Consider the following 59,515-nt stretch of genomic DNA (forward strand, 5'->3'; position numbering starts at 1 on the left):
TAGGATACGTATATGTGAAGTATCTTATAAGTATCCTTGTGTATCTGTAGAGTATCTTATATGTATCCAATAAAATATTTTTTTATAATTAATTCCTATACTTCGTGAGTACGTATCCATGAGTATCCCTGGAATATCAGTATCCAATACATACCTGATACGTGTGTACGTCTCCTTTTTAAGTATCCAGGCTTCATAGATTGAGAGATTTATTAGAAGTTTCGGCCATGAAAACCCTAATACACCCTCCGGTCACTAATATAAGCAAAAATTCATTTTTTACATACATTCAATTAATGATGTATGTAGTCTTTATTGTATGTCACACACATCATTAATTGAATGTATCTAAAAAGTGGATTTTTGCTTATATTAGTGACCGGATGGTGTATGTCATAATGATGAGCAATTACTTTTCTTTGGGTTCTAGAGATTAAAAAAGCCTTTAATGAAGGCAAAGACCTATCGATATACTAACTAAAAAAACAACCCAATTCATCGAAGTTAGTCCACTATAAACGATTTCCTCTCAAAAGGAGTAATACTTGATTCTATATGCATCTTTTTTTTGGTAGTATATACATCTATATCTTAATTAAAGTTATCCAATCAAAATATTAAAACTAAAACGACTATGGGAAAAAATCATATTTAGCGGGACATAAAATCAGACAATTTACATTGAATTGCACATAGCCATATGATCCCAATCTTTTTAGCTGTCTACAAATTGATAAAAAAAAAAACTCCTTACGTATATAAAAGATGCCGTGGGATAAAATAACGATGATATGCAGTATAAAATACATAAAGCAAACATATATTTAAGCCTCTAAATGATCACTTTAGCTTCTGATTATGCACATTGCAAAAGTCCTGACTCAAGATTATATACAAGTTAGCCTCTGCACTTGAGTTGTGTAACTGAATGAGAACTTGCGTTATCAGTTTAGTCATTAAAAACTCTTGTTCACCGATGAAATTGCCAATTGTTTTATGCTGACATACTCTGTTTTATCCTAAAAAAATACCCAATTTAAGGATTTGATACTTAGGTATTCAAAATTTTAGGATTAAATTCGGAATTTAAGTATTTGAGATTCAACTTGAGATATTGAATTTGAGTGACCAAAGTGAATATTTTTTCTTTACACAACACATACACTTGTATGCACAAAACATTTGCCAATTGATCGAAAGTGCTCTAAATTGATAACGAAAGTGCACATTTAAGAACTACTTATATCTAATCTTGAGTCAGAGAGTTTGCTTAATAAAATAATTATCCACAACGTTAAATTAGAACAAAACAGTAATAATAAAATTCACAACTACACTACAATGAAAATCATTTAAACGATTCAAACCTATATGAATCACACTACAATGGAAATCATTGAAACGTCTCAAACCAATATGAACTTTTATATCATATGGAGGTGTGCGTAACCCCAATCTCCACAAATTTTGGACAGGGCTTTAAACACCACTCAATCTATATGAGGAGTTAGCTGGAGACAAAGCACTCATGATGACAAGCATGCTCCTCAAAACAGCTTATGCTCCCATTAAAATTATTTACTACAATCAATTCAAGCATATATTATTACTTCAAAAGAATTGTTATAACTATGAAAATAGTTACAAAAAAACTGGGTAACCAGGACCTTCAAGCTTCTACTTAATTGAACAAACATTGAAACATAGTCACATAATTCGTCACCCCATTAGAGAACCGCGAATTGGTTCACGCGAACCGGTTCGCGGTACTTTTGCGAACCGGGTTCGTCTAAATTCGTGTAGCATTCGTAGAAGACAACGAACCGGTGAAATAGAAGATGAACCGTGAAAAAATGTTGCGATTTGCCCTTTTCCAGTTACGAATTTCAAAATTGTGACATAAAGAAGGTATAAACGAAGCAATTTGTTGTATGAATAATTTAGGGGAGAAGAAGAAAGGAGATAATGAAAACAGGGGAGAAGAAGAAGATGGAGACATTGAAGGTTAGAGAGAGAGAGACAGACCCGTTGAATTTTTTTTAGAGCTTTTTCTTTCTATTATTCTTTCTTGGTAATCGGAAAAATAAGTTTGGTTTGTATAAAAATTCGACCATTAATAATTACACTTTTTGATAAACCATGCATAGGTAACTGAAACAAACAGTAATTAAATTACTTTGGAAATAGCTGTTAACAATAATAGTAGGAGTACATTCCTTCAAGTAGGAATACATTTTATTCTAAAAGAAAAATACATTTTTTTATTAAAAGATAAATTTGTCAGAGAAAAAAAAACTAGGGTAATTATGCAAGGCTCGGATTTTGAATGAATGTGATGATATTAATATTTTTTCTTTCACAAAAAAAAGTGATGATATCAATATTTCTACTCATATATTTTAACTAAATAATTTATTCTATTCACAACGTACCGAATAATATATTAGAACGTACCGCGAACCCAAATAACGTACCGACTCTGTATACCCCCTTCGAACCCAATTCTTTAAAACTTGCGTACCGCGTACCCGAACCCGTACCACGTACCGAAGCGAACTACGAACTTGGTGACTATGCATTGAAATATCTCCCTCTTCTTTAAAAGCTCAATTAGAACTTTTAAGAGAAAAGTAGAAATAATTCAATGTCCGTGCAACTAAGTTTAGGTACGGTAGCCATATGATATGAGCCACAAACTTACAGATGAGCAAACTTCCATCTTTAAAATATAAAATGCCCAACAATTTGTCATTCAAAATTTTGAACTTTACACCACAATGCTCGAGAGTTAAAGAGCTGGTCTTATAAGAGAAATTGTATGATATAACCGGACATAATACATTGACGCCCAAACACAAAGCAAAGATACACAATTAAATCTATTTGTATGTGTTTCAGCTGCATTTTTTTTCGTGTTACCGTACAATATTAATATAGATCCTCAGTTTAATCTCTTCATGTCATTGGAAATGTAGCAACACCAAGTAGGTTCACCCTGCGAACAGGATCTTGGGTTAACTACAACCTCAGACAAGTTGGATTGTTAAAAAACATCATTGGTACAAACTCAGCTCAAAAAATAGCATAAACAAATGCAAAAAATAAAACAGTGAATGTGATATTTGTTCAGCCCGCGTGGCCATCACTGCCCCAACGCAATCAATACGAAAGAGGCTCTGACCGCGGGCAGTCTTCATCGCATAGTTCCGACGGCAAAACAGCCTCCATCTCACAATCGACTGGGTACGGGGTAGAGTCCACCGGGAACGGAGGCTCCGCCGTCAGCGTAACCGGCTAGAGTGAGATGGAGGATGAAAAGTGTGCCGCGGCTTCTCTGCTCAGATAAGATCAAGTAGTGTTTAGGTATGAATTAGGTTTTGTGTTCTTTTTATATGCCAATTCTTGTACCCTCTTCATATATTAAATTGGGCTGGACCTAATGTATGGGCTGATTTCATTGGATTTACTCAAACTAATTTAATTTTAAAGTTTTTTTCACACCCCTGATTTCTAAAATATCATACATGTGTCAAAAATTATATTTTACACTTGGTAAAAATCAATGAATAGCTGATAATACCAAATTGTAACACTCATACGAGAAACTACGTAGGATATCTAACACTTGCGATAAACTTGATATACTAACATATATATGACACACCAATTTACTATCCAAATTTTTCCATAGAAGTCAATTTTAGTAGTGGTTTCATTGCTTAAAATAATCGGTCTTCTAATGTACAATTAATCATGTCAAAGTTTGTTCACTTTTGTCTCTTCATATATATTTTTTGGCTATGTCCAGTTCACGACTTAAATTTCTTATATATGATATGATAGGATTGATTCCTCACGGATAATTCCATGATCACGGAACAATTCTTTCGACCATATACTATATTTTCAGTGCATGCCTCCAATGTATTTGTCCACCTTTTGGAATTCATTTGGCTTCGCATATTTCCTTCCAATCATTTACTAATTCAATAAAAAAAAAAAAAAAATCAATGTCACTGAATTAAAAATATTTAGTGGCACCCAGTTTACGTCAAGATTACGATTTTTTCTTTTGGATGGACGTCAGGATTACGATTGACTCACGTAAACATAAATCAGTTTCAAATTACCAATTTGGTGTTACAGAGACATAGTTACATGATTGTTGGTTATGACTCTCTATTTGCATATTTCATATATGTTTTAAATTGGATTGTTCTAATTCTCTTCCGAAAAAAGAAAAAAAAAAGTTAGTTTTTTATTAAAAAAAATTAGTTAGTTAGTCTAGGTAGTTGTTGTACTTACCATATAATCATAATATTCTCATTGTTCAATATACTTTTCTATAAAAAAAATTGTAATATATTTTTCATTTCTAAAATCGTTAAAATGGTGATTGAAATATATGATCATCTATCACACTATTCCTACATATTTTTAAAATCTCAAATATCTATCAAGACATAGATTTAGCCTTCCAATTCCAAAACTTAACTCGGTGACACGCCTTAAGTGTTGTTACTAATGAGTAATGACCCCGTTTGGTTTGGCGGTGGAAAAGCCAAACCGACGTTTCAAATGGCAACTTTCGTGGAAATGGAGAAGCTTGCTTTCCTAACTTTCACGACAACGTAATTTCCTGCCGCAGTTTTGAAAAATATAACACCATTCCAAACACACTATAAGACTACTTCATCATGTATGTTATGTCATTTTTTTTATTTTAAAATTTAAATATTTGAATTAAAGACATGAAACTAGACTCATGAACAAACAATGCATGTTACGTACTAATACCAAGCATGCATGATATCGATAGCATGAACTTAATTTGAATTAGGTAGAATAAAATTGTATCAATATTACTGGAGCTATCTCCTTCATAATAATGGTTGATTACAAATTCATCATTGCTCATAATTTGTTGCATCAACTTATTCCATTTTGCTAAAATTGACTCTCTCATATCAGTTCCAACTGAACCTATTCAAATCAAGTTGTTTACAAGTTGTTGCACCTTCATTGTTATCTCCACGACTGTTTAGATCCAATCTTGCAGTGTTCCTTTGTTGAAACTCACCAATATCTGAATGATTCTCAACTCCAATGTTCATAGACAAATTTCCATGATTTCTTTCTAATTCATTATTATTTCCTAACGGAGTGAGAAAATTACTGTTCTTTTTCACTTCCTCAACACACCATTTTAGTACTTCATTGTTTTTAAGGTTTTGAACAGAACCTGCTAATTCAGTTGCTTGTTGTTCTTTCCTTTCCATGAACACATGGTTGTTATTGTTGTTGAAGTGTCTTAATCCAAACCCTCCATTTTGAATGATTTCTTGTTCCTTTTGTGATCGGTCAGACGATGTTAAGCAACTACTGTCCATCGAGCCGTCGTTTGGTTGAGGACAAAATCCTTGTAACTCCTTCATCTCTGAAAATGTTGAATTCAGACACTGTGAGGATACTTTTGACACAAGCTCTGATAGTTGAACTTTTGCTGCTTCAAGCCCTACTATTCCTAAATTCTGTCTACCAAGTGTTTCTTGAGCTTTCTCAAGCACTGATTGAAGGTATTTTCCTTGAGCTTCTATCCTTAGCTGCAAGTGTCTTTGTACCTGCCACAGGTTTTGAATATTGGTTTCTTACAATTCAAGAAACAAAATTAACGCGTTTGGATTCTCTGCAACGGCTGCAGAACGGTTAGATCTTTCATTCAAAACCAATGATACTAAGATCTAACATATCTACATGTCGCTGTAGAGAATCTGACATGATAAAAAATTAACATGCACATATAGTTAAGTTGCCAAAACTCACCTCAAGTTGTTCATTGAGTCTTCTCTGAACCTCAATCTGCATTTGCAGCGCCTCGCTTATGTGTAAATCTCTACCAAAAGGGATATCAAAGTCAGCATAAAATCTTAAAGTGGTAGAGTTTTCCTATAAAACAAGATTACATGAAGAGTGTAATTAAAAGGGTTTTGTTTTTCTTACTTGTTGTTGTTATTAGTCTGTGGTCCAAGCGTTAATTTATTCATGTGAGTTCCATTGGTTTCAGAAAGTCTCTCATCACTTACTGAAGCTGCATGTGTGTCTGCTAAAGTAAATATAAATATGTTGTTATAAAATAGCTCTTTGATTAATTAAACTTTAGATTAGAAGAAATGTAAGAAATTTGTTCTCTTACTTATTTTGTGTGTTACATTACTGCTGCTTTGTCCATGCAGATTCTTACTTAATCTGTACTTCTGGTGACAGAAAAGATAAGATGATCAGTAATTGCACCATACAAAGTAAGGTAAAAACATATCATTAAAGTACTATGAATTGTGAAAAAGATCAGTAATATTTTTACCTGAAGATGACTCTTTAAATGATATAAGGTAAGCCCTGGAATTCCCATGAGTTTCATTACTGTTTTTGGAGTTGCCTCTGCAATAGAAAGATGGTAATTAAATTTTCATTAGTAAATTAAAATTCCATGTTACTCGAGATTCGATGATCCAAACCAAAAGAGAATGAACGTGTAATATGTATATATACTTACTGTCCGCTCCGCCTAACTGATTAACTGCTTCTATAAACCTTGCATGAAGATCAGGTGTCCATTTTAATCTAGGTTTTGCATCAGTTGAGAGCACAAGTCCTGAATCACTAGAACCATTTCCTGTTTGAAGGAACATGTGCCTCTCAGATGGTATTGACATTCTTGAAGAAGAGTGAATATTTTTTCCTTGATGATGATGATGATACATTCTTTATGGAAGGTGAAACTAGATAAAGTCTTGTTTTGAAGTATTTTTGTGGTTGATAGTATCAAATATAAGAGAATTTTTGAATGCTTGTTGAGCTTGTCTTGGTTCTTCTTTTCAGCTGAAAGCATGCTGAGACTGGTATTTATATACAAGAAATTGAGGTATGGAATCTTGAATAGAACCAATTGAAAATTAAACTTAATCCTTCTAGGTAGTGACCTGATGAATAGATACTATTCCTTCCTACTTTTGTTCACTTGTGGGGCCATTTTTCAACTTACACTTTCCATTCTTAGATAGTGCTGTCCATTTGAGCTCCAACAATTTCTCTCTCTCAAGTGCGAGTTCATCCATTCATTGGGTACGTACGCTTCCCTAATTGGAAGTTCTTTCATCAACATACACTTGCACTACCGTTGACTCACATACATTTAATAAAACGTCTGACCACCACACTTTTGGGACGACTTCCGATACAAGGATTTGACCATCTTTAGTCAAACCATTGATTCTAATACCAAATTGGGTCATGGGGGAGCCTTAAACCATATGAGATGATCACATTAGGCTAAGAGCAACCACACAATTGGTTTGGACACCACATCTTCACCAAAAGTGTGAGTCTTCTTACTTACACCTGATACTCCGAACAACATAGACAATAGATCCACCATGAGCACGTATCCGCTCAACCGCTATCATTATAAATTTTTCTAGTATATTCATTTTATAAGGCTTGAACAATCCTTGCTTACTTTGGAGCTAACTTTAGGGGTTGAGTTAGGCCTAATTGTCAAATTCTAATAGAAATCATTTATTTTTAAAAAATTTCTTACACAAGCTTTATCCACACATTATGGGTTTCAGGTGCAGGAATTGTACATGAACTAAAATATTTTTAATATAAAGAAATTAAAGTTGTATGCAAATATATCAATTTCCAAACTGCATTAGGTTCCAGAATTGATCCTTGAAATTTTAACCCAATATGCATTCTTATTCTTTTGCCAGATAAAAGTGGGAATCATATGCTCAAATTTGTAAGAGTATATTTTTTTTCTTTTTCATATTTTATGACTTGGTTCTCAAGAATCTGATATCCCTCTCTACTTGGAACAGCCAAAGCCCATCCTTTATTTTTGTTCTAGAGAAGAAGATTCTAAGAACTTATAAGCCTATAAAATTTTTGTTCCATACCTTATTGATCTTGTTGTCATTTTTACAAGTTCTGCATGTACATTGTTCTTTAATTAATATCATGATAAATGAATGTTATGATCAATAGTAAAGTCTTCAGACAAAGACATTGTGAAGGAACATCTTAATTGGTTGTATATGAAGAACTTAGATAAATTGGATTCCATTGACTAAACCACCATAACATGCAAGATTGGATGTTAATAAAAGAAAGAAAAAAATTTGTGCAAAGATGCTTCCTATATTGGAGTGTTTGGAGGTAAAAGAATAGAATATGAATACATTCTGTTTTGTCTCCTTCAATAAGTTTGGTACTTATTCAGCTTGCACCATTTAAAATATAAGTAAGATGGACCCTAAACTTTTCATTCTTTCTTTGGCACAAAAATACAGTCCCTATCCTTTGGAATCCTAAGCAGCCAGGACTTAATGAAAAGAGGAAAGATAGAATTGTACTTGCTTTTATACTTTCATTTGGTTAAATACAGTACTAGTGCATTTGACTTGTACTGCATGGTTAATGTAATTGATTCTCAATGTAAGAATCATGAGTCCATTTGTCATCCAATATTATGTTATGTAACTATACTTATGATTTAATTTTATCTTGTATATATTTGTTCTTATCCTTGAACAACTTCCACTAAATGGCATATACCATGCTAAACCACACTATGAAAACAATTTTTAAAATATTGTGTTAGAATCTGATTCAGTTTTATTTAAAACCATGCATTCCATAGGCAATGCATGTGTCAACTCCATGCAAATATGCATTATTATTCAATTTGGAAAATGTTATGTTACACTGTACTAGTATTGTTGTGTGATTAAAATTCTTCCAATAATATTCTAATGATCAAAAGCTAACTCATATCATACAATAAGAAGAATTTTAATAAATTAGTCACACACATAAAAGTAGAGGGCTATTAATAAAACCATATCTGATTTTCTGAAACCTGTTGATAGATAAGATAAACATATTGTATAATGCAAATAGCTAGAAAACATTAAAAAAAAAAATTAGAGTAAAGATTCCTTGAACAGTATCTTGATATCACTTCTTCTTGTTATTCTTGTTCTTGATTCTGATATTTGAGAATATTTAATGCTGCCAAGAGAATCATAAGAGACTTTAGGCAAAGTTAAAGGTGAGTTCCTAAGTGGTTTTCTTGCATGTGGATTGGAATAATATGGGCAAGAGGATTGATTTGGTACCTTTTTCCCTCTTGATATCGAATTTTCTCCTTAATTGGACTCGCTACAACCACTTGTCAAGGGCATTCATAAAATTTAAAAATTCATCATACCAAAAAAAAAAAAAAAAAAATAACACAATTATAACTCTTAGAATGTATTCCATCACAAAATTCAGGTGGTCTTTAATATTTTGCTCTTATGTCAACATAAGAATTAATTATTCATATTCATAACAAGATAGTTTATTGCAAGAGAATAAAGAAAACTAATTAACCTTTGTGGTAAAGTCCTAGTTTCAGCATTGTCTGTTTAGTTTTAAATATCCTTGTTGACCATGCAATTAGATGTTTCTTTTTGGTGATGTTAATGATAACAATTGAGTGTTTTTTTATCTAATCAAAATTAACCATACATGGAAAAATTTGTTGCCACAACTTTCATTTCATGTGATTTTTTATTCTGTTTGTGTTTGTATGCAGTATAAAAAAGTAGTGAAGTTTTCAAAATCAAAACCATATATGGAATAAATTTGTTTATGCAGCTTTGATACATATTTTTGTTGATTCTTCTAACGAACAATTTTTCCTATATTGGTAGTCATCTTTACTTTATGCTGCCAAACTGTCCTTGCCACTTTCAATTCTTTAGCATCTTTAAAAGAGTATGTGTTTGTACAGAATAGAGGGTTACTTATCTCTTTCTATATATGAGAGTATCCAATTGGCTTTACCTTCCGATATAGTGGATGTCCCACCTTGTGACAGGGCCCATGGGAAATAAATTTGTATTCTTATTATAGTTGATGTTGTGTATTCTTGCAAAATCACATCAATGAAACAAAGATGTGTAGAGCAAAGGGAGTGGTAATCAATGAGTAAAGTAGTCTCAAGCAACAACAACAAAACATTTCTAAAACAATGTGTAAAGCAACACCACAAACATAATCAAAACAACACACCAAGATTGGTAACCCAATTCAGTCCAATATGACCTTACTCTGGGGGAGAGAACAGATCTTCAATCCATTAAGCTGAAAGTGATACAAATGAGTTACAAAAAATTAACTTAAACGCTCACAAAGAAAAGACCTAATTTCTACCCATTTTGCAAGTCGCTCACACTCATAATGAATCCTACGAGAAAACACTAAAGGAAGTTTTTGATCCTTCCAATGATGAAATCTCACTACCCAAGGTGTTTACAATGTTTCCCAACCCAAGATAAATCAACAAAGACACTCAACCCTAAAGTTACCTCCTTTGTTATCACAAGTTTCTCTCTCTTCAAGCTCTTCCTCAAAAACTGAATTAATATGCTTAAATAGTACCCTGTGACAGTCAAAATCGTGTCACGATTTGTAACGTACAACCCAAGGTACGACAACCTTATCCTGAAATCGTGTCACGCTTGCCACAAATCGTGTCACGATTTGCCTTCAGTAGAAATGATGCTCTCTGCCTCGAAAATCGTGTCACGCCTCCATAATCGTGTCACGATTATGAACATTCTCAGATTCACAATTTGAAGACAATTACAAAGTTATTATTACTCGCGGAAAGACGGACACTGACGTGTATTAGTGTCGTTCCTATATTTTTTTGTTACATGACAAAGAGAAAAAGAAAAAGAAAACAAAAAGAAGGAAAACTAAGTCCTTGAAAAGAACGCACCTAAGACATCATTTCCATGAAAACAAATCATAAACACGGTGGGGGTTCATTAAACGTGATAAGAATATATGAACTATTAGTTTACAACTTAGCGAGAATGTTAGCGCACGGATTTTCATTCTGGAGGATATGGTGAATACCTATAGTCCAATCCTTAACAAGATAGCTTTGAACGAGTTTCAAGAGATTTGCATAGTGATGAAATCGTAGAGTCTTCTTTGTCACCAACTGCACCACATGAAGAGAGTCAGAGTAACACAATTTTTCTATAGCCCACCTCCAAACGAGCTTGAATCTCAACATGAAGGATATTAGAGATCCCCACCGTTCCAAAGAAATCAATTTGAAAATTGTCATCATACTTATGAATTAGACCACCATAACCCGCAAATCTTGGATTTGTCAAAGGGCTTCGATCAACATTGAAGACGTGTCACATCTATCTACTTTTTCTATTATTCTTGGTTCTATGTATTTATTATTATATTAAATGATATATGTTTTAATATAACTAGCGTCCACACGGACACTCTCGTGTCCGTCTGTCCGCTTTTTCTAATGCGTTATATAATTTTAGTTTCAATAGTACATTTTTAAATTTAAATTTGAATTTAGAAAAGAATTGTGTTATATATTAACAACAAATTTGTACCGAAAAATGTCCAACTAAAATTAGTAATAGTTTTTGCTATCTCTTTAATTATAGTATGAATTTAAAATTAAAAAAAGTTATTAAGAGTAAATTTGTGCATAAAAGGGTCCGAGTAAGATTAGTTGTTAGGTAAGTTTTTTTTTTTTTTTCAAGGAATCTATAAGTGAGACGCACATTAAAGATAGAGAAGTGGGATATTGTATTTATCGATTTGAACCAGTGTTTCAACACATCAAATATCTCCACCATCTTTTACTATTGAACAACATTTATGCGAGAATTCAAAGTTCTCTTTATATAGTTGTATAATGGTATAGATTATTATTTACATGTTACATTTACTTAAGATAGATTCACTTTTAAGTACAAGAAGAAACTTTGAAATGAGAAGAACAAGACACAATGAGAATCAACTAGTAGACTAAGTGGTCAATCATGAACTAAAACCATTTGGTTGTGAATTTTTGATATTTGGTTGAGTACACATGATGGCATTGGTTGAAAAGAAAAGCAAGAAATGACCACGGAATGCTATTCCTCACGGGGAAAAGGTGAAAAACAATTAAAATAAAGGGAAAGTTTCAAAGATTCTTTGGAATGAGAATATGAGAATTTTAACTTAGATTAAAGCCCTATATATCATATTCTCAAGTAAAGAATTTAGTTATTCTTCTTCTTTTAAAGCCACAAAAAATGGATTCTCACTTCCCCACCTATCTTTTTTACTAATAGCAATCAGATGCTTTTTAAGTATTCATTATGATTATCACAAGTCCTTAGTAGTATTAATATCAATTCTTAGAGAATTGCTATGTTTAGATGTTGTTTATGATGATCTAATTATAAGATTTGAGTTTCCTTTTAACTTTTATTCCATCTGAGAAAGTGACTTGGTTGGTTGATATTTGGATTGTTCTAGCTCATTGGTGTTTAGTTGTTGTTCCTACTTTGGATAATTCCATTACCTTTTCTACTTTATTTTTATGATGGAGTTGTCTAAGTCTTCAAATTTAATTATCAGCTTTCTAAACAAATTATATTTAGTTTGATCATGTAATTCTATTTTTATCTTCTGAAAATTGCTATCTATCATTATTATAATATATGACTATGTTAGACTTGATTTGACATCTAATCTAATCTAATTTAATAGACAGCATGTAATTCTATTTTTAATTTTAACAAATATGCAGATATATCTTAATTTTATTAGTAGAATATGATTCTTGTATGAAAGGATTAGTTATGGTGACAACCAGCAGCATTCTTAGACTAATTCTCACGGGTAACTAGCAAGGATATATAGTAGAGATATATTTTACAAAACATTTAACGAATATATATAGAAGAAAAGGGAATATGCGATGGTTATGGAGGGGGGATATATAATATATGTGGAGGAAGGCAATGTAGTATGCTCAAGATATTGCTAAGTGAAATGGTAGGAATGTAGGATATAGGAAGATTTCGTTAAAAAAATAATGTTAATTAGGCATCCAACATACCTCGCATTTGCGGGTATCCGGCTGAACCCGTACCAACTTTGAAAGAGAGAATTTGTTTTGACTCCGTGCGAAAACATATTTGAATTTTTGTCATATTTTAAAAATATGGTGTTGAACCCGAGCCAGCACCATATTAGTAAAATAATATTTATTTTTTATATACATATATTTATCCATTTCCATTTTATTTAATACTTTTTATATATTATCAATTTTGATCTCTTCTCAATAGAAAATTAAGGTCCGTTTGTTATATATTTAAAAAAAATTATTTCTTTGTATTTTTTAAAATGTTTTTTTTTAAATTTACTAAAAAATAGTAGAAGTTATTTCAAACTCATTTGTTATAAGTTAAAAAAGATTTGTACAAAAAAAAAGTTAAAAAATATAATTTGACATTCACTAACTTAAATATTCATTGTTAGCGATTTTACATAGTAAAAATCACATTTTTTTTTTAAAAAAACATCTTTCAAATATAATTTTTATGAAAAATTATTTGTAAGAGCTTCATATTTTAGAGATTTTTTGAAATTTTATCATCCAAAAAAATATACTCCCTCCGTTTCAAAATGAGTGTCGCTTTAGCCAAAAAAATTTGTTTCAAAATGAATGTCACTTTCAGTTTCCAATCCAATAATAACTTTTTCTTTTCAATTATACCCTCCAATTAATACTCTGCACACTACTTCCAAAGTATTACTTTTAAAACTAACCAATAGTTAACAAGGAGTATAACAAGATGATAAAATATTTAGAATGTTTTATATTTAGAGATTTTTTGAAATTTTATCATCCAAAAAAATATATAACAAGATGATAAAATATTTAGAATGTTTTATAACATGTTATTCAAACAAATTTTTCGTTTGATATTTTTCTTAAAAAATTCTTTGTTAAAATGATCATAGCAAAAAAACATTACACTATAAAAATCTATTTTAAAAATACTATAGCACACGGGCCATAATTTTAATTTTTAAAGCATAAACAATGATACATTTGAAGCTCGTTCCAATGCCACTTACATATTGCACGATCTAATTTTATTGTTTTGTCCATACAATTAGTAACATGAAGCCCTCCCATCGTGATTGGTCCAAGAGGATGAAACAAAAGTTATGTAGCAGTTAATGGGACAATAGTTAGCACATATATCATCATTGCAGAAGGAACTCTAGGTCACTTCTACCTCAGAGATAATCAAGAAACCTTGAAAGGAGGCGTAGAAAAAATGAAAGAGGATGAAGAAGTTCCACACCTTAAGGCTTAAGCTAGACAGATCAACCACGTATCAAGAGGATTTGCTAGAGGAGTATCTTCTAGCGGCGCTAGAAAGAGGCACCTATGGACTTGCCCAATGTTACACAAGTGGAACCCATGGACTTCAAAGTAAAAATATCTCCTTACCAAGGTTGGGACGTCTTACCAACCACTACATTTTCACAAAAATACTACAAGAGAATAGACAGACGACAAGATGATTTGACAGTCATCTCAGTGGGAATGGTGAACGGCAGCATAAAGATAGAGTAGTGATATTTTGACAACCATTTTGTTACAACTTTTGAGACAACTTTGTTGTTCTCTCTTTTCATTGGTCAAAAACAATAGAGAGAAAAAAAAAGGAAGAGAGAATAAAAACATAATGTGAGTATGAGAGAGAAAGTTGTACAAAAGTTGTACAAAAATGGTTGTACAAATATCATTTCTCTAAAGATAATATTAATTGATCGCTGCAACTCGACCGATATCATATTCGATAAAGCTTATTGATGGACAATTTCGACAAAAGTATCAAATCGTTCACAATTAATAAAGTGATAAGTAAGATTATCTCTATAGAGATTGTCGTTTCAACTCGGCAACTAGAGTTACTTATTTAAAATAGAAAATAAAACAATAAAATAAATAAAATGAGTAAATAAAGGGGGGAGTTTGCAAGTTTATTTGATTGCACAAAAAAGTGAGTTAGTAATCTAGTTTGATTGCAAAATGTTATGGACGGATAAGATTCTTCGAATTTCCTCTATTTCTTTATTGGATTAAAGACAAATCATCGTTCAGTAATGAGACAATGGCTATATTTTGATGACGAGTTTGTGGGCAATATGTCCCTCGAACTGTTGAGTTTCTCCTGCTGATCACTGGTGCAGGGTCGCTAATCCTACAAGGTCCAGTATGCCTACGCATGAAGTATTAAAGTGGGGGTCTTACTCTCTCAGTGGTAATTGAAATATAAAAGAATTGATATTCCTAAATTGTCATCTAAAAGCATCAACTTCGTCTATGAATCTTAGAAGTTCATGACATACTCTTACCTTAGTAGTTCTACAAACGGTAAGCTTTATCTCATCTACCTTACCAAGGGAGAAAGAATAAAATTCAATATGCAACATTCGAAAAAGAGTGTTTGCTCTATTTCTATGTTCAAGCATCAGCCCTAGGTATGTCATACTCCTTAGGTCCAATGAAAGCATTAAGACTTTTGCATAAGAAAATTAAATAGAAATTATAACATTACTGAATAAAAGACTTGAATTGAAAAGATCAACATACATATACTCATCTTAGAATCCTACTCAATTAGAGTTTAGTTACTCATGGTAACTAAAGACAAAATTAAAAAGAATAAAACATACCCTAGAGACTAAGGATGAGAAGAGACTTCTTCCTTGAAGTTTAGAGTGTTTGCCTTCCTCTGAACTGCTTCGTTCTGAATGAGAGAAGTTGTATTTATAGATCGATTTTTAAATGGGTTTAGGCTGAAAAACTAGGTTTTTTCTTCAAATCCGCAAGAGAAAAACAACATAGTTGTTTTTTCCCAAAGGCTCACGCGCCTCACGCGTAGGTGCAAAAGTAGGGCTTTTCAACACTGTTTTGCACACCCGGGGGCGCAGTGTTGTCCTTTGGTGTGCTTTTGCCTTTTTCTTGATCTTTTTGAGTGTTTTCTTCCTTGAAACTTGTCTTGGAACTTGGAATAAAAAATTTCTATTTTGTAATGTCTTCTGAGACCTCTTGAATCTTCATCCAATGTCTTTCCAAATCCTCATGAGATGCTTTGCTTAGCCGATTTGTATAATTTTGTTGTGAATTACATCAAAAACACATAAGAACTGTTTGGTTCTGGAAAAACAAGAATTACATAACTTTAAATGAAAATATTACAAAATGTCATGTAAACTATAGACAATTGTTCTAAAACTCCTCTAATTTGAATCAAAACATAACTAAAATGAATAGAAAAATGTAGTTAAAATAACATAAAACGATTTATCATCACTTATCCAACAAAGTCTTCAAATCATACAGCGACGCCTTGTGGGTTCTTTGGGACGACGCCTAAATCATGGGATTCATAGAATTCTTCATTGTGACATTTTACAACGGACGTATTGGTCTAAATTGGTCTAGACAAAGCTTTTGGTCATCGAAGGGATGTCGGAATACTACCTCATCTTCAAGACACCAATACTCAATGCATTTAGATCCATCTTATAATTAGCAATAAAAATTCCTTTAGAGAACGGAAGATTTCCATAATGCATGCATACGAGCAAATGGCTATGCAAGTTGCAACGTTACATAAACAATCTAAAGAATAATGGGAAGACCTAGATGGTGACCTAAAGTATATTTGTCCAAAGGAGTATTAGGAAAAATGTAAATTCATAGACTTAGATCCAAGGGAAAATTATGATCATATGCCCCAACTTATTGAAAAAATTGGAAGAGATAAAGATAGTAGGCCAGGGGAAGGTGACAAAGGTTGACACACAATCAACACTCGATCTAGGATCCACCTTAGTTCAAAAACTGAGAAGCAACTCAGACATGTTTATATGGAGTGTAGCCGACGTGCCAATTATCGATCCAAGGTAGTTTCTCATCATAGCTATTCCTCTTCAATGTTTGACCCATAATTCAGAAAAAGATATAGTTGGGAGGAGAAAGACGATTGTTGTTAGGCAAAAGACCATGAAACTAGCAAAGGTAAACTTTATCAACATGACGAGGGACTGGAAACTTTTAATTAAGACAATGACTATTTTAAAATATTAATAGAGGCATAGACTAATTTGAGAATCACTTACTAAGACAGTGATCAAATTGATGGTTTACTCGGCGAAGAAGGGGAATTATTTTTTTGCTGACCCAGTTTCCCAAATTAATTCCACAACTGACCCCCTATGAGAATAAATTAATTCCACAACTGACCCCCTATGAGAATTAATGACATAAATGACCCACTTTCAATTTTTTTTCTGACCCAGTTTTCCAAATTAATTCCACAACTGACCCCCTATGAGAATATAAATTAATTCCACAACTGACCCCCTATGAGAATTAATGACATAAATGACCCACTTTCAATTTTTTTGCTGACCCAGTTTCCCAAATTAATTCCACAACTGACCCCCTATGAGAATTAATGACATAAATGACCCACTTTCAATTTTTTAATTTTTTTTGTCCTGTTTTTGCTGACCCAGTTTCCCAAATTAATTCCACAACTGACCCCCTATGAGAATTAATGACATAAATGACCCACTTTCAATTTTTTAATTTTTTTTGTCCTGTAGTGGTCATTCCCGCCAGATGAAATGGCGGTAACGGCAGATTTTGACACGTGTCCATTCACAGCCGTTTTTTTGTTTGTCCTGTAGTGCATTCAGAAAATTGAGAAAAAATTTAAATTCTGCTCCCAGCATAAATGACCCACTTTCAATTTTTTAATTTTTTTTGTCCTGTAGTGGTCATTCCCGCCAGATGAAATGGCGGTAACGGCAGATTTTGACACGTGTCCGTTCACAGCCGTTTTTTTGTTTGTCCTGTAGTGCATTCAGAAAATTGAGAAAGAATTTAAATTCTGCTCCCAGCAGGAGTCGAACTGCGAATTCTGCTCCCAGCAGGAGTCGAACCGCGCGCGTATAAGTACACAACAGACAGCAGACAGCTTTTCCACTAAGCCAGTGGACAATTGTTGATATGTGTTGCGTCCAATAGTATATGTATCAACCTTAAAAACAGTTTCATAAAACATATATAGAACATTTGATTTTTTATTTTTTTTATTTAATGTATGTCTTATAAAAAATATATAGAACATTTGATAATTTTAATTGGATTCTAGATGAAGCCGTATTAGTCGGATAATTTTAATTGGAGATTTTTCACCAATAAATTATATATTTTTTTTGCTCTTGGATAATTTTTTTCCGACGATAATATATTTGGTGAATAATATATATATATATATATATATATATGTATATATATTATTTCGTCGGATAATATATATAATTTATTGGTGAAAAAATTTTCCTACGAAATAATTTTTCAAAATAGAATCTAGATTTTACTCATATTCGTCGGACAAATTTTTCAAAATAAAATCTAGAATCCAATTAAAATTATAACATCTGACGAATATAAACCAGATCTAAATTTTATTTTCAAAAATTATTCAATAAATATGAACAAATTCTAAATTTTATTTTCATATTCATGGAAGGACCAAAACTGTCGAATTTTAAAATAGAGGGACCAAAACTGCAAAATAGTACAAATAGAAGGACCAAATCTGCAATTAAGCCTAATTTTTTTTTTTTTTATAAAAGGCTTATATTAAAAAAATAAAAAAAATTGGATGGTTTATGTTACACTCCTATTGAGAAAAAAAAAACCTAATTGAGTGTGAAACTGATTGTATTAGTGATTATTAGTAATATACAGTATAAGCCTTATCTAATACGGCTAATACGGCTTCATCTAGAATCTAATTAAAATTATCAAATGTTCTATATATTTTTTATAAGACATACATTAAAAAAAAATTATCTAATTAAAATTATCAAATGTTCTATATATTTTTTATAAGACATACATTAAAAAAAAAATCAAATGTTCTATATATGTTTTATGAAACTGTTTTTAAAGCTGATACATATACTATTGTACGCGACATATATCAACAATTGTCCACTGGCTGTTGTGTACCTATACGCGCGCGGTTCGACTCCTGCTTGGAGCAGAATTTAAATTTTTTCTCAATTTTCTGAATGCACTACAGGACAAACAAAAAAATGGCTGTGAACGGACACGTGTCAAAATCTGCCGTTACCTCTGTCGTTTCATCTGGCGGGAATGACCACTACAGGACAAAAAAAAATAAAAAATTGAAAGTGGGTCATTTATGTCATTAATATGTCATAGGGGGTCAGTTGTGGAATTAATTTGGGAAACTGGGTCAGCAAAAAAATAAAATCGAAGAAGGGCAATGGAAAGTGGTGAATATGTGCAGACTACACCAATCTGAACAAGGCATGTCATGTAGACTACACCAATCTGTTGGAGCAGAATTTAAATTTTTTCTCAATTTTCTGAATGCACTACAGGACAAACAAAAAAATGGCTGTGAACGGACACATGTCAAAATCTGCCGTTACCTCTGCCGTTTCATCTGGCAGGAATGACCACTATAGAACAAAAAAAAATTAAAAAATTGAAAGTGGGTCATTTATGTCATTAATATGTCATAGGGGGTCAGTTGTAGAATTAATTTGGGAAACTGGGTCAGCAAAAAAAAATCGAAGAAGGGCAATGGAAAGTGGTGAATATGTGCAGACTACACCAATCTGAACAAGGCATGTCCTGTAGACTACACCAATCTGAACAAGGCATGTCCTAAAGAACCTTGTTCATTACCAAACATAGTCATGTATTGTATGTGGATGGGACCTTAGACGCCTACTCAAGCTACGACCAAATCCTAATAAATCATTGCTAGGCTATAGTTAGGCTATGCCCTGTTGTGCAGGTTTCAAAATTCCATTGAGGAATCCTTTTCTACTTCATGGCATGCTCCAGCAAGTAAATGCAAATGAGAATTTACAATGATCTAAATTATATTCTTTTATTTTTGTAACGGAGGAAGTACCACGATGGATCTCTCACTCAAATTAAAAAATAAACATAGATAGTACCACGATGGATCTCTCACTCAAATTAAAAATAAACATAGATAATTTCTTCTAAATAATTGCTTTTATTTTCGATAAATGATGGTCTCTCAAATTTTATTTTATGTGTTCCGTCTATATATGACGTTTTTTTTGCTTTGTGGTATATGTAATTGTTGGTCTCTCTTTGTCATGTATAGAGATTTAGTTATTAATAAATTTGTTGTAAATAATATACTCTTGATTTATTTTGACTTTGACTACTGACCTTTTTTATTTTATATTGTATACAGATATTAATAGTTAACTTAATGAATTGTAGGTTTTGATTTGAATCATCGTTTTCTTTTATTAATTTAGATATATAACCGTTTATATTTTGTAATCTTTTATCAGTTAAAAGTATAGAAATATGTTATTTAAATATTATAACTAGTATTTATCCGGCGTTACCTATGTTAGATATATAATTAAGTATGATCAAAATTTTGTATGTATGGTATCAACAAATGAAATTTATCATGGACTGGTATGAGACGAATATTTTAATAGATACGCTCGAATATAATAAAATAAACTATATTTTAAATACTCATTGATTAATAGATGCACATGCGATGAAATTAATGGGATTTAGTAAAATTATCGGCACATATAAAATAAAATAAACATTTTTAAGTATTTGGACTCGCATATATCCGTACCCGTTAGTAAAATTATAAAATTGTCATATTACTTAAATAAAAATCTTCTTTTCATGAAATAAAATATAACTGGATTTCCTAATTAATGATTTTGGTTTGATTAGTAATTTGTTGTCAAAGTGAAAGTGTGTGGTATAATATTTTTGTCTTATCAAAATGGAAGGAATAAATCTAAGAGATGTCAGCTCAGTGGTAAGAACTTGACTTTGTAACTTCAAGAGACATTGTCCAAATTTCACATGGACCACTTGTAAAATGTTTATTTTGCCACAATTGTTAATAATAAAATTTAAGAAATAAATTCTACACAATTTCAATTATTTTGTAATAATGCATTTTTTTTTGTATAAAAAAATCATTTTACACATTGATATTTGCAATGTTTATAAATACTTTAAGATCCACTAATACTTGTCTACCTGATATTCATATGAATGTGAGAACGACATAAAAATAATAATAATCAAGTAACACTTCCATTAATAATATATTAACAACGACAATAACAACAATAAAATAATAATAATAAAGTAACACTTCCATTAAAAATAAATAATCTCAAAGTATAAAGAGGGAAAAAAAAAGTATCGTTCGAGTCCAAAGAGTAATACAAACTTTACAATAATTGATTCAAAATTGATGAATGCTTATCTGACAATCAAAATAGTTGCAACAAATTTTTGTTAATATATAAGAAAATAAATATCTAAGAAGAACAAATGAAAGAAACATCGATAAATTTAGCTTTTTGGTTGCTTGACAAATGAAATGTTCAAAATCATCTCTTTGTTTCTTACATGCTATAAAGCATAGCAAAATAAAATCAAAACGTACTAAAATATAAATGAGTACCTTTCACTATTTATTCTCGATAGAAAAAAAAAATACCCATACATAAATAAAGAATAATGAGATGGAAAAAAAAAGTAAAATATACTACAACATGAATGAAACATAAAAAAGCGAGAGAATAATATAATTGGTTAGTTTCCATGGAAAAAGATTATAAGTGATAAAATCTCGTAATAACAATCACTTCTTTGAAGAAAAAAAAACAATTTATTTTGTTTGGTACAACTATATAAAATAGATTTTTTGTTACAACATTACCTTCCTCTTTCGCCACTCTTAGTATGTTTTCATATGAAACTGTTTTTAGATTATTTTTTTTTAGATCTTGATTTTTTTTTAAAAACTATAACAAACAAATACAATGCTCTTTATAGTGATATTTTTTAAGTTATAAAAACGACCCCATAGAGTCTGTTTCTTACGGATTAGAATAATAAATTATCTTGACATTCAATAATCTAGAGATTTTTTTAAAACATTTTATAAAAAAAAAATCAGAACCTATTTTGTGGTTGTTTATCATAATAAAATTATTTTAAAAAAATTAGTTTGTTTAATATAATTATATAAAATGAATTTTGTGTTATAAAAATATTTCGATCTTGTGACAGTTATACAAAAACACTTCAATTTTTGTTCAATCTTTTGACAATTATACAAAAACACTTCAATTTTTTCTTACAAAAGACATAAAAATGTAAAAATACGTGTTAAATGATTAAGATAAGATTAAACTGTGTTTTTGGTGGTCATTAACTTTCATAAGTAGAAAATAAAAGATAGACTGTTGATTGATAATATTGATGATTAGAAAATTTTCAAATATATTAAGTAGTTTGTTGCGATATTTATGTTACAAAAATATTTTAAAAAAATTAAAAACTTAAATAAAATATCTAGTTGATAAGATCAAAGTAACATTCCTTCAAAAAAAAAAAGATCAAAGTAACATGAAATTGTCCTCATGAGCTTAGCTCAGTTGGTATGGACAATGCATAAAATATGCAAGGTCCGAGGTTCGAAGCCCGGCCACCACACAAAAAAAGTAACATATGAAATTAGTTGAGATATTTATGCCAAATAAAATATTAGTATATGCAAGGTCCGAGGTTCGAAGCTCGGCCACCACACAAAAAAAGTAACATATGAAATTAGTTGAGATATTTATGCCAAATAAAATATTAGTTTTAAAAATTAGAAAAAATAATAAAAATATTGAGAATAAAGGTGAAAGCGACATGTGACATAAAAAACCTTACTTTATATATGTGCCGTTGATACGAACAATAATCTTATATAGGTCTAACTCGATAAACATGGTGAAATAGATAAAAAAAAAAAAATTAGAAGGATGGTGAAATAGATTAGTTTAGTGATGGAAAAGTAGGGGTACATTTTATTTTAGGGAAGTAGGGGTACATTTTATATTTTTTTAACTAATCTTTTGTCCTAATTTAATTTGTTCAGTAGTGTGTTTTGTTGGACTGACCCGAGGACAAAAGATGAGAATATCTTGTTAGTTGGGGGTACCCTTACTATGTCCACGTCTCTTCTCATCAAATCAATGCCAATGAAAACCAAAGACAACTAGAACTAATCAAACGCCCACAACTTCATACATTTCCACAATGCACGTCCGCCTCACAAAACCCTAAGGTTACAAACCATTCTCCACCTACACATAAAATCTCACTTCTTCTTTTTTTCGCTTACGTACATAACAACTAAACCACACAATGACACAATCTATTTCTTGAAGACCATTCGATAAACGTAGAAACATTACATGCCATACAACATTATTTTCATGACGTGTACTCTAAAGCACCCACTCAATATTCACTCTCATAAATTAAAGTTCTAACTAACTTCTTCTTGCACAAACAAGCTTATTATTAATTAGCATCTCCATAACCACATTAAGCAACAACAACAAGCACCCTTTTTTCTCAATGGATCAGGAAAATAGATTGACTCATAACATCTCAACATGGAAGAGAAGAAACCCTACTTGCCATATTCCAACTTCATTATTATCCCTTCAACAAAATGATTACAAGCTCGAGTGCAACTCTCCAAATAAGAAAAGCTATGATGAGATTGATGATGATGATGAAAAGGCCAAAGAGGAAGAGAGTAAAGAGAATGGTACTGCTAGGGTAGAGGAAATTACAGGGCGTGAGAGGTTGAAGAGGCATAGGGAAGAGATGAAGGGAAAGGTTAAGGTACCTGAAAACTGGGAGAAGGAACAAAAGCTGAAAGAATGGGTTGACTATACTACGTTTGATGCATTGATATTTGCTCCTCATGCATTGATTGTTAATGCTCGTGATGCCCTTATTGCTGATGTACGTAAATCAAGGTCACAAAGATTAGGGATCCATACCTAGTTTCTTAATTTATTTTGATTATTTTTTCTTTTAAGTTTTGTCATGAACCCCTATATATACTAGCAATAATTAATGGGTCTATCATGAATTCAGAGTTACTATTTGTTTGAGAGAGTTTATGGATTAATCTTTGTCAGATCTGCTTTTCTTCAAACTTAAAACCCAAAAAATAGGTACACCATGGAACCTTTTAGTGTAAAGTACATATGCATGGTGTGTGTGTGTGAGGACGCCATTTTTGTATTATCATAAATTGTATGTAGCTTTGTATTTTAACTTACCTTGCTTGGATCTGATCTCCCTTCAATTGGTTTGGTCAATTACGGTTGAGGTCATTCAAGCTAATTATATAAGTTTTTTTTTTTTGGTATGGCGTCCTGGATATAAGTTATTTTTTTTTTGGTATGGCGTCCTGGATTTGAACCGTGAATCTTGCATATATAAGTTAATTTAAATATAGTATATGAATAATTAAATAATCCTAATATCCTCTCAAAAAGAAATCCTAATAAGTACAATATTTCCTATAGTCCAAGTAGCTAGCGTTGGAAGTAATTAGGAACACCCAGAGAGCTGTCGAACCTGAAACCTAACATTGCTTATAAAAAAAAAACTGCATTGTTTCCTAGTTTTAATATAATTTAATTAAATGTTTTTAGATACTTATATACAAAAATCAATCTTTATTTGGGAGCTGTCCGGTGGTCTTATTATCATATGTTTGGTTCAATCTTGTTATTCTCCTTAAACTAATAACATATGTTTTGCTCTTAAAATCAATTTTGATATGTTTTATAACTTTTTTTTTTCTATAGAAACTTACATATTTATTAAAATAGCATCTAAGATGTTAAATAAAAAATTTAATCAACTTTTACATAATGTATTTAGTTAAAATATGCACAATAAATAAATTAAAAAAAAAAGTGATTTCAGGAATTTCAAAATAAGTACTTATTATTGTTTTAGTCTATTCTATTTCTTTTTTCTTTTTTTGAAGAAAAAAAAATGAAGAATCATTTTAACTAAATACAAGGTGAACGGAGAAAGGATGGAAGGGGTGAATGAAATTAAAGGTGAGGTTTTCAACCACTTTTAAAATCATTTTGAGAAGAAAAAACATTTGTAGGCTGATTATGTGTCTAACGTCTATCAAGAGTGTTTAAGAGTCAGATGGAGTTTCTTTAACTCAACAATTTTTTTTGGAAGAAGTCAAACAAAGTTATTTGGAACCATGATAGCTTCAAAAGTTCGAGTCCGGATGAGATTAATTTTGTGATTTTAAAAGAATTTTGGGAAGACATTAAAGAAGATTTTTTTAAGTTCTTTTCTGATTTTTATAACTTTGAACAGTTGCTACTTGTCTTGAATAATACTTTTACTCCTCTAATTTCTAAGAAGACGGGTTTTCCTAAGAGGAGTAAAAGTAATATTTTTAATATTTCTCACATTAAAAAAAATTGTTTAGGATGTCAAACAAGCTGTGTAGGACCGTGATGATTTCAAAAGTCCGGATGAGATTAATTTTGCATTCTTAAGGTAATTTTGGAAAGACAATAAAGAAGTTTTTTTAAAATTATTTCCCGATTTTCATAACTATCGCAATTGGCGTGTGTCTTGAATAATACTTTTACTGCTCTAATTTCTAAGAAGACAAACTCTCCACATTTGGTGGATTATATTAAAATGTGTTATTGGGTGTGGGTATAAGGTTCCCTTGTTTAAGATGTGTTACTGTGAAGGTGGTGTATAATTCTTAATCGGCTTTTATGAACGATATACAAATTCTTGGTGTTTTAGTTGCAAAGAGAGGTTGCGGATGAAGCTAAGAAAAATAAGTGGGGCTTAAACATGTTCAAAATCGATTTTGAGAAAACTTATGACCAGTGGTGAAGTTAGCCGAATTTTTACGATGGACTAAATATATTGAAGGAATTAAATAGATATAATTTTACGAATCATATCTTGATAATTTTAGTCGTTGACAAAGCTCTTTGTGTAGCTACTATAAAGAATGAAAGTGGCAAACACAAGAAAATAAATTTATATTTCAAATGACAATTTTTTGTCTTTCATATTTCTACTAATAATTTTCAGAGATAAACTTATCATGGGTAGCTAAATCTACATTAGTAGATTAATTAAAGTTGTTTTTTGCGCAATATATTAATCAAACTTAAAACTACACTAACTTGTAAAAAATATCAATTGTGTAGTTACTATGGAGCTATTGGATGTTAGAATGTCTTGAGACAACAACAATCTCAATTCTTATTAATGATAGTCCCATAAACGACTTTATTATGAGTCGAGGGTTAAGACATGGTTATCCTTTATCATCTTTTCTGTTTTTTATTGTGGCTGAAGAGTTTAATCCGTTATTTTATGAGGCTATATGATTATGATGCATCTAGAGTTACTAATCTTTTGTTCTAAAACATAAATTAGATAGGTTCTCAATTAGTATCACTACTAAAGAAAAGTCAACATATTTTTGTATAAACAACCCATTTTGGTTTAGAGAGGGGCGATGAATTACAACGGAATACAAAGGATTGAAAACATAGAGGAAAAGTAAGCTTTGCATGAGAACATTTTATCATTTTGGTCCTTAAATATATAAAGAGTAGCCACAATAGTCTTCTAATGTATCAAATCTAAAATAGTTTTAGATTGTGCACTTTGTTAGTTAAAATAATGCCTAAATGATAACATTAACTCATTTTCATATAGAGATTGATATGACAGTAAGTAGGTACTTGCAGGAATTGATATGATAATAAGTAAGTATATTGAGGGACTAATATGACAATATTAACGAAACATTTTAATGTAAGAGACTATTTTGACTAACATAATGCACAATCAAAAACTGTTTTGAAAATTTTGATACATTGAACGACTGTTGTGGCAACTCATTACACATTAAGGACCAAAATGACTTACACTATTTACTATCAAAGGGTTGACGATAAGATAGAAGATCAGACCGATGACTACGGTTTTAAAACAACCACATTAAATGACTATTGCCTCATTTGTTAAATTGTTGGTGTCATCGAAAAATATAAGTATAATTTGTTACGATTTGAAAATGACAAATATTTTTACTTATATAATTTTAATCAAAATCAAATTTTCACGAAAAGTATTGATCATAATTTATACGCATAAGTGCAATAAAAATCATGGTTTTAGATGTCCTTTTTCTTTTGTTTTTACCCTTTATTTAAACTATTTCATCTTTTTTATAATATCATATATATTATTAATTAAAAGACAATTATATCACATTGAAATAGGAACAACTTCACTGTAACAATATGAACCACGTTGAACACTATAAAAAATATCTCATCATATTGATTATCTTGGAAATCATATAATTTTTTTTAACAAAAATAAACGATATTCATTCATTCAAATTGATAGAGTACATCGATACAATACAAATACAAATTTGCTAAAAACAAAAAGGATAAATATGTGAACAAACTCACAACATCCATGTTAATAGCATAAAACGACAAAGTGCCTATGCCTACAAATAAGACTAACATGACTATAATCAAGTCTCCGGAATAGTTATGTCTCCAGATCTACAACGTTGACGACACCAAAGTCATTGTCATTGATCGGATCTGCACTTGCTCAAAGCTAATCTTTCAACCTGAATCAAATAAACACCGCACTAAGACGTGAAAACAAAAACACACCGCACAAAGACGGGAAATCAAAACAAACAGAGCCGTTCAAAAACGATGAAATCACAAAAACAAACGAAAGAAAACAAAAATATGTGAAATCACTTATTCGATTAGGATAGAAGGAAAAACAACTCGGATGGGTGATTTTTGGGTCAAAATTGACCCTCTATCACCCCTCTGACAAGAAGAAGAAGAAGAAAGGAGTGACGGCTAGGGTTTGAGAATGAGAGATGAGAGAGAGGAAGAAAGAGTAAAAATAGCTTGGAAATCATATAAATTATTAATTAAAAGACAATTATATCACATTGAAATAGGAACAACTTCACTGTAACAATATGAACCACGTTGAACACTATAAAAATATCTCATCATATTGATTATCTAGGAAATGATTTAAAAACTAATATATACTCACTCTGTTCCAAAATACATGTCGTAGTCAATCACTACACACATGTAAATAAACAATTTTGACCATTAATATCTTTAATTATATATAATAAAAAATTATAAAAATTTGATATTTTGAAAATATTCGTTAAGACAAATGAAATAACATCTTACATGCTAACATTCGTATTTATATATGGGTCATGTTAACCAGTTTGGTTTTATGCTTGAGAGGTCGACTATGGAAGCGATCTACTTACTTCGACGCGTGATGGAGCGATATCGGACGGATAAAAAAGACTTACTCTTAGTTTTCATCGATTTGGAGAAGGCGTATGATAGAGTTCCTGGAGAGATTTTGTGGAAAGCCCTGGAGAAGAAAGGGGTGAGGATTGCCTATATTAGAGTTATCCAGAATATGTATGAGGGAGCTTCGACTAGTGTGAGGACGCAAGATGGGGATACCGTAGGTTTTCCCATAACAATCTGACTGCACCAAGGGTCAACCCTAAGTCCTTATCTTTTTACTTTAGCTTTGGATGTACTGACGAAACACATCCAAGAGTTAGCACCGAGATGTATGCGTTTTGCAGATGATGTGGTCTTGCTTGGTGAGTCGATGGAGGAGTTAAATGGGAGGCTGGAGACCTGGAGGCAAGCCTTAGAAGCGTATGGCTTCCGCCTGAGTAGAAGTAAGACAGAGTACATGGAATGTAACTTCAGCAAAAGGGGAAGTGGGTCTACCTTGGATGTGAAAGTTGAAGATCATATCATACCCCAAGTTACACGGTTTAAATATCTTGGGTCCATAGTACAAAATGACGGAGAAATAGAAGCTGGTGTACATCATCGTATTCAAGCTGGGTGGTTGAAATGGAGAAGAGCCTCAGGTGTTTTGTGCGATAAGAACGTACCACTGAAGCTGAAAGGAAAAATCTATCGAACAACAGTTAGACCAGCAATGTTGTATGGTACGGAGTGTTGGGTGGTTAAGAGCCAACACGAGAGTAAAGTAAGTGTAGCGGAGACGAGGATGTTGCGTTGGATGAGTGGTAAGACTAGACATGATAGGATTAGGAATGACACCATTAGAGAGAGAGTGGGGTTATAACCTATAGTAGAAAAGTTGGTAGAAAACAGACTTAGATGGTTTGGACATGTAGAGAAAAGACCCGTAGATGTCGTTGTAAGAAGAGTAGATCAAATGGAGGAGAGTCAGGTTAAAAGAGGTAGATGAAGACCTAAGAAAACCATTTGGGAAACCATTAGAAAAGATTTAGAGGTCAATGAGTTGGATCCAAATATGGTTTTTGATAGAACACTATGGCGTCATTTGATCCATGCAGCCGACCCCACATAGTGGGATAAGGCTTGGTTGTTGTTGTTGTTGTCATGTTAACTAGTGCTCCCGGGGCACTAGTTAAGCAGCTAAAAATGGAAAGAAAAACAAAATCAACATTAAAAGCAGCACTTTTTTAAATTTCAAAAAGTGAAATACACAATTTCAGATAAAATATTTCCTTTTATAATTTCTTAACTAGTGCCCCAGGGGCACTAGTTAACATTTTCCTTTATATATTAGTTAAAAAATATGGTCAAATTAAATTATATGAATAGTGCACATTGTAAAATTGTGACATGTATTTTGAAACAGAGGAAGTCATTGTCCTCGTGAGCATAACTCAGTTGGTTTGGACAATGCATAATATATGCAAGGTTTGGGGTTCGAGTCCCGACCACCACAAAAAAAAAAACAGAGGAAGTCATAAAGTAGCATAACAATGTGCCTTTTTAGATAAACAAAATGACAAGAAACTTACACACATAAGTGGAGTAGTTACTGTTTAAACTTGACCATAACATTCAACCTTTCAATTTTAACATTTTTACCGGCTGAGCTAAGACTTGCGAACATGTAGCAATATGATTTGATCATATGTATTATACTATATAAAATAATAATATCAACACTCACAATATATATATGAAGTAAACTCTTCATATTTTATTTTCCTATTATTATTTTTTTCACCAAAATTTTTCCTATTATTTTCACTATGCATAGAATAGAACAGAGAAAATCAATGACGAAATTTTTGGTGATTGGGCTTAATAAGGCTGGTGATTGAAACGTGATTAATGTTGTTCCCACATCAAAGGATGTTGGGAAACACTGTTAAAATATGAAAATAACCTCATCGACAATTAACTATCGATGAATTTTAACCGATAGCAATTAACTGCCGAAGAAAAATGAGGTTAAATTCGTCATTTTATGGTGTTTCTTAGCCTTCACAAGAGTGTAAACAGCAATTTTCTTGAAATGGGTCCATCAACCCATGTTCTAGTGTAAGAAGCCCAACCCACAAAATCTCAAAACCCTAAACTCTCAAAACGGGTTAACTTATGCGCACTGCTCTCATTTCTTTCGTGCGGCTTCATCTTCTTCCTCCACTCTAAGGTATTCTCCCTCTTCTCTCATTCTCTGCCAGAAACCCTAATTAGGCTTCTTCTTCGTTACTTTCTCTACTCACAAAACCCTAATTTTTCTTCTTCATTCTTTCACAGGTATAAGATCCAATTCCTGCAAGACTCTGATTCAAGATGAGGTATTTTTTTCTCTTCTATTTGTCCATGTTCACATTTTTGTAGCTTTTTTTTTTTATCCTAAAGTTATATACAGTTTGTTGTTTTTCATTGATGATTTAACTTTAGTTCTATTAGATTTTGATCGTGTTAGTGAAAATAATTCAATAATTGTTGTTTTTCTTACTTGATTGAGAAACTATTAGGAATGATTTGAAAATTAATTAGTTGGGCCGAAATATGGTTTAAAACAGAACATTATGACATAATTTGATTCATGTAACCGAATCCATTTAGTGGCAAAAGCTTGGTTGTTGTTTTTGTTGTCGTTGTTGATTGAGCTTTGTTTAATGTATTTATGATTTATAATGTGTTAATGAAAATGTTAATTGAAAGTAAACAATGGGGTATTCGAAGATTTAATGTTTTTGATGTGATTTTGCAGTAAGCTTCAGAGTGAAGCTGTGAGAGAAGCTATTACAGGAATCATGGCTGATTCCAAGGAGAAAAACCGAAAATTTGTTGAGACTATTGAACTCCAGATTGGTCTTAAGAACTACGACCCACAAAAGGATAAGCGTTTCAGTGGTTCTGTCAAATTGCCTCACATTCCTCGACCCAAGATGAAGATTTGCATGCTTGGAGATGCTCAGCATGTTGAGGAGGTAATGATTTGATGTTGTAGCCAAACTGTTTTTGTTGGATACACGTGTAGTTGAAATGGTTAATGCTTGATTGAAGTGAATTTGAGTTTCAAATGTGTGCATTATTACCCTCATTTTGGTTTCTTACAATTTATTTTGTGCTATTTGATTTGATTTTTGTTGGTTGCTAGTATTGACTTATTTTCTGAAATAGGCTGAAACGATGACATAATATTTTTGCCTTCTGTCACATGACATAATATTTAGAAAAATCTCTATTGGTCCGCGATAGGCTATTTAGTGGCACTAAAGCACTATTGCTTAGCGGAATTTTAGCAATCTGCTATTTTCTGCTATCCACGAGTCCACGACTGACAAAATTGATTTAGTAACCACAAATCAACAAATTGATGTCTTTAATTTAGTTTTGATGGTAGTGATTTTGCATTATGTGCTGAAGATCATTTTGAATATTTGTTTGTTGCTAAGTTTCTTGTGTTAATGTCTTACACTCTAATATGCATACTGTAGGCTGAGAAAATAGGATTGGAATCGATGGATGTTGAAGCTTTGAAGAAGCTAAACAAAAATAAGAAACTGGTGAAGAAATTGGCAAAGAAGTACCATGCCTTTTTAGCTTCGGAAGCTGTTATTAAGCAAATTCCTCGGCTTTTGGGTCCTGGTCTCAACAAGGCAGGCATGTGTTTTATTCTTTTGGGTTTTTTGGATTTTATTATTATTATCATCATCATCTGTTTTGCATTGCTGTCTTTTTCTTTATACTTTCCCACGTGTTTTGTGCATCTTTCTTGTTTCTATATGTATAGAATGTTTTTAGGGCCTGGCTGTATTCAAGTTTACATTGTGTTCACCCACACCTCACCAATTTCTTGATGGGTGAATATCAGTCAGATTGCCTAGCAACTTAAGAGTAAACAATTGTGCCTTGTGTTCAAACATACTGTTACATTACTTTAAAGAACCGCCAACCCCGCTTCTTTTTCGTTTAGTTAGCAGCTTATTTCAAAGAACCGCCATAACATGTTCCTTTTGAATTTCAGTTATTGCCTTGCGTTGGCTGATTTGGATATTTTTTGTCCCTCTGCAGGAAAGTTCCCAACTCTTGTTTCCCACCAAGAATCTCTTGAGGCCAAGGTAAATGAGACTAAGGCCATGGTCAAGTTCCAGCTTAAGAAAGTGCTGTGCATGGGAGTAGCTGTTGGCAATGTCAGTATGGATGAAAAACAAATCTTCCAAAATGTACAACTGAGTGTCAACTTCCTCGTATCCTTGTTGAAAAAGAACTGGCAAAATGTAAGTATTCCATACCATGGATTAAAGTCATTGCTTTGTTACCGTCTATTTTATGTTTTGACGTGATGCATCATTGGATTTGGATGATGAGCAATAATAGGGCTATAACATCCATTTTATTGTGTTAGAGTAAATCATTGCTTTGTTACCGTCTATTTACAGTTTGACGTGTGGCATCATTGGATTTGGAGGAAGAACAATAACAGGGCTATAACATCCATTTTATTGTGTTATTTAAAGTAATAGTCTTTGACTTTAGATTACAGGCAATAGGCAAAATCCGTAGTAAATACTGTTTTAGTTTGCATTTTTTATTGAAGAGTTTGGCCTCAAATAACCTTTTGTTGAAAATGTAGCAGTACCTTGTTATCAAGTTTCAATTTTCACAATTTATGTTCTTTAGTTGTGCTCAAGTCTTGAGAATTGTTTTTGCTCTTCTGTTCTCTGCCTTGGAATATTTATTTAATTTGGTTGAACCTGCCATCCATCTAATGTAAACTTTTGTTGGTTTCAGGTTAGGTGCTTGTATCTCAAAAGTTCCATGGGCAAATCTTACCGTGTCTTTTAAATGGTTTTTACATTCAGTGTTTTTGAAATTGAGATTACTATTTTGGTTACTGTAATAGCTGAGACAGCAGGTTTCCCTTTTCTACAGTTTTGTTTGATGAGATTTTGTTGTCGGTATTGTGTTTTTGAAGATTATGTCAGCAGTGCTGATTTTACTGCTACTCGTTTCATCAGATATCTCCTATATTGTTCAAATGAATTCTTAGGTCACCTCCATGATAGTCCAAATCACCCTAATCTTAAATCCTCGTATTTCACATTTAAAACATGTCCAAATTAATATTGGTTCTTCAAACTCAACTTGATAGAGTGAGATAAAATAGTATCATAAATGGATGAATGTTATTATTGATTGATGATGAAATGGAGTACAATCTGCAAATTGCAGCCCAGAGCATAAGCTCATCATAGAAGAGACAATTCTCTCTCTTCCTAAACCATAAGGGTCCTAATAGAAATGATACCCAATGCCCTCCTCTTCCTCTCCCACACTCCTCTTACACTCCCTCACGTGTATTTCCCCTCCACTATCTAACCTAACTAACTTGACAGCTCACTATTTCCTCTCCAATTTGGCCTTTTTCATCACGGCAACTCAACATGGATTGATTGGTTTCACTGTCTGAAGTTCCATTAGGCTTGGGTGTTTCCAACCCATTGGAACTTCAAAACCAGATTTGAGCCACTTATTTTGGGTGGTAGTACCATCACCATGAATTTCATACCTCTGCATTTCACATATATGCATTTGTAGAAGATGAAATTAAATGAAGAGTCGTCATTCTCATTTTCAGAATTAGTTGTGGATTGATGCTGTAACACCTTTCCAAAACCATAATCCATTCAAACTACGTTTTGTTCTTTGTTTCTCACCCAACGTAATAGGTATTCATAAATACTGAGAAAGGAAGTGAACACAGTGCATCCAATAAACCATAAACCAGAAATTCATCGATCCATAAATTAGCTTTGAACAACCCAATTTTTTGTTTGTTTGTTTATAATACATACATCCTTTTTGTGTTGGTATGATTATAAGTTATAACAAAGACCATTATAGAAGCCTCAATAGTATGCTGCGTAGATTATTTTTAATGGGGAGTTACATAGTTACTATTTAAAAAAAATAATGATGTTAATGTTATAAAACATTGCAGTCTTTCTATTAAGTTTCTTTGTGTTTACTCAAGCTTTGTAATGATTTGGAGAAAAGATCATGAAAAGAGATAAGTGTATAGAAGACCTTGAAACAATGTTAAAGGACCAAATCATAGGACAGGGAAGGAAGTAAATCAAAGGAACTAGCTACCTAATGCGTATGGCGCAACTTATGACAATACAACAATTTTCCCTATTTTAATGATGATATCTAAATCTATCCAAGGGCCAGCCAGTTTGTCCAATAACATTTTTTTGTGAGAATAAATTATGATTTTTGTTCCCTTCAACAAAAAAAAAAATTATGATTTTTGTTGATGAAAAAGACACTTTATTAACACACTGGATGAATAGAAGAAAGTCCATTATAACCAATATGTAAATGAACATTTAATAAAGGATTAAAAACCAAAAATAAAACGAAAATTTTGGGAACAATGACCCTGATGAGTCCCCGAATCCGTACAATAACTAGCTTCTCGGGAGCAATGAGAATCAATAGCATTCCAACCAGGCAAGAGAATAAGATGTAAACCATTTAAAGATAGCCGAGGCTCGGCTATAAAAGTGAAAAATTGGTTTAAAAAATAACTTGAGGAAGAGTCAAATCACAAGACAATCTAATACCATGGAGAAAAAAGCCCACATTTCAGTATAAATTATATTACAATTACTAAGATTGCTGTAGAACCCCTTGATTAACTTGTCACAAATAAGATCACCACAAGCGAAACCATCATCAAAGACTATTCCTAACACCCACCATCTACATTTCCTTTAAACGAAGTTTATTAACGAAATGGGGGTGTGGGAATGAATGATTAGCGATCATTTGAAAGTGAAACCCAAGCCCAAGCCCAAACCAAAAAGGAGGAGATAATCTATCACTTTCGTTCAATCGTTCGTTTGGCACTTTTTTCTCGTGACTTCCCAGCGCTCTCCGACAATACAAAACGCCTTCTTCATCGTTTCACCAACAGTAAGTTTTTCCATTACCATATCATATCGTTGTTATATATTTTCCCTATAGTTTTTTTTTTGCATCGTTGTACTGTGAAGACAGGTCACTATCTGCTCTAAGAATTAAGGATTCATTTGGATCAATAGCTCAATTACACACTTACTTAATAATTAATTTCATATACTCAAGAGAATTTAATTAAGCATTTTAATATTCAACTTTTTTAAATTGGATAAGAGGAATTGTTATTAATGATAGAGTATCACAGACACTATTAGTCATATGCGACCATTAATTTGACGTTCGTCCCAAGGTTACAAGACCAAACTCTTACCGAGCTAAGACATCATAAACATACATTCATAGTTTAATTTCAGGAATTTATTTGAAAAAACTTTGAAACTGTTCATAAGTTATTTATTCCAACACTAATAAAATGCATCTGTAAGGCCTAACACAACCCATAAAACCGACATTGTTAGGCTGGGCATCTTTCGTGGTGTCAGGGTATGAACTCGACATTTTCCACTTTGTGGGTGTGTGTGAGTTTATGGTGGTATTTATCACTTCAACTATAGTACAAAAAAAGTACTAATCAAATAAATTATCTAATGATATTGGTCCAGTGAAGTTCTTTTCGATGCATGTTTGATTTGACTTATTTGAGCTTATCCAGTGACATAAATATTTGTGAGACTACTTCGAAAAGTTTATGGTGATGACTTATGAATGTTCATAAGTTGTTTTCAGCTTATTTCCATAAGCTTTACAAGATAACCGATGAAAACAACTTATAGTTTATATGAAAGCAGTTTGACTTATCCTTTGTTATATAAATACCTTATAAGTAAGCACTTGCATGATAAGCTCTTCTAATATATAAACACTTAATTAAGTTCTTTATTCAAATAGGATATTCGAAGTTAGCACCTTTTATCTTTAACATAGACAAGATTGTGTGTGTAGATTGTAGACAGTAGGTATAGTTCAGTTCTTTGGTTGGGTCATGTTCAAAATGAAAGAGTTTACCCTTCTTGTGTGCAAGCATGTTTGCTTTTTGAGATTTCCTTTCCAGAATCCCTCTTAGTTAGACATCGAATTCGGACCTAATGGAGGTTGGATTGTGAGTTAGTCGACCCTGTTAAGACTCGGTAGGATCAAAAGAACTGGGTACACAGAAGCATAATTAAGTTTGTTCATTTATTCCTTTTGTGTGTGGATTGCATGAGATAGTGTATATGAAGAGCATTTGTTGTTTAAACTTTATACAAAATAAACTGTTTAACATTTTGGAAGTGCAAGTTCATACTTAAATTTATTATAATTAATACTTTTAAATTTACTTATTGACGACACATATTGTACTTTAGTTGAACGTTAATCTTTATCCTACCTGCTGTAGCAATCGAGTTATTGTTCTTCTTTATTTGTGTCTAGCAATGTCAAATTTATAGAACATAATCTGAATCCAGCTTGCTTTCTACTGTTGTTTTTTTTATTTATTCATTGAATGTGATATATTATAACCCCTGCTGTGTTTTGTATAAGATGCCATTTGTAATATCAATTCAATTTCAGGGTAATCATGTCAGCCTTGTCAACTGTGAAGGTTTACCGCTATTGCACGCTTAAAACTGCTAACCAAAATCAATTCACTACTGCCGCAACAGTCAAGTGCCCTTCCACTCTAGGATCTGCGAAGAATGTTTCACGATCTTTTGGCCTGAAGTCATCTGCTTCATCTAGGGTTACTGCAGTGGCTGCTTACAAAATTAAGCTGATTGGTCCGGATGGAAAAGAAAATGAATTTGAAGCAACTGATGACACTTACATCTTAGATGCAGCAGAGAATGCCGGAGTTGAACTTCCGTATTCATGCCGTGCTGGAGCATGCTCTACCTGTGCTGGGAAGGTTGTTTCTGGTTCTGTCGATCAGTCAGATGGCTCATTTCTCGATGACAATCAATTAAAGGAAGGTTATGTTCTAACCTGTGTAGCTTATCCAACTTCAGACTGTGTTATTCATACGCACAAAGAAGGTGACCTCTATTGAAAATTTCTCCCAAAAACCTGTGCCCTTGTTGGGGGAGATTTCGAGTTTTAGTTAGACATTACAGCCAGACCTGGTTTGTTATGCTTATATGTGATTTTTAAGTTATGTACGATAATGGATTTTTGTTTGTGTCATGAAGCTTTGTTAGTTTGTTATTTAAGATTTAGATAATGTGCGCTGTTGCTTGGAATTTAAACGTTTAAATAGCCTCTTCGATGATTTTCTGTATGCTCTTTTGTTTGTTTATAGATGCTGCTTTTTGAGATATAGGTTAATCTTCAACCAGTAGAACCCTTGCACAGCTATTGAGAGGATTAGCCTGGAAATTTAAGGGAGAGGGAAATCATCATTTAAGTTGAAATTGCTGCTACATGAATGTGAAAAATGAATTGACATCCCTTGAATTTAAGAGTTGTTGTTAGTAGCAGCCTACAATTAGACTTTTGGAAAGGCTGATATACTATTAATATGGGAGTAATTAAGGTTTTATACAAATTATATTTGAGTAATTTTTGAAATGTTTGAGCACATAATTCATGAAAAGTCTATAGATTGTAACTTGATAGTTCAGTTGACAAGCGTAAAAGTATATTTACACATTCATATTAAACTAACGAGCTTTTGTATTTGAAGCTCAACTCTTCTATGCCTGAGGATTTTTACATGATTTTATTACACAAGAAAATTTGAAGATTAATGCTTTCATTCTTTTGGTTTTTTGTCAAAGCGTTTGGCTCAACTCTTTTTGCTTCCAAAACTACTATGAAACTGAAGCTAAAAACAAAAAGTTTAACAAAAATAAAATTTGAGTTTTTTTTTTTTTGAGGGAAAAAAATTAAATTTGAGTTGTTGGATAACTTTTTTGAATTAAACAATTGAAAATAGTAATAATTGAGAATGAGAGTACACTTGAACGCAAGCTAAACTTTTTTGATAGGATAGCTTCAAGTCAAACCTGTGATTTTATTGCAAAATACATAAATGAATGCTCAAAAACATTTTATCAACAATTTTCAAAAACAAAATTGTGATTTACTATAGCATTATATTTTCGGTACAAACTCTAGCATTATTTTTATATGATTATAAATAAATGAATCAATTCAAATCTTTAAATTTGAATGTATTTATTTAATTAAACAGACAAGTTTGACCGTATTTTGAATAAAACGATTGTGAAAGGTTCACAAATAGTTTGCCTCTCTTACCTCCCAATTGACACATTGATAAATAACATTCGAGAGTTGACAAACTTTTGTTTTTTAAAAAGAACGAGAGGAGGGAAAGGATTTTTTGTTTGAGTAGAACTTTACAATACTTGCACACCCTGAAATTTACCATGTCGGTAACCAAAGGAGAGGAAGAAGACAAGTGGAACTTTACATCTTGATGGATCTAAAATAAGAAAGGAATAGAAGGGTCATTGCTCTCCTTCCTTTTAAAACAGTTCATTCCCTTAAACTGTCCGACATGAGTTAACTCATCCTCGGCTTTTCCAACGTGAGTTAACTCACACGAGTCATCTTTCAGTGTGAGTTAACTCACGCAAGCACATGAATAAGTAAAACTAAAAGGGAGAAGAGCAATTTCCGAAATATAAAGGTATATAATTGATTTTGCCATGTTTAGTTGAAGAAGTTTTACCTCAAACCCCTACATTTATACTTTGACCCAACATTTAACTTAAGCTACCTAAATTGCCCTTCATAGAATAGAGTCGCTTTCACTAGTTCACCCCTTCTTTCTCAGGAAACTGTTCTTGGAAAAAAAATAGCAAGTGGATTACCGAACCCTTTCATGCCGGAAATGTTTCATGCCAAAACTGCCGGAAACAATTCAATTTTGTTTAGATTACTCGAAACCTAAACTTCCTCAGAATCATTGATTGCGGGTTTCCGGTGGATGTATTGTATTTGTTCCCTGAATCATTGATTGAGGTTTTTTGGGGTTTGCCATGGTCTTAGTTTCTCAGAAATCGATTTCTAGTTGATTGTTTCCGGAACCCTTTCTTGATGCTTTCCGGTTTAGGATTAACTTCCAATTTTTTTTCTCATGCTACGATTTCCAGTTGATAATTTCCATTTGATTGTTTCATGCTGCCTTTTCCTCTTCTTATTTACAAAAACTTTTTTTAATAAAAGAAAGTAGAAACTTTTTTAATAAAAACAATTCTACGATTGAAACCTTTTTTATGTTTAATGTGTTTTAGTTTACTATTTTTTTACTTATCAATTATGTATTCAGTTGTTCGATGCAGAGGGTTGGGTTATCTTTGACATTACTATTTACCAATTCTTTGTCTGTTTTATTCAATTTTTGAGATGGCTGTTTTTTATTCTGGAAAAGAAAAGATGAGTTTCAGAAATGTTTCTTTCATGAGTTTTGTTGGGGGAATATCATGTGGGGGTGAACTCATTCAGGATGGAAAATGTTAGTGAGGGTGAAAAATTAATGTGTATTAAAAAGGGTAAAATTGGAATTTTAAAATATTTGTCGGGGTGAAAGTATATATGTAGGGGTATAGGGTAAAATTTCCTTTAATTGATGTTCTGAACCGAACAAACACTCTAAGCCCCATATGCATAGACCAAATCGAAAATGACCCAAATCCTGTGTGTTTCAGCCATTACTCACGGCACACCCCCTCCTAGAGAGGGAGATATTCGTAGCACCAAGGACCGGTTGAAACACACTAGCAACGGCTCCTTAAACGTGCCCCGTGAATCTCGCTCGACGGTTAGGATTTTCATAGATTTGTAACCGATGAACCCTACGTGTGTCCTACTGATGGGACCTGCATCTCTCTATATAGAGGACTCCTAGTAGTCCCAAAGGTTATATTCTCTCTACTCTCCTAATCCCCTTTTCTAAACTCGATACTGACTTGAGTGTCATAGTGTCTGCAGTAATACTAACCGTTCCAGTGAAAACAACACATTCACAACCACCTTAAAACACAGCATCGACAGTCACCTTCTGATCAGATACGATCAGTTGATATATAATATAATGGATTTTACCTCAAGGGTTTATTCTGACTAGAAGCTAGAATTTAAAGTTTTTTTTATAATTAATTCTAAAACTAAAAATTTATTGTCGAACCCACTTTTACATAAAATCACTTTAGTTTTTACTCATTTTTAGTCAAAATCCGTTTTACAAAATCAATTTATTCGAAATTAATTTTCATCGCTGCAAAACAAACATACTTAAAACAAGTTATGTGTTAGTCTTTCAAAAGCTCCTGTCACTAGGTTGTTCTAAACCCCTTTCTGTAAAAAAAAAAAAAAAGTTATCTTCTTAAATAAGCTATTTTTATTTTTAAAGGTTTTCTAAAAGCTTTTCCTTCAAATAGAGAAGAGAAAAGTAAAATTAAGTTTGGTCAACACATACATTAATACAGAGAAAATTTCAATCCATATATGACTTCTATGCCAAAAACATACGTTTCGTATTAGTCCATCCTAAACACAAGTGGACCAAAACGCATAGATAGTGTTTCGCCAAATATATACAACAATTAGGCAATAGGCATGCCTTCATTCAATGTCTGCGTATTTAAATAATAACATATGGGTCTTGTTAACCAGTGCCCCCGGGGCACTGGTTAAGGAATCCAAAAATAGAATTTTCCGTCTTGGAACTATAAACTGTCACTTTTGATCAAGTAATAATTACATTACTTTTTAACAAAAACTTACTTCTTTTAGTACTTAACCAATGCCCCGGGGGCACTAGTTAACATTCTCCATAACATATTCATATAACCCAATCCTATCTTTATGGTAAGACTATTAACATTATGGAGAGGAACTTTCACACCTTCGATATCACTTATGATAAGTACACATTTATGATGGAAATCGAATGTTTAATTTTCTGCACGCAGACTAACACATAACTTATTTTAAATTAAATAGAGATGTGAGGACGAGTGGAAAATATAAAAAACCAAATTAAAGTTAAATGTTGGAATAAGTTTTAAAGTGACATATCCACCTTACAAGTTGGTTAACGATGAGTTAAGTTCAATATAAAAACTTGAAAATGATATTAAAGCTTATCCAACGAGCAACTACCATTTAAGTTAAGATAAGTTGCTTCCTAATTAGAAATTATTGTATCTAATTTCCAGCACTTAGCCAGAAAAGAAAAAATGAAACATGGTTACGTACTTGGTTATAGTACACAAATTGTGATTTGCTAGTTGCTACATATTTATTACGTTATCAATTTGAAATTGACATTTTCACACACTTATTGAACAATTTGCATGTAGCAGGCGGTGGCCGTACATAATTGTCTGCGTTTCCACATAATGCCAAGCCTTTGAGCCAAAATAGTTATTACTACCTGTTTGGTCAAATGGACAAATAGAGTTTCATTGCGTCTAAAGGATACATTCTATATCTCAATTAGCATATACTCATACACGGACACCAAACACGACACAAATACTAGCATGTCGACATCGATAATAATTTAAAAAAATAACATTATTCATTATAATCATATGTTTTCTTAAAAAAAAAAAATCATATGTATCAGAAACGATGCGTATTCGACATCAGGACACGCATATTTCAAGGAGTATATGTGTTTTATAGCTAAAATATATCTTACCAAACAATGTCTTATCTTTCAGTTTATCATCATTGTCCTTTGCCAAATAACAAGTGTGTATGGTGAAGTGGGTTTCTCTGCGAGTTGCTATCGAACGTTTTGTAAGCATGCACGCCTAGCTGACGTCGCAAGCAGTCTTTACATTGCAAAGATAATATTGTATGTATTCCCCACACTTCATATACTCCCTCCGTCCCAATTTAATTGACCTACTTTGGTTTTTCACACAGATTAAGAAAAGTGTATAAATAAAGGGGAAAGTGGAATATATTGTATTGGGAATGATAAAAGTAGCATTATTTAGTGTTATATTGTATTGAGAATGATGAAAGTTGTATTGAAAATTGAAATGGGTCAGTTATTTTGGGACACTTTTTTTTAGAAAATGGGTCAGTTATTCCGGGACGGAGGTAGTATTTAACAAAATAACTACTCTTAAAAAAATCAGAATTGTTAAGTCGGAAAATACCAAAATTGTTAATTGGGAAAAATATGTAGATGGTACCACAAATTCTCGTTCAACTAACAATAATAAATATCTCCTAAAAAACAGACAAAAATATCAAAATTGTTAACCTTCTATGACTTTAATTAACATTCAAGTTTGGATTGCACTAAAGAGTTAAAGAAATTGTGGCTCAAGTTATAAGACTATGAAGATCACTAATGGTTCCCGGCTTCCCGTGGTTCGTGCGTGGCTAATTTGTTTATATAATACTATCTTTATTATAAATAGTTGGATACCAATTAGAAATTGTTTCAAAATGAATGTCATTCTCACTTTTCAATGTACTATTAATTACTTTTTTTCAATAGTACTCTTAATTATTATTGTCTACACAACTTCCAAAGTATCATTTTGTACTTTAATTTATAATGATGACAAATGCACCAATAACTAACAAGGCTATTTTAGTAAAAGTATCATAACTTTGGACAATATTATTTCATTCCTTAATCTATGTGCAATTGACTAAATCAGCATTCATTTTGAAACGGAGAAAGTATCTTTTTTTGTCATGTAGTCTGGTGGTTGAGACTCACACATTTTAATATTGAAAAGTAGAGAGTTCAAAATTCGAACTAAAGTGCAAACGTTAAATTTAAAGGACCCGATGATACATTTGACCTATAAAATAAGTGGGCATATGTTAAGAATCTAAAAATGGAATTAAATAATAAATTTTGTCTTGAAAAGATAAGAAATTAAATTTCAAGAATATTGAATGCACATTTTCCAACAAAATATTTTTATCTTTGGCTTCTTAACTTGTGCCTTGAGGGCACAAGATAACATTTCCCATAAAATAATAATACTCCCTCCGGTCCTAAATATAAGAGAAGATTCCATTTTAAGGTTCATTGAATTAATGATGTATTTAGTTGATATTATAGTCCAGATGCATTAATAATTCAATGAACCTAAAAAAAGATTCTTCTCTTATATTTAGGACCGGAGGGAGTAATAATCCACCTTACAAATGCACCCCCATAAAATAATGTTGAGTTGTTGATAGTGAAACAAAACAAGAGAATAAAGTGTGAAAGTTTTTCTCTTAATGATTGTTCACAGAAACTTTTCTATCATTTTCCCAATATAAATGTGCATATAATTGGAAGATTGAATATTTTTTTATGTTGGATTTGAGAATGACGCCACTTAAATTTGGAAAGTGGAGAAAGGGGTTGCTTTTTCCAGAAGGCAGGGTTCAATTGAGTGTTAATAATCATATTTTTAGATCGATTCTCATGAAACATTTATGGGTCATGTTAACTTGTGCCCTAAGGGCACAAGTTAAGGAGCTAAAAAGGGAATTAAAATATAACTTTTGTATTGAAAAGATAAAATTTTAAAACTTTAATACATTGAATATACAATTCTCAAGAAAACATTTCCATGTTTAGTTTCTAAACTTGTGCCTCAAGGGCACAAGTTAACATTTCCCAACATTTATAATTAACCAAAGGTATCGAATCCTAATAGCAAATCATGTTCCTTTCTTTTGAAGACTTGGTTTTCTAAAAGAAACAAAAATATTCGGCACCTAATTGCGTCGGAATATGGATTAATAATAACTCTCATCTGTGGAGCACTAATCCCCGAGTGATCACCCACCAACTTACCTGTATTGCTAACAAAATAATAAGCGTGCTAACCAGTGCCCTCAGGGCAATAGTTAAGGAAACCAAAAGTAGTATATTTATATTGAATTCAACAATGTTTTGACTTTTAAAAAGTTCAATTCTTCAATTTCCACCATTTTCCAATGCAATGTTTCTATTTTTATCATCTTAACCAATGCCCCAAGGGCAATATTTAGCATTTCCCTTTAAATAATCAATCAATTTGACTGTTTTATATGTAGATTAAAAGAATATAAAATTGTATAAGGTTTTTATCCCGACATCTCACACTTGTATATGTGAGTTTTATTTCATGTGGTGTTTACATTTTTTTTTTACGTTAAAGATAACAAAAATTTAGCAATAAATCAAATGTCAAAGCTGTAGAAATACAAGGTAGAGTCTTTTCGATCCATATACGGTCTAAATTATGAAGAGCATGTTTAGCTAAATAATGAGCAGTTTGATTGGCTTCACTCCTAACATGCAAAAAATTTAAACTATGAAAACAAACACTTAAGTTAATACAATCTTCAATAATAGAGCCGACATAGATGGAAGATTGTTGATGAGTATTCAACGCCAAGATCACATTAGATCAGCATCTGATTCTGCTATAAGATTCATAAAACACATGTCTTTCGTAAACTCCAAACCCTTCCGCATAGTTAAAGCTTCTGCAACCTCTGAGTATGGTAAAGAAAAGACTTGCCAGCAGCTAGCAGCTAAAACAACACCTTCATTATCTCTTACCACAACACCAATACCCCGCTTACCCTCCTCTATCAAACCCGCTGCATCGACATTAAGCTTATAGAAACCACTAATAGGAGGTGTCCAATGAACATCAGATATTGGTAAATTTGGACATCTACTTAGTGCCTCCAACAACATCGTATTAGCACTCTTAAAATTCACTATAGATCTTTGCGTCTTTTGAACAATGACAGTCACATCAACATAAGTCCCCTCAAAACATTTTTTATTTCTAACACACCATATTTCATAACACAAGGCCAAAACATGAACAATAATATCCTCATCAGCATCAATAATATTTCTCTTCAACCATTCCGAAAAAGGTACGTACCTAGGTTCATGCAGATTAAATACAATGCCTAAAGAGGAAGCAAACCATATCTGCTTTGACCAATGACATTCCATAAAAAGTGTGAAATTGTTTCATTATGATGACCACAAAAAACACAAAATGGATTGCTACTTATTCCTTTTTTAAAAAGATCATTTTTCACCGATAGTTTTGCATGTAAAATCCTCCATAAAAAATGAATGTGTCTTGAAATACTTTTTATTTTCAATGATTTTTTCCACACTTGGTGATCATTGTCCTGCATTGAGTTATGGGAGACTTCTACTTCACGCCCTGCCTTTAAGAAATGGTATGAACTCTTCATAGAGAAAATAGCTGACCGTGAAGCACCCCACACAAATTCATCTTGTAATTCAGAGAAAGAAATTGGCAACTGGAGAATTTGTTCAGCCTCAAAAGGGAGAAAATGTCATTAATTAAAGGGGCATTCCAACATCGAATATCATGATGAATGAGATCTAAAACAAACATAATATCACAATTAGGAGGTATAGGGGACCAAATCATGTGTCCATTTTGATAAGGAAACCAATTTTCCTCCCATACGTTGATTAGACGACCATCATCTACTCTCCACAAACCAGCTTTCTCAATAACATTCACACGAACTTGCAGAATACTTCTCTAGGTATAACTTGGGCAATAACCAATTGAAGCTCTCAAGAAATTACTTCTAGAAAAATACCTTGCTTTCAAACATTATGAGATCAATAAGTCGTCGTTGTGCATAATATGCCAACCTTGTTTAGACAACATTGCAAGGTTAAACTCATGAAATGTTCTAAAACCCATTCCACCTTTCTTTTTTTCCTTACATAATGTGTCCCATTTAATCTAATGAACTTTACGCTTACCTTGGTTGCTACCCCACCAGAACTTACTAATCATACCTTCAATATGTTCGCAAAAAACCATCGGAAGTAGAAAACAACTCATCACATATGTAGGGATCGCTTGAACCACTGATTTGATCAAAACTTCTCTCCCAGCAGTTGATAGGAATTTTTCTTTCCATCATTTAAACTTTTTCCACACCCTATCTTGGATAAAATTGAAAACTTGTTGCTTAAACCTGGCAACAAAAGCAGGAAGCCCCAGATACTTTGAATGACACTCAACATCCTTAATTTGCATGTGGTGTTTACTATTTCATCAATGAAAGATTAGTGAATTTACCGATACTATAAATAAAAGATATAATATATGTGTTTACAACACACGTTTATTAGAAGCTTTAATTTTTAGCTTTTACTAGATTCGTGCTGAATTTCCATTAAGATGCGAGATTTTGTAACCAAATGCCAATCCAAATGTACGATAAATAAATAGGTTATCCAATGAATCTAAAAAGTTAAATGTTACTTGTAATTGAGACCGAAAGGTTAATTAGGCATGTTTACCAAATAGTGATTCTTCATAATATTCAAGTTTGGATTGCAATAAACAATTAAAGAAAATTCATCTTCTAAAAGCCTCATGGCTGGATATTTTGAGATCTTGATTCAAAACTTCCAAATTTTCCTTAAGAAAAAAAGCTACACACCCCGTATTAGTAGAAGGTGCTCAACCCTGGTTTATCTCCTCCGAAAGACATTATGGCTGAGTCAAAATTTATTAAACTTGAAAAGCTTTGACCCCATAATTGCGAGGAATACTGCATAACTAAAGGATAGTAGTCGGGAACATCTCGAGGGAGAGATCATGGAGTGGAAACCCGCCACCTTTCTAACCAACCATCAGACACCAAGATACGATATACAAACCATATCACTCCCATTCAACTTATACTATATGAATCTTCTCCATACTATGGGAAAATCAACAAGACTCATGTGTTAAACGAAATTCCCAAACTCAAGAATCTCCCTTATTCCACCCCTCCCGTTGATCCCTGAAATGTCTCTCCTTTCACTCTCATAAAGCACTAAATTAAAGTTGACCAACACACATCACACACTCCCTTAAGAGAACCAGTCAACCTAATTAGTTGGCCCCACATCACTTTTTTCTCCTTCGGGGAGATATTCAAGTAAACATTAACCACAAAGAACCTAGTCCTGAGAGCCCCCCACACTCGAGGAACACATCTAGGACATCCACCCCAGAGAAAACCATTTTGATTCGCACCATGTAAAAAAGAATTCAACCACTATTTCCTTTTGTTGAGGTAAAAGTCTAATCACAAAATGAGTCACAGCAAAGAAAAAACAAAAAACCTATATTATTGATAGAATCAATAATCATCGATTAACCTATGATGACTTCATACCAATTTTCTCTAAGAAATCCTTCTTCTTTAATGCTACCAACCTAGACACCTTTAAACTATCTCCCCTCCCAAAAGTTTATACAATATATATGGCTTTTCCTGAAAGTTTCCTCGTATTAACAAGATTATGTGATTCATTAGAACCACCGAAAGAAGCAGTATCTGAAGGCAATAGACGAAGATCAACCTTAGGAGAACAACCCTCCAACTGGATGGTTAAGTTAAGAACCTCGACAGTCATTTCCTTCATAGGAGTGGGAACTTGGTCCCAATCCTTGAGAAATCATCCAACAAATAAAAGTGGACTGGACATACTTGGAGCTTCTTGAGGCACCATTGACCAATGAGACAAATGTCAAATTGAGCCCCCCCCCCCCCCCCCCCCCCCCCCCCCCGAGAATATCTCTAATAAAGCTACCGATAATAGAGGCATCTTCCAAAAAAGAATCGCCACACTTTCTTATATAACTCTTCCTATGCACCACATCCCTTTAGAAGAGATCAATCCTCATATTGGATGATAAATTTTGTGATGATATTGATGACGAAGTTGGGCGATTAGGTTTTTCGGCCCCATTGTACACAACCAAATGCGAATAATCTTTGTTGGACAAGTAAAGCAAATGAAACATAATCGCTAGCTCCATGAGCAAATGAAACATCTTAACTATCATGTTGTTAAGAGAATCTTTCACTTAGCTTCATGGAGCAACTACCACTTTGTTCCACAAATCATGCAACATATTTCTTCACCAAACCTCTTGCTACTCAACCATTCATTCACCTCATTGTTAAGCTCAGATAGTTGGACATCTCTAACATAAATAGTTAGGATTCTCTTATCCTTTCTACTTATTGAGTACTTTTATATAAATTAGCTCCCCGTGTATTTTCATTACTTAAATCTATAAATGAATAAGATTAGAGTAATTTCACACTAGTTTTCTTGCTATGTAGTTTGAGCATTCCTAACTCATACTCCATTTGTCCCAAATTATATGACGTTTTGGGCATTTCGCACGTCTTAGGAAATATAATTAATTTTGTGTGGAAAATAGATGTTATGAGTTTTTTACAAAATTGTCCTTAATAAATGATATGAGAAAGATAAATGAAAGAGTTGAGAGTAATAAATAATTAAGGATATGATAGGAAAAGTAACATTAATGTTTCATTAGAATTGTTTTGGGACAATGTTTTTCCAAAACGACATATAATTTGAGACAATATTTTTCCAAAACGACATATAATTTAGGACGGAGGGAGTATCATATATAATCAATATAACTATAAAGTATTAGAGTATTCACCATTTTAATTACAATTATTGCACTTTTACCCCCTCTATTTTACCATGTTCATAAAAATAGTTTCCCAATTATAAAATTATACATTTTAGTCTCTAAACTTTCACACTTTTACAACCTTTCCTCACCTCTCATTCTTTTTCCTTCAAAAGCATTTAAGTGTCACGTCGGTAGATGAGGTCACATTAAAACACCAAATCCAGGTTGATATATACACCCTCCGATCACTAATATAAACAAAAGTTTGATTTTTAGATTCATTCATTAAATGACGTATGTAGTCTTTATTATAGGCTACATACGTCATTTAATGAATGAATCTAAAAATCAAACTTTTGCTTATATTAGTGACCGGAGGGTGTACTTCCTTTTGTTACTATTATAAACAAAACTCCATCTTTTAGATACATTTAATAATTAATGTATCTAGTCTATAATAAAGACTAGATACACTAATTATTCAATGTATCTAAAAAGTGGAGTTTTACTTATAATAATGATCGGAGGGAGTAAAATGTTTTTTGGCAAGTAACCTAGTGTTAGAGATTTACTTTTCCAAGGTAAAAAAAGTGGAGTGTCTAAAATTCAAACTGAATTGTACACCCTCCGGTCACTAATATAAGCAAAAATCCACTTTTTAGATACATTCAATTAATGATGTATGTAGTCTTTATTATATGTCACATACATCATTAATTGAATGTATCTAAAAAGTGGATTTTTGATTATATTAGTGACTGGAGGGTGTAGTATTATACAATGTTCTTACGATTCACGTGAACTTAGCTCAGTTGGTATGGATAATGCATAATATATGCAAGGTCCGACGTTCAAACCCTGACCACCACAAAAAAAAATATACAATGTTCTTACAAATTGAGTTAATCATGTGGACAACTGATATGCTCCCTCCGGTCTCATTTATAAGCAAATTTCCACTTTTTAGATTCATTGTCAAAATAAACTACAATATAAACTACACACATCATTTATTGAATGAATATAAAAAAGTCAAAATTTTCTTATAATGGTGACCGGATAGAATATATCTTTATGATCATGCTAACTTATGTCTTAAAAACACAAGTTAATAAGTTAAAAATTGAATTAAAATATAAATTTTGTTTTGAAAAGTTAAAATTTAAATTTTAAAAATATAAAATGCACAATTTCTAATAAAATATTTATATCTTTAGTTTCTTAACCCGCGTCTTAGAGACACAAATTAGCATTTTCTATGTCTTTATATACACCTAATCAAATAATAAAAAAGCATTAATAAATTGTAAAATTAACAAAAACAATTTAGTTATTGTGAGTGCAAATGCAGCAAAACGAGTACAGTATTTTAAACCGAAAACACGTGCGAATGCTGAGGTGTCAGCGCGTCCTCCGAAAGGCGGTGCTAAAAACATGGTCGATACTGAGATCCGCGTATATGCATTTAAATTACCTTTTTATAGTCCCAATATTTTCACTTTTCATTAAAATATTACAAAAAAACCAAATCTTTTTCATAAATTCTAATTTTTCTTGCCAACGAAAATCTTTTAAAAAGTTGTACTAGTACCGTCTTAAAAATTATTTTTTTTGAAGGAGTCTTAAAAATTATTTAGATTTTGAAAAATCACGGTTTTAATATGAATTTTGTAAATTTATTTATTCAAAAATCTTATAATTATAATTTCTTATTCATTTATCCCATAGTATTATGACATTGTTGACAATCTTTATTTATTTGGTATACAAATGATCTTTATTTTTTGTTATATACCGACAACAAGCACTCGGAAAAAAAAGCAGTGATTTTATGTATCAAAAAATAAATTAAGAATTTACTGAAAATAAGCATTTAGGAAATAATTTGTCAAAAAAACAAAGTATTTAAAAAATTGATAGATAAAATGACATTTTAACATTAAAATAAAAAAGGATCGCATCAAAGACGAATTATTTTAAAAAACTTAAGTTTGATTTCTAAATGAAACATTTTTTTACGAAAATACTTACTTCATGATTCCCTTAAAAAAAAAGTACTTCCAGCATGATCAAAATGTTTATAATATCTAATAAATATATTTTAGTTGGCATATAAACTTCTCCACACTTAAAATGTATGAGTGGATCAAGTAAACTAACTGACCAAAAACAAAATCCATAGTAAATCCTAATCTTCATGATTCTGGTAAGAGAGCAAAATAGAGTAATTCCTAATTTTTAGGTAAATAAGATTTTAAACAAAATTGAGAAAGAATGAAAACTTGGATCAAAAGATTCACATTTTGACTTTTTGTAATTTAGATTTTAAATTTTAATTTAGAAACATGACTGTGTAATCTTCATCTTTGCGTAATTAAATTACTGTAATGAATCAAGATTGGAAAGAATGTAATTAAAATATATTTCTTCCCTTAAAATCCTACTTGCTAGTCCACATGAAACTTTACACAAATAAAAAGAAAAGGATCTTATTTGTAAATATCATAAAAAATAGTGCCAAAATAATAATAAAACCTAACTATGTCGGTGATTGGCAGAAATAAAATCTGTCCAGTAGTACAATACGTGTAAAATATGTGGTGGATTATATAATAATGACAAAAATAAAAAAAAAAACAGAACAAAAAACAGAGTTGCTCTGTTTATATTTACATGATTGTGTTTATATATATATGATAAGACCTTGTTTTGTGGCAAACCTTAGTTTTGATTCTCAGCCTTAACTTTTGGGTGAGAATGGCAATCTCTTCCTTCTTCTTCAGAGTGATAATGCTGTTTCTCACCGTTTCAGGTTAGTCTTTTACTTCTTCTGCATGCATGATTCTCTTTCATACCACAATATTATTATTTTTATTTAATAACGAATCGAAGCGATAAGTGCTGAATTTCTCTCTGGTAATGAATTGTGACAGTAAGGCCACTCTACCGCTTACAATACCCAGAAAATAAAAACTACTCTTTTATTGTCAAGTAATCTTTATTTTGCACTTTTTTTGCTTGAATTTGATATTTTACCTGTTTTAACAATTTTGTTGAATTAGATATTTGTTGTACTAAATTAAATTTAATGAACAAATTTTGATATTTCAAACTTTTTGTTCTTTTTTCAGATTTGTTTATGCAAAGCAATGGTTTGGATTTTGGAATAAACTATGGACAAATAGCAAACAATTTACCATCTCATTCACGTGTAGCAGTTCTTATAAAATCATTGAATGTGAGCAGAATCAAACTCTATGATGCTGATCCAAATGTTCTAACAACATTTTCAAATTCAAATGTTGAATTCATGATAGGACTTAATGATCTTCAAAGTATGAAAGACCCTATTAAGGCACAATCATGGGTTCAACAAAATGTTCAACCTTACCTTCCACAAACCAAAATCACTTCAATTAATGTAGGAAATGAAGTTTTAGGTAACAATGATATAAACAGTTATAATAACCTTCTTCCTGCAATGAAATCAGTGTATAATGCACTTGTTAATCTTGGATTATCTCAACAAGTTACTGTCACAACTTCACATTCTTTCATCATTATGTCAAATTCATTCCCTCCTTCATCTGGTGCATTTAGAGAAGATTTGATTCAATATATTCAACCACTTCTTACCTTTCAAGCGCAAATCAAATCGCCTTTTTTGATCAATGCTTATCCTTTTTTTGCATACAAAGGTGATCCACAACATGTTTCATTAAACTATGTCTTGTTTCAACTGAACCCTGGTTCTATTGATCCTGCTACAAATTTGCATTATGATAACATGTTGTATGCTCAAATCGATGCTGTTTACGCTGCTATAAAGGCGGTAGGGCATAACGATATCGAGGTTAAGATTTCCGAGACAGGTTGGCCTTCTAAAGGTGATCCTGATGAGGTTGGAGCTTCACTACAGAATGCAGAAATTTATCATAATAATTTGTTGAAGAGGATTGCCATGAAACAAGGAACTCCTGCAAAACCTTCTATTCCTATTGATATTTATGTTTTCGCACTTTTTAACGAAGATTTGAAGACTGGTCCTGCATCAGAGAGAAACTATGGTCTTTATTATCCTGATGGTACTCCAGTTTATAACCTTGGATTGAAAAATCAAGTCCCTCAAGGAGGTTATTTTCCAGGAATGATTATTGAAGGCAAATCCAATGTAAGTATATTTTAGTTTGTGTTAGTAAATTTGTAGATTATGTTAGTTTTCAGAGTTTGAATCTTAGACCTTCCGATTATGGCTCATTTGATGTCCCTCAGCTCACCAATCGAGTAGTCTGTTTCGGATATTATCTTTTGTAATTAACATTTTTGTAGAGTATATTACAATATGACTGAGTAATATTTGATGTATCTAACTCTCCAATTTTTGTTAATTTGCAGGCTTTGTCCATCAATTTTGTTCTCTATATTGTTACATTCTTGGTGTTTGTTTGGGAGCTTTCAATATTGTGATGAGGGAAGAAAATGATTGCTATGAAATTTCAAATGGATCATTCTTTACAGGAGGGACTAGTTGGAGGTGAGGAAAATTTTGATTTTGTTCCTGAATTTTATTTACAGTGTTAATATTTTTATCCATTTATGATTCAGTATTTGTAGGGATACCAAGTGGTTATTAAGATAATGAAACCATAGTTTGTGTTGTAGAATTCTTTCTTCATTCTTTAGGCCACTTGCGCAATCATAGGTCCATAGTAATTAGTAGCAATAGAATATGTTTTGTTTGACTTTGTAATAGTACTTTACTAGTACAAAATGAAAATACAATAGTTTGAAAAATGAGAAAGTTTGGAACCAAATAGTGCAAAAGTTTTGCCTAAATGGTATCAATTTAAGCATAACCTTTCCAATGTTGTCCAAATAGTGTCTTAGTGCATGCACCAAGTGTCTTTCTTGTAGTTTGTGAAGTTCAACCACATACACGAAGATCAAATTTTACATCGACACCGATGATAATTTAAGATAACAGAATAATTGAGCGTAACCATATGTGTCTTGCACCGAACACGCCTTCAATCCTAAGTATGGGTACTACATAGCTTGTAGCTATAAATATCCTAAAAAAACTACTTATTTTTCTCACTATTGTTATTATTATAATATGGTGATGGGTCTCCATCTTTCTTATCTTCCACATGCAATTAATCATATGCATGTGCATCTTCATCCGTGAATAAAATTATTCTTGTCTTCAACGATACAAAAGTGCAAATTCGGTAATACAAAAAGAGGAAGGAAAGTCTTGAGGATCCCTCCTGCCAGTGCCAGATAACCAAACATCAATATTGTCAATGTTTGTGAACCTTATCTCAGATGTGGAATCCCCTTTTTCCACCACTTTTCCCTTTCTATCATTTTGTAGTATCATGATTGAAGTTCTTCAACTCTATACTACCCTAGAACCACAGTCGCAGTTTTTGGCATGCTAGCTGTCACATACTTGCATTGCAATCTTTAATCGGTATAACAACTTGTAACGATAAATCGCAAGACAATGAATATGATCGTTTGTTTACGTAGTTCGGCCAAGTGTGCCAAGACTACAGAGTAGCTGTAGTTTCGTATCGTTACTTGCACGATTAGGGTTTACAGTGTTACAAGTCATATATATCATCCTTTTATTTCTTAAGAAAATCATATATATAGTACTGAAGTCCAAATTACAACAATAACTTTGAATCGTTTTAATACAAAGGTCGCGGTTCGCTTCGTTTCGCTCCCTCGCCCTTTGCCTATCTTTTTATATAGAGAAAAAAAAAGTTCATACCAATAGGTCGTGCGATCAAATAGGGACAGTGAGAAGATCTCAACCATCCGATTTGATCAATGGTTTATAATATATATACTAATTTCTAATTAATAAGCTTTAAATTTGAACCGTGATCTCAACTCTATACTAATCAATCAAAATGCTTTCATTCAAACCACGGTATGACATTCAGGTCTTTTTTGTCACCTTTGTTGAACACGGGTGACGGGTCCCATATGGTTAGGTTACTTATTGGACGGTATTGTTGAGTATCATATACAACTTAGAAAATTTCAATAAAGCTTGGTGCTGATGTGACTCTTGAGCATCTGAATGGTGAATGGAGAAAGAAAAATTTGAACTCATAACATGATTTAGAATTTTAATCGTGCTGATTAATTAAATTGTTGGATGAAAATCATGTCATGTTGTAGATTCTTCAAAATGTGGGTCGCAAAAAGTGGCATGGAGGTGGCTGTTTTAGACAGATATTATACAGTATAGACATGGACATGAATGTTCCTTTGACATGAATTTGGACAATTCTTACATCATCATGGTCCAAGTGGGTTGAGATTGACAGATAGACGCAACAACTATGAGAAATTTTATTAGATATGTCGAACAGTGATTGCTAGCTGCCTTTGTCTATGCTTGATCTTTTGCTGCATAAAAATGATTCTCTACTCTGATATTTCCCGTAACAAATACTATAGTTAATTTGTTGTTATAAACATCAACCAATATGTTCAAGAACACGAAATGACTCGAGTCTATTCTAACTTAATAAAAGTTTTGGATTTGAACTCAAATTTAGGTATTCAAAAATGTTAAAACTTTTAGAGAAAATTTGCCTCTATTAGATTCATAAAACTCAAGGAAATATCCCTAGTTTACTAAAAAAACAGAAGCGTGGACTCAAATTTCCTACCGTCACGACTTATGATGTCCCCGCATCCATGAATTCCCTCGATCTTAGGTGTCTTATTTTAATTGGTGACTTGTATTTCGACTCTATAAAATAAAGTCTAAAATACAAATTGAAAATCAGCCGATTAAGTGTGTGTTTGGTTCAGCTTTGAATATAATTGATTCTGACAGAATTGATTCTGATAGAATTGATTCTGACAGAATTGATTCTGAGAGAATTGATTTATGTTTGGATACAATTATGTAGAATTGATTAAACAAATTTATGTTTGGATACAATTATGTAGAATTGCTTTTGAATGTATAATTACTAAAATAGACATAGCTAAAGGAGAATTGATAAAGAAGGGAAATTGATAAAGGGTAATAAAGTAAAATAATAGGTTGTAATAATAAAATATAAAATTTACTGTTTATAATTGATTCTAGAAAAGCTAGAAGCTAGGATTTGTAGCTTCATGGAGAATTGCTTTTGGAGGATAAAAGCAATTCTGAAAAGCCAAACCAAACATGTTGTTTTTGGCTAGAATTGTTTTTGGCACTGTTTATAATTGCTTTTGGCAAGCCAAAAGCTGAACCGAACAGGCATACAATTTAAATCTACAATAGTGTAATTGTGTGACAATCTTTTCCTATGATACAATTATGTTTCAATAATATGTGATTAGGTTTGGAGATTGCAAATAGGGTTTCGTTTTAAAGTTTTGTTTAGAAACATTGAAAATGATTTTAATGTTATAGCATAATTTTTAACAAAACTTCAAATAAAATGGTATCACTTTTATAATTAAAATTGAATAACCAACCGGTCCTACCAATGCACTTCTTCACTTTCATTGCCTTTTTTTTTTTTTTTTTAAGTCTAGACAATTTGGACAAAATATTCTAGGCTCTTTTTCTTTTTTCGGTATAAAAGTTCTAGGCTAGTTTTCTTTGTCGGGTGTATATATGAGCCAAAATATGATGTAATGGATTATTACTTAAAGTTTTCATCCACTTTTTACAAATATTTGTAGAACTTCAGATTTCATGGATTAATGTGTGCAATGTTGTTGACTTAACTCTGTTGGATCTATGCAGGGAGGGAGACAAAAGAAGCAGATCTTTTCATTCCGAAAGCAAGTCCTGCACTTTTTGTACACATTGGGGAAACTTTCGGTGCTTAGTTTGTATAATAGCTTCTTTTTTATCGAAACTATTCATATAATTTTGATAAAAACAATTCATATAATTATTATTTATTTCAGAATTTAGCAATAATAGAAACTAGAAATTAGATGTGTAATATGTAGTGCAATATCTATTTTTAGATTGAAAGTTGATATATTGAAAGTAAATTTTTATTTTTAATTTAGTAGATATAGAAAGAAAGGATAATGTTGTATATGTAGAAGAAAATGTTGGTTGAGTCTGGGTCAGCAATATACCAATGAATTATTATTTTTGAAAATAATATATCAACATATTGGTTAGCATATGTTAATATTTGTATTTGTAAGCTCATTTGAGTTGGTCTGGCGGTGACAATTTTAGATCTGTGAATATTCTCCTCTCAAAGTCTCAAGTTTGATTCTTTCCGATACCAATTTTTGCGAGTTGGTTTGACTTCTTAAAAAAAAATTTGTATTTGTAAAAGGGAAATTAACTTTTTTTTTAAGGGAGGGGGGTGTCTTAAATTGGTGATTAATCTTTTGTTAGATAACTTCATTTCAACATCTATATCTAAATCAACACAAAAAAGAGACATTGCATAGTATATTGAGGGGTCGGGGTTCAAATCCCAGACACTCTACTCATTCATCTCAAAAGAGAATTTTTAGCCACTATACTACTTGATTTCAATATAATATTATGCAATTGTTAGATTATATGTAAATTTCATTGTAAATCTTCAATAAGATCATTTCTCTCTGACCTTACATAAAAGTGTGTCACTCCTACTTTAAATTTTACATCATCAAAAATAATATATAAGAAGTAAAGGACATACTTATATGATATTTTTTGTTAAATTGAAAATATTAATTATGTTTCTTAAATACTCAAGTGTGAAAACGATAAATAAAATGGAATGGATGGAGTATTTGACATTATCAATGCTATCATACTCAAAATTTAATAATAAAATACTCATATTTGTTCTTTAAAAAAACTCAAATCTTGTATGTTATTTAAGTTTATTCCCTGTCATTTTATAATTTAAAATGTACTATAAGAACAAAGTAGTTGAGATAAATGTAAAAGATTAGTCGTGCAAGCAGCCATTGTTACATGTAATAAAGTATAAATAAAGAAGTTGAAAATATTGAAAATTATTCTCTTGTTTTGTTCTAGTCACAACTTCTCAAGTAGTATCCAATGAATATAATAATAAGAGTAGTGTTATATCTCGCGAGTAAAAGGAGTCTCAAAAATCACAAAAACAGGCGTGTAAAAAAATTTCAGCCGGCTTTGGCGGTAAAACACGGGTCAGTGACCAATGAAATTGTTTCACTTTGCTTCGTGATGGTACCTTTCACTACATAAGCAATTTTCGGATTATAATAAGACTACTAGTAATAATGGATAGATAAAAAAAAAAACTTATCAAGTAGCATATGTTCATATTATATGAGGAGCTATTTCTTAAATAAGATTTGCTTACGCTTTGATTACAGAGAAAATGATGACACTATAAACAACTCTACTTTGATTATTTTATTTTTGATGCACGCGTAGCTTGCTATTTAGGAATTCTTTTTCATTTGAAGCAATGATCAAATGGGGGACCTTCTCATCTACAACCATTTTGAGCTTATGACAAAGAAGACAAATACCAACAAAAAAAGTAGAACGAATAATACTATCAATGAATATTTAATGAACCACTAAGGATCGAAAATGAAAGACTACCAGCTATTGGATGATTGCCAATGGCTCCAACCTATTGTGGTTGTCACTTGTCATCAATAGGTGACTTTGTGGAGCCCTTAGACCATGAGTTAAGATTAAGCCATGATAATTGCTTCAATAATGACCATTAAAGTTTGATTAAATAGGCATTTCAATTATTGAAATTGTAATAGTCTCTTAGAATTTACTAGTGTAAATTAGATAAAAGTGTGAATTCAAGTATTTAGAGTCTTCAATAAAGAGCTAGTGTCAAACATAGATATGCAAGTTATACATCAATATTCCTTGTATTATACACTTCACCAATTGTACTGATTCCATAATGGATAAAAGAAAATCATTCCACTCAGAAATCTCTGCGTTAATTTTATGAGCGATTGATATGTTTTATACATTTGTGCAACCCAGTAAGCTGATCTGAAGCTTAGCCATATCTTATGAAAAGATTCCTCAAAATTATCAAGCTCCTTTTAATGCTCTTATAAGAAATCAAGATATTATCGTAGGACTTTTAAGACACCCCTTCTCACCCATAATTAGACATCTAGAGCATGACTCGAGTGGTCTGATAACAAGTGATCAAATGAATCTTACATAGATTTTGTTATCATATTAGAATTTAGGTTTGACCTAATATAACATTTATAAAACCGGTTTGTAAGATAATGATTGTCTACCACTTATTAACATATTGTCGGGACATATATCATCCAATACAGAGATTTAACACACCTTCTTCATGTGGCCACATAAGATGATTAGAGTGGTCTAATTCAATCGTTTAAAACCTGACTTGTAAGACGAGGACTGTCTAAACACTTTTTGAAGATTAAATGGACCAACCCTTACAATTTCAAAGTGTTAGAGTATCCCTTATACTCCCAATTAATATATTTTTCTTATAAAAAAAAAGTTTATACAACATTGATCTAACGGTCAAGATTTGGCTGCACCGACAACGCAATTGTGGAAGATCCACTTCAAAAAATATGTTGCTTCTTGGGATGTTTAAGCGTGCACGCTGCTTGCTTTGCTAACCCAATGATATGAATTGCCCTTAGCTTCCAATAAAATCAAAATTGAATGTTTCATGAAGGGAGAAAAACCAAAATTGAATGCTTCAGTTCCCTTTGCTAACCCAATGATATGAATTACCCTTAAACGGGTTTTCTCATTTTCCATTTCTTAAACAGTTTTAACAAATTGGATTACCAAACAGATTTTTCTAATTGCCTTCTTA

General features: G+C 32.0%; 5 protein-coding genes and 1 non-coding gene across 9 annotated transcripts; 4 read left to right on the plus strand and 2 right to left on the minus strand.

Annotated features, from left to right (window-relative positions):
• Positions 1–2,938: 2,938 nt before the first annotated feature.
• On the minus strand, positions 2,939–3,061 carry LOC146950212 (small nucleolar RNA Z278). The gene has a single exon (XR_015029558.1). It is a non-coding gene; the product is annotated as a small nucleolar RNA Z278 (small nucleolar RNA).
• Positions 3,062–4,836: 1,775 nt separating this feature from the next.
• LOC146950213 (myb-related protein 2-like) lies at positions 4,837–6,876 on the minus strand. 2 transcript variants are annotated; one of them, XM_085746148.1, is made up of 6 exons: positions 6,554–6,876; positions 6,362–6,438; positions 6,194–6,254; positions 6,001–6,100; positions 5,824–5,893; positions 4,837–5,621 (listed from the first exon to the last, which is right to left on the minus strand). In XM_085746148.1, exons 1-6 carry the CDS (start codon positions 6,759–6,761, stop codon positions 4,968–4,970), a joined length of 1,170 nt encoding a protein of 389 aa, XP_085602274.1. In that variant the 5' UTR covers positions 6,762–6,876; the 3' UTR covers positions 4,837–4,967. The 2 variants fall into 2 exon arrangements, with proteins under 2 accessions (XP_085602274.1, XP_085602273.1); XM_085746147.1 differs by having other exon boundaries at positions 6,001–6,103.
• Positions 6,877–23,374: 16,498 nt separating this feature from the next.
• LOC146950214 (uncharacterized) lies at positions 23,375–24,216 on the plus strand. The gene has a single exon (XM_085746149.1). It carries the CDS (start codon positions 23,459–23,461, stop codon positions 23,894–23,896), a length of 438 nt encoding a protein of 145 aa, XP_085602275.1. The 5' UTR covers positions 23,375–23,458; the 3' UTR covers positions 23,897–24,216.
• Positions 24,217–30,399: 6,183 nt separating this feature from the next.
• LOC146950215 (large ribosomal subunit protein uL1z-like) lies at positions 30,400–33,277 on the plus strand. Its single transcript, XM_085746151.1, has 6 exons — positions 30,400–30,454; positions 30,562–30,602; positions 31,025–31,244; positions 31,755–31,920; positions 32,332–32,537; positions 33,052–33,277. The coding sequence occupies exons 2-6, from the start codon at positions 30,598–30,600 to the stop codon at positions 33,103–33,105; spliced, it is 651 nt and encodes a 216-aa protein (XP_085602277.1). The 5' UTR covers positions 30,400–30,454; positions 30,562–30,597; the 3' UTR covers positions 33,106–33,277.
• Positions 33,278–35,105: 1,828 nt separating this feature from the next.
• FD3 (ferredoxin 3) lies at positions 35,106–37,504 on the plus strand. The gene is made up of 2 exons (XM_085746152.1): positions 35,106–35,241; positions 36,802–37,504. Exon 2 carries the CDS (start codon positions 36,809–36,811, stop codon positions 37,274–37,276), a length of 468 nt encoding a protein of 155 aa, XP_085602278.1. The 5' UTR covers positions 35,106–35,241; positions 36,802–36,808; the 3' UTR covers positions 37,277–37,504.
• Positions 37,505–51,405: 13,901 nt separating this feature from the next.
• Positions 51,406–56,866, plus strand: LOC146950217 (glucan endo-1,3-beta-glucosidase 14-like). Of its 3 annotated transcripts, none has more exons than XR_015027465.1 (4): positions 51,406–51,501; positions 51,821–52,860; positions 53,085–53,223; positions 54,888–56,866. XR_015027465.1 is itself a non-coding variant. In XM_085746153.1 (3 exons), exons 1-3 carry the CDS (start codon positions 51,447–51,449, stop codon positions 53,154–53,156), a joined length of 1,167 nt encoding a protein of 388 aa, XP_085602279.1. In that variant the 5' UTR covers positions 51,406–51,446; the 3' UTR covers positions 53,157–53,483. The 3 variants fall into 3 exon arrangements, 1 of the variants encoding a protein (XP_085602279.1); XR_015027464.1 differs by having other exon boundaries at positions 56,464–56,866; XM_085746153.1 differs by lacking the exon at positions 54,888–56,866 and having other exon boundaries at positions 53,085–53,483.
• Positions 56,867–59,515: the final 2,649 nt, after the last annotated feature.

This window comes from Medicago sativa, chromosome 2 (assembly GCF_051527215.1).
Source record: "Medicago sativa cultivar Bolivia chromosome 2, Bolivia_mono, whole genome shotgun sequence".
NCBI lineage: Eukaryota > Viridiplantae > Streptophyta > Magnoliopsida > Fabales > Fabaceae > Medicago > Medicago sativa.

Bases quoted from the DNA above. Each gene is read 5' to 3' on its own strand.
- LOC146950217 (XM_085746153.1), top strand. From the start codon at position 51,447: ATGGCAATCTCTTCCTTCTTCTTCAGAGTGATAATGCTGTTTCTCACC. The intron at 51,502-51,820 runs GTTAGTCTTTTA...TTCTTTTTTCAG, and splicing joins GCTGTTTCTCACCGTTTCAG to ATTTGTTTATGCAAAGCAAT. The intron at 52,861-53,084 runs GTAAGTATATTT...GTTAATTTGCAG, and splicing joins TTATTGAAGGCAAATCCAAT to GCTTTGTCCATCAATTTTGT.
- LOC146950214 (XM_085746149.1), top strand. From the start codon at position 23,459: ATGGATCAGGAAAATAGATTGACTCATAACATCTCAACATGGAAGAGA.
- LOC146950213 (XM_085746147.1), bottom strand. From the start codon at position 6,761: ATGTATCATCATCATCATCAAGGAAAAAATATTCACTCTTCTTCAAGA. The intron at 6,255-6,361 runs GTAAAAATATTA...TTCTGTCACCAG, and splicing joins ATTTAAAGAGTCATCTTCAG to AAGTACAGATTAAGTAAGAA. The intron at 5,894-6,000 runs GTAAGAAAAACA...CCCTTTTGGTAG, and splicing joins CAGACTAATAACAACAACAA to AGATTTACACATAAGCGAGG.
- LOC146950215 (XM_085746151.1), top strand. The intron at 31,245-31,754 runs GTAATGATTTGA...TGCATACTGTAG, and splicing joins ATGCTCAGCATGTTGAGGAG to GCTGAGAAAATAGGATTGGA. The intron at 32,538-33,051 runs GTAAGTATTCCA...TGTTGGTTTCAG, and splicing joins TGAAAAAGAACTGGCAAAAT to GTTAGGTGCTTGTATCTCAA.
- FD3 (XM_085746152.1), top strand. From the start codon at position 36,809: ATGTCAGCCTTGTCAACTGTGAAGGTTTACCGCTATTGCACGCTTAAA.